This window comes from Rissa tridactyla, chromosome 2 (assembly GCF_028500815.1).
Source record: "Rissa tridactyla isolate bRisTri1 chromosome 2, bRisTri1.patW.cur.20221130, whole genome shotgun sequence".
In the NCBI taxonomy this organism is placed as follows: Eukaryota; Metazoa; Chordata; class Aves; order Charadriiformes; family Laridae; genus Rissa; species Rissa tridactyla.
Genome location: NC_071467.1, coordinates 53,525,541 through 53,595,201, shown reverse-complemented (window position 1 = coordinate 53,595,201; position 69,661 = coordinate 53,525,541). Strand labels below are relative to the sequence as shown.

General features: G+C 39.6%; 2 protein-coding genes across 6 annotated transcripts; one reads left to right on the top strand and one right to left on the bottom strand.

Moving 5' to 3' along the window:
• Positions 1-13,660: 13,660 nt before the first annotated feature.
• Positions 13,661-31,508, bottom strand: NDC80 (NDC80 kinetochore complex component). Of its 2 annotated transcripts, none has more exons than XM_054192682.1 (17): positions 31,370-31,508; positions 29,343-29,453; positions 28,790-28,876; positions 27,916-28,039; positions 27,618-27,790; positions 25,166-25,268; positions 24,239-24,328; positions 22,886-22,979; positions 21,635-21,741; positions 20,646-20,790; positions 20,157-20,362; positions 18,738-18,890; positions 18,371-18,460; positions 17,532-17,624; positions 15,977-16,107; positions 15,324-15,426; positions 13,661-14,955 (listed from the first exon to the last, which is right to left on the bottom strand). In XM_054192682.1, the coding sequence occupies exons 2-17, from the start codon at positions 29,441-29,443 to the stop codon at positions 14,833-14,835; spliced, it is 1,923 nt and encodes a 640-aa protein (XP_054048657.1). In that variant the 5' UTR covers positions 29,444-29,453; positions 31,370-31,508; the 3' UTR covers positions 13,661-14,832. The 2 variants fall into 2 exon arrangements, with proteins under 2 accessions (XP_054048657.1, XP_054048658.1); XM_054192683.1 differs by lacking the exon at positions 31,370-31,508 and adding an exon at positions 31,205-31,262.
• On the top strand, positions 31,291-58,149 carry METTL4 (methyltransferase 4, N6-adenosine). 4 transcript variants are annotated; one of them, XM_054192685.1, is made up of 9 exons: positions 31,291-31,465; positions 32,189-32,627; positions 33,413-33,475; positions 35,909-36,275; positions 38,006-38,075; positions 39,935-40,109; positions 40,327-40,433; positions 41,057-41,145; positions 47,961-58,149. In XM_054192685.1, the coding sequence occupies exons 2-9, from the start codon at positions 32,199-32,201 to the stop codon at positions 48,104-48,106; spliced, it is 1,446 nt and encodes a 481-aa protein (XP_054048660.1). In that variant the 5' UTR covers positions 31,291-31,465; positions 32,189-32,198; the 3' UTR covers positions 48,107-58,149. The 4 variants fall into 4 exon arrangements, with proteins under 4 accessions (XP_054048660.1, XP_054048663.1, XP_054048659.1 ...); XM_054192688.1 differs by having other exon boundaries at positions 31,359-31,465; positions 32,116-32,273; XM_054192684.1 differs by having other exon boundaries at positions 31,359-31,465; positions 32,116-32,627.
• The last annotated feature ends 11,512 nt before the right edge of the window (positions 58,150-69,661 follow it).

Sequence of the window (69,661 nt, the reverse complement as noted above, 5' to 3'; positions counted from 1 at the left end):
CGCCCGAGGCCGCCGCATCTTCGGCCGGGGGTGGCGGCGAGGGCCCTGGCTCGCGGGCAGGGCCGGCAGCGGGCTGCCGTCGTCTGGCGGAGGCATCCCCAGCCCGCCCCGGGCGGCAGCGCCTCGCGGGGAGCCGGTCGGTGGCGTGTGTGACGGTGCTGCGCCCGTCGGTTGTAGCGGTGGCCTAACGGAGAGGGCTTGTCCGCGGGGCCGTGTGGCAGTTTGGCTGAAGTCTGGCGTGAAGTCCTAGTCCCGTCTGCCTTAAAATAAGCGGGGCGATCGGGATCCATAAGCTGTTGTTTATTCTTTTTAATGGTTAGTGCTTGAAACGCTTTCCTCCTCTGAAGGAAGGAGTTGATGTGTTGCCTTCAGTCTTAAAAGTCAAATTTCAATTAAAACTTCATTAAAGTTCTTTTTTGTATATGCAAAACCGTAATGACTTTTGTGTTGTGCTGTTATAGAACAATGTTAAGACTAGCGTAGCTGCAAAGCCGCATTTGAAATAAAATAATTGAAGAAATAAGTACAGCCTTCGTGGTCTTTAAGGAACCGGTGAAACGTGCTTGTTGGGAAACTGCCAAGATCTTCTGATGTATCATTTATTGTAGGGTACGCTGACAGCTTTTCCTATAGGGACATAGTTGTGATACACTTTAGAAATGAGCTTAGAGAAAGAAATTCAATAATAATCACAGTTTACACGTTCAGATTTCCGGGAGGTACAGCTTATGCTTATGATGGCAAAACTGTGTTACGTGTTTTTTTGTGATCTCCTTGTACTTGCAGTTCATACTTTCACGCTGCGTGTTGTTCGTACATTCTAAGTTGATATTATGACAGCCTTTTAGTACTATTATATCAATTGAGCATAACGCTTTAAAGAGTTTCCTCATTGCTGTCATTTCTGAGAGAGATCTCTGGTCTAAGAATACATAAATGTTGTAAGTGGAAACATTTTTATCTGTAGCCTTTGAGGGTGACATTTTCATTATCTGACAGAACTTCTTATGCAGTTTGGGATCTAGAAGACATACATGGCTGGACACTTTGTTCTTTCCCCTTCAGGCCCTCTAAAAAGATGATCGCCCCCCCATTGTAAATTAATTACTTTCAGGCTTTCTTGGTACAAAATTGCAACCGATCTCAGTGCTCAAGGGGTATGTAGGGTGTGTAGTCGTCTTAGGATAGGAAAATGAAATTAAAGAGGAAACTGTCTGAAGGAACGGAGTCCTCCTCTGCGCTCTGTTCTGCTTGTCTACAAGAGGTACAAATGGGAATGCTCAGAAGAGTGCAGCTGCTTCTTTAAGGACTCTTTAAAGTTTTAAGGACTCTTAGCTTTGAAAGGCAAGGATCATGATGGCATTGTAAAACAGTGAGAGTGACAAATGAATAACAAAAAAACCCTGCCATGCAAGAACTCAGGTTCATGCTGTACTATACGCTATAAGAAAGAAAATTGCTATACAGTACATGCTGTACACTGTAAGAGAAAATTGCGTAGTGGAGCTGAGCACTGCAGAGCTTTGCGAGAGCAAAGAGCGTGTGTGCTACCCAGTTAAGAGAGGAAGGGTCTCTTTGGAGTTTTCATATAGGCCGTGACTCAGAGCCCCTCTAAACGATGACTTGATGAGATTTGGAAGGGCGTATCAAACCTTGTTACTTTTTGAGTTCGTTAAAGAGAATTTTGTTTTTTAGCATACTTGTAAAGTATTTCTAGACTTGAGACAGCACTTTGATTTTAGCATGCTGACTGTTTTTGGGGAAAAAGAACCTGTGGAATTATTTAATCTAGTTTAAAAATGAATATGCCAAGGCGTGAAGGATGGTTCTGCCTGAAACGCAGGCACTTCACTTTCACGGAAATAAAATCCTCACTGTTCAGCCTATCTGTAAGCTGGTCTAAAGAGTGCTTGCAGTTGCAAAGTTTTAATTCTGCAGCATGAAGTGTTTTGTTCTATTACAATTGAGTAATCATTTTCAGTCCTCATGGAAAGGAACTTTTTTTGCCAGAAAAAAGATTATTGCTTATATTGATCTACTGGATTTTAAAGTCAGATGTTGTGTTATTTTTCAAAATCAGTAGTAGCATTAGAGTCACCAATTATTTGTTCATCTTGCCACTTGATATTTCAGATGATGCTCAGGAATGTGTTTTTTACGTGTGTGTGAATGTATTTATCGTTATGTCCTCCCTGTATCTATTTTTTTTTTTTTTTGTTCAAAGAATAAATTAAGTATTTGATTTATTTGTATTAAGGGACAATATGAACTAAGTTCCAGCACTGGCTATTTTTAGATAGCAAATATTTTGTATACATGTAATGAGAACCGCTATGTCTTCACTAGAATAAAGCTCACAGCGCCTCTAGTAGGGCTTGTTGCAGTGGCACAGTGTGTTGAGTGACGCTGGATGCTGCTGCCCACATATGCTTTGTCGGTACAAAACTACAAATTCCAAATTCTGTAATAAAAAAAAAAAAAAGTGCTGCTTTTCTTTAAGGTAACAAAGGTTTTATCTCCAAGAAGAGGAGCTTGTGGCATCTTGCATTTAGAACTCCGTAGATGTTTGACAGGCCCGTTACAAAAAGTACCTTAGTGAGAACCCCCAAGGTGTGAAACAGAGCAGCATCATTACTTGAACTGCTGAGGTGTGAAATGGCAGCGTCATTACTCGGAAAACCTCTAAGAGACAGAGACCAAAGAATAGAAATAAACAGTGAATTGTCACCATAACGTGCAAGCTAAAGTACTGAAGGGTTACTGAAGTGCTGTCTTCTAAGTCGCAGGCAGCTGCTCGCTCACTCACTCCCCCCTGGTGGGATGGGGAGAGAGTTGGAACAGTAAAAATGAGAAAACTCATGGGTTGAAATAAAGACAGTTTAACAGGTAAAGGAAAAGCTGCGTGCACAAGCAAAGCAAAACAAGGAATTCATTCACCGCTTCCCGTGGGCAGGCAGGTGTCCAGCCATCTCCAGGAAAGCAGGGCTCCATCATGCATAACAGTTACTTGGGAAGACAAATGCTGTAACTCCAAATGTTCCCCCCTTTCCTCCTTCTTCCCCCAGATTTATATACTGAGCATGATGTCACATGGTGTGGGATACCCTCTGTTCAGTTGGGGTCAGCTGTCCCAGCTGTGTCCCCTCCCATCTTCTTGTGCACCCCCAGCCTACTCGCTGGTGGGGTGGGGTGAGGAGCAGAAAAGGCCTTGACTCTGTGTAAGCACTGCTCAGCAATAAGGAAAACATCCCCGCGTTATCAACACTGTTTCCAGCACAAATGCAAATCATAGCCCCATACTCGCTACTATGAAGAAAATTAATTCTACCTCAGCCAAAACCAGCACATACTGTGTTGTTTTTTTTTTTACTTATTACTCAGTAACTTCAAAAAAGTGAGTGAGCAACTGAAGCGACAAAATTTGTAGAACACAATCCGGTTAGTCGAGTTGAGAGGACTTGAGAAGACAGTCCACGGTTCTGAGATATCTGATCAATGTGATAACAGATTAAATTATATTTTTAAAAATTGAAGGCAACACAGGGAAAGATGGTGGAGGAGGGGGAGGGGCAATGAACTGTTTGTTCACACTCCTGTTGTCCAAATTAACTCCATCAGCTGGGCTTTGTGAGTAAAACTGATATAAATTCTCACTGTTGATTGTGTACTCCATTAACAAAAATACAGCTGTGATATGCTCATTTCAAATCCAATGGAAATAATGGCTGAGATGACTACAGATAGAATTTAACTAGTTGTGGAAAGTGTGCCTAAGATGGCTGGGATTTCCAAACTAAGAAAATATTATAGTTAAAAGTATAAAAATAGGAAGGATAATCAGGAACTTCTGGTCTATCTTATTAAGCAAGAAGAAGGGACATGGAGTTACATTAAAAAACATGCAGAACTGATAGGAAGATATACTTCTCATAAACCATTTCATTGAATTGTGAAATATGTTTTCACATAATTAGAATTAATAACTAAGCGAGATTTAAAACCATTTTTTCTTTATGTGAATAGAAAGAAGATAAAGGACTAGAAAAAAATAATTAATGGAAAAAAAAGCCCCATCCAGCCTGGCCTTGAACACTTCCAGGGATGGGGCACCCACAACTTCCCTGGGCAACCTGTTCCAGTGCCTCACCCCCCTCACAGTAAAGAATTTCTTCTTAATATCTAATCTAAATCTCCCCTTTTTCAGTTTAAAACCGTTACCGCTCATCCTATCAATACACCCCCTGATAAAGGCCTTCCCCATCTTTCCTATAGGCCCCCTTCAGGTACTGGAAGGCTGCTATAAGGTCTCCCCGGAGCCTTCTCTTCTCCAGGCTGAACAACCCCAACTCTCTCAGCCTGTCCTCATAGCAGAGGTGCTCCAGCCCTCTGATCATCTTCATGTCCCTCCTCTGGACTCGCTCCAATAGGTTCATTTTCTTCTTATGTTGAGGGCTTTAGAACTGGATGCAGCACTCCAGGTGGAGTCTCAAAAGAACAGAGTAGAGGGATAGAATCACCTCCCTCGTCCTGCTGGCCACGCTTCTTATGATGCAGCCCAGGATGCAGTTGGCTTTCTGGGCTGCAAGAACATGTTGCCAGCTCATGTTGAGCTTTTCATCAATCGACACCCCCAAGTCCTTCTCCTCAGGGCTGCTCTCAAACCATTCTCCACCCAACCTGTGTTTGTTCTTGGGGTTGCCCCAACCCACGTGCAGGACGTTGCACTTGGCCTTGTTGGACTTCATGAGGTTCACATGGGCCCACCTCTCAAGCCTGTCCAAGTCCCTCTGGATGGTATCCCTTCCTACCAGCGTGCTGACTGCTCCACATAGATTGGTGTCGTTAGCAAACTTGCTGAGGGTGCACTCAATCCCAGTGTCCATGTTGCCAACAAAGATATTAAACAGCGCGGGTCCCAATACCAACTCTTGAGGGACGCCACTTGTCACTGCTCACCACTCGGACATCGAGCCATTGACCACAACTCTTTGAGTGTGGCCAGCCAGCCAATTCCTTATCCATCTGTCAAATCCATGTCTCTCCAATTTAGAGACAAGGATGTAATGCGGGACAGCGTCAAATGCTTTGCACAAGTCCAGGTAGATGATATCAGTTACTCTTCCCTTATCCACCAACACTGTAATGCCATCGTAGAAGGCCACCAAATTTGTCAGGCATGTTTTGCTGTTAGTGAAGCCACGTTGGCTGTCACCAATCACCTCCTTACATTCCATGTGCCTTAGCAGAGTTTCTAGGAGGATCTGCTCGATGATCTTGCTGGGCACAGAGGTGAGACTGACCAGCCTGTAGTTCCTTGGGTCTTCCATTTTTCCCTTTTTTAAAATGGGGATTATGTTTCCCCTTTTCCAGTCATTGGGAACTTCACCGTGCTGTCACAACTTCTCAAATATGATGGATAGTGGCTTGGCAACTTCATCCGCCAGTTCCCTCAGGACTCGCAGATGAATCTCAACAGGTCCCATGGACTTGTGTACCTTCAGGTTCCTCAAATGGTCTCGAACCTGGTCTTCTCCTACAGTGGGCGATTCCTCATTCTCCCAGACCCTGCCTTTGCCTCCTGCAACTTGGGTGGTGTGGCTAGAGCACTTGCCGGTGAAGACCAAGGCAAAATAGTCATTGGGTATCTCAGTCTTCTCCATATCCTGGGTGACTAGGTCTCCTGTTTCCTTCCAGAGAGGGCCCATATTTTCTCTAATATTCATCACTGACATACCTACAGAAGCTTTTCTTGTTGCCCTTGACATCCCTGGCCAGATTTAATTCTAACAGGGCTTTAGCTTTCCTAACCTGATCCCTGGCTGCTCTGACAATTTCTCTGTATTCCTCCCAGGCTACCTATCCTTGCTTCCACCCCCTGTAGCCTTCAGGACACCCCCTGTCCTGCTTGACAAACCTGATGTCTTCTATGACAAGGTGACCCAGTTGGAGGATGAGGGAAAGGCTGTGGATGTTGTTTACCTGGACTTTAGTAAAGCCTTTGACATGGTTTTCTACAGCATTCTCCTGGAGAAACTGGCTTGGATGAGAGTACTTTTCTCTGGGTAAAAAACTGGCTGGAGGGCTGGGCCCAGAGAGTGATGGTGAATGGAGTTAAATCCAGTTGGTGGCTGGTCACAAGTGGTGCTCCCCAGGGCTCGGTATTTGGGCCTATTCTCTAATATCTTTATCAATGATATGGACGAGGGGATTAAGTGCACCCTCAGTAAGTTTGCAGACGACACCAAGCTGGGAGGGGTTGTTGACCTGCTTGAGGGTACAAAGGCTTTGCAGAGGGATCTGGACAGGCTGGATTGATGGGCCAAGGCCAATGGTGTGAGGTTCAACAAGGGCAAGTGCCGGGTCCTGCACTTGGGTCACAACAACCCCATGCAGCGCTACAGGCTTGGGGAAGATCGGCTGGAGAGCTGCCTGGCAGAAAAGGACCTGGGGGTGTTGGTCAACAGCTAGCTGAGTATGAGCCAGCAGCGTGCCCAGGTGGCCAAGAAGGCCAACAGCATCCTGGCTTGTATCAGGAACAGTGTGGTGAGTAGGACTAGGGAAGTGATTGTCCCCCCGTACTCGGCACTGGTGAAGCTGCACCTTGAATACTGTGTCCAGTTTTGGGCCCCCATTGAGGTGCTGGAGTGTGTCCAGAGATGGGCAACAAAGCTGGTGAGGGGTCTGGAGCACAAGTCTTATGAGGAGCAACTGAGGGAGCTGGGGTTGTTTAGCCATGGAGAAAAGGAGGCTGGGGGGAGACCTTATCGCTCTCTACAGTTACCTGAAAGGAGGTTGTAGTGAGGTGGGTGTTGGTCTCTTCTCCCAGATAACAATTGATAGAACAAGAGAAAATGGCCTCAAGTTGCACCAGGGGAGGTAAGATTAGATATTAGGAAATTTTTTTACACTGAAAGGGTTATCAAGTATTGGAACGGGCTGCCCAGGGAAGTGGCGGAATTGTCATCCCTGGAGGTGTTCAAAAGACAGATAGATGTGGTGCTTAGTGACATGGTTTTTGGTGCTTAGTGATGGTTTTTGTCAGTGTTAGGTTAGTGGTTGGACTCTATAATCTTAAAGGTCTCTTCCAACCTAGACAATTCTGATTCCTTTTTGAGTTTGAGTTTCTTAAGGAGCTCCTTGTTCATCCATGCAGGCCTCCTGACATCTCTTGCCTGACTTCCTCTTTGCTGGGATGTATCATTCCTGAGCCTGGAGGAGGTGATCCTTGAGTATTAACCAGCTTTCTTGGCCCCCTCTTTCCTCCAGGGCATTATCCCACAGTACTCTACCAAGCAGATCCCTGAAGAGGCCAAAGTCTGCTCTCCTGAAGTCCAGTCTAGTGATCTTACTGTGCGCCCCCTTCACCGCCCTAAGGATCTTGAAATCCACCATCTCATGGTCACTGTAGCCAAGGCTGCCCTTGAGCTTCACATTCCCCACCAGCCTCTCCTTGTTGGTGAGAACCAGGTCCAGCATGGCACCTCTCCTCATTGGCTTCTCTATCACTTGGAGAAGGAAGTTATCATTGAACTGTTCCAGGAACCTCCTGGATTGCTTATGCCCTGCTGTATTGTCCTTCCAACAGATATTGGGGTGAAGTCCTCCATGAGGACCAGAGCTTGTGAACTTGAGGCTGGTCTTGTGAGTACCAGAGTCGCCTCTCTCATGGGAAATGAATGAGGACAGACCAAACCTTAAAAACTTTCTTCCCCTGTGAGACGAAGAAACATGAATGATTCCTGAAGAAGTATGTGAAATCACGTATCTGACAAATACACATTGGGAGAAAACACAGTTTTTAATTTGCGGAAAGGTTGTTGCAGTATAAGATTAATGTCTTCAAGCATTAATATTTTAATAGAACACTATTGCTGTTATGCTTGAAAAGGTACTTTTTTTTTTTTTGTCTGTGTTTAAAGATGTCCCTCCAACCACACTCTTAAAACTTATAAAGACTGTGATCAAATACATCATTGTCTGCTGTATGATGTGTAAGAAATTACAAAACTTCATAAATATGTTGTCACAGAAGGGTCTTATTACATGCGTGGGACGTTATGCTTTTCAATTCAAGCTGATATTGCTGCTACAGGATCTTATTTGAGTATCTTCCAGCCTTTCTGTAGCTGCGCATTGTTGTTACTTGCTTTTTCTCTGTAAGGCTGCTTCCTCCTCTTACTCCTCCTATCACCTTGGCTTTTGGCACTGTTTCCTCATTCTTCCCGTAAGCCTGGACTAATGGCCGCTTTCTCCTGAGCCATCGAGGAGTGCCTTCATCACCAGCTCCGGTAGCAGTGGCACCACAGAGTCCAAGCCGATAGAGCAGGCTAGACTGGTCGACTGCTTAGTCATCTAAAAGTCTCTGCCATGGTGTTACCCCATGCTCTGGATTTTGGGATGGTGACACTGTAACCATTGCCCTGTCTTTCTCACTGTGGGCATCTTTTGCTGTGCAGATAATCTGTAAGCATGTATCACTGAGGTTTTGTTGCAGCACACACAAAAGACAGCTAGGATTTAAGGAGCTTCTTATAGGCTAAGCGTTTGTGTGCTCAGCACCCACAATAAAACACCTGAGGAATATCTTCAGAGTAATCAGTCGGGGGGGAAGGGCTGATCTTTGCTGGTTGCTGGAAGAGATCCTCAGTGGTGCTGAATTGCCGTTCTCTGATGTCTTGTTTATTCCTTTACAATTTTGTGTCTTTCAAGTTGGTGGCTTTCCTCTTAAAAAACCTACACTTGTCCAAACAGTGCAGCCTCTGGCTGTAGTTCTCTTATCTTGTGCGGCTCTACTCAGCAGCTTTCCTTATGACTTTCTTACAACTGATGGCCAAACCCTTGGGAAGAAAAAGGAAAGTAAGTCACTATAGAGTATTAGTCAAGCGGAGCCCATTATTTTGGTGTCCTCTCTGCACTTCAGATGTAATGTATTGACCCTCGCTAGTTAAGATCTGTCGGATAATTAGGACTGGTAACTCCAGATCCTCTTTTCCAGACAGAATAGCGAGGGACTTTCCTTTCAGCTGGGTGCACCAGTAGTCGCACATGACTGTGCTAGTGTTCAGTGTTCTCAGAAGGGCCACGTAATTTCTGCTGATACAAAGGCATTCACTATACTGAATCATGGTATGAAAAGTGAAACTAAATTCCATGCCTTTTGCTTGTTTCAAAATATTTATACATATTCCATCACCACCTGTCTTTCCTTCTGCTTTGGAGTCTTGCCAAACCAGTGAATGCCTGAGTGAGGTGAAATGGGAGTAACAGATAATGTGCCTTTTAAATCTTAACCCTGTGCAAAGGCTTCTTAAGACTAGAATGCTGATCAGATAAGGCACTGCCAATCAAAATTGTGATCTCACGCATGAGGTGCTAGGGAAAACACCATACAGACGACACATCACACAGATTCCTTGTTACCACGAAGCTGTTGATAAGGACTGGAGATAAGGACAGAGAATGGCTTGAGAGCAGCCCTGAGGAGAAGGACTTGGGGGTGCCGGTGGACAAGAAGCTCAACATGAGCAGGCAATGTGCACTTGCAGCCCAGAACATCAACTGCATCCTGGGCTGCATTAAAAGAAGTGTGGCCAGCAGGTCGAGGGAGGTGATTCTACCCCTCTACTCTGCTCTGGTGAGACCCCATCTGGAGTGCTGCATCCAGCTTTGGAGTCCTCAGCACAGGAAGGACATGGACCTGTTGGAATGGGTCCAGGATGATCAGAGGGCTGGAGCACCTCTGCTATGAGGACAGGCTGAGAGAGTTGGGGTTGTTCAGCCTGGAGAAGAGAAAGCTCCGGGGAGACCTTAGAGCAGCCTTCCAGCGCCTGAAGGGGGCCTATAGGAAAGACGGGGATGGACTCTTTAACAGGGAGTGTAGCGATAGGACAAGGGGTAACGGTTTCAAACTGAGAGGGTAGGTTTAGATTAGATATTAGGAATAAATTCTTGACTGTGAGGGTGGTGAGGCACTGGAACAGGTTGCCCAGAGAAGTTGTGGATGCCCCATCCCTGGAAGCGTTCAAGGCCAGGTTGGATGAAGCTTTGAGCAACCTGGTCGAGTGGAAGGTGTCCCTGTCCATGGCAGGGGGCTTGGAACTAGGTAATCTTTAAGGTCCCTTCCAACCCAAACCATTCTATGATTCTGTGACTTCTGGAATGGAGGGACAACACAGCCACTCATCCTGTAGACAGATGTGTGATCCTGCCTGCATTGAGCAAATGCCAGGACTGGTAGTCCCTTATGAACTAGGATTCACAAAAGGTCCTCTCTCCGGAAGGAGTAGAGCACAACAGACCTGGCATCTGCAGTGTTTTATGTAGTACTTATGGTCAGGCCAGTACTGTGGCCAGTCTCAAGTGTGAGCAATAAGCTAGAGCATTTTCTCTGCTTGGCAATGGATACTGTTACCTGACCTGTGGTAAGTAACAATTGCCTTTTATTCCTCTAATAAATTTTTAATCTCCAACTCTGAAAAACAAATGGCATGCAGATACTCTTCTGCCAGATCTTGCTGTTGTACTGATGCAAACTGATATCTGCTAGAAAAAGCCTTTAAACAAATCAAGTTCTACAGAAGAAGTATAGAAGTTATTTAAGTTTTCTCAGACTGCCTGAGCAGTATCTGCCAGTCTCTCGATAAAGGACTGAAGATGTCAGTGAGCTTCCCTGAGATATGACATTAGCTAAGGCATCAATAGTCCCTCATCTGGTGAGGACGCTGAGGGCTGCATGAGTTTTCTGTGCTCTTTCCATTCCTTAAAAGCTAATAGATATCACCAAAAACCTTCCACAAGCACCTAAAATGTAAAACTCCAATGAAGATACAATAGTCTCTACAGTGGAGATCTTTGCAAGGGAAAAGACCTTGACAATACAGGATTTCATCATGCCAGGATTCTTTCACAGCCAAAAATCTGGAGAGAGCAAGTGTTGCAAAAACAGGTCAATTCCCTGTTTTATACTACTGCCAAAAGAGGAAGGTTAACCGAGTGGAAAAGAGACATTAAGGTTTCCAGTATTAAAACAAAACAGTGCTCCTCAGAGAAGAGTGAAAAGATAATACATTTAGTCTCTTCAGATTCTTTGCAGTGCTCAAAATACTTACATATTAAATAATCTATAGATTAGACATAGGCAAGTAGTAGTCAGTACCATTGTCTACAAAATCTCCATTCCTTTGCGTAAAGTCACTTGGCGTAAAAGACTATGGACTTCCTTTTTGCTATAGAGCATTGCTGCGGGGAGTTTCCCCTCTTCTGATCAAAAAGGGAATTTCTTCAGCTGTTGGCCTTTTCTTCTTTTGTACTCTTTCCAGAAATAAGAAGATAAAAATAGATACATGGTTTTCCAATTCTATCACAAAAGGTGGAGCAAGGGTGAGAACTCCCATTAAAGGCCAAAGTACACAAAATATCAGAAGTATTACAGAACCAGACAACAACATATTGTTATCCAGCTTGGAACTAAAGACTTGCATAGACGTGCACTACTGTACATTGGCAAAACCAATGAGAAGGGTCTGAGTAGCCTCATACACATGAGCTGAATAGACACTGCAAAGTTAAAAAAGCTTTATCAGGCTCATACGATACACTAAAAAAAGTACTCCAGAAAGAACTAACCAGTTCTTGACAGCGATGTGGCAACTAAATTTGAAAAATAACATACTCAGGGAAGAGAACAATGCTATACATGGAGTTCTACCATGCTTCTACAGCATCAAGTGTTATTTTTTTTTTATAATTATGTATAAAAAAAAAATCAGATGGAAGCGTGGTCGTGTAAAGGAAATAGACCTTTAATACTTAACATAGCAAAAGGTTGGTTGGGAAGATTCATGCCAAAGGGATACCTACGCGCATAAATCAGTTCTCAAAGTACCTTGGACCTCTGTCCTTAGTTTTTAAAAGCCATCTATTTTTAAAAAAGTTAAGACAATTTTTATTCCTTTGCAATTTATAGGGAACAGATGTTTTGATATTTATTTTTCCTCTACATAATGCATGTTTAACAGCAAGGACAGTCAGGGAATTAGTATCTGCTGCTAAGATAACTACCTAGTTCCTCCAGAAAAATAAAATTAATTGTGCTTTTTATGTCATGTTTCTATACTTGCACTAAGAATCTATCCTTCAGAGAAACAGATTTAAGAAATTTTATTGAGTATAAAAATACATATACTTAGGGCATACCAAATAAACTGTACAAAAGATACACTAGCACAAATGAGGGAACTGTATCCATACAAAAGCCAAAAAATTTACAAATGACTCGTACTACTGAAATGTGCTGGTGCCAGTGGTACGTTCTGATTAAGACTTTACATTCTGGTAAAAAAAAGAAACAAATCCGAAATCAAGAGCAGTAACTATGTTCAAGTGTCCGTTGTCTAACTTTAAGAGCCATATTCCAGAATACAAATAAAAAAAATAACTGACCAACTTGACTTCAAATATCACACAGGAGCCACGTTCAAGAAGCACTGAAAAATTACCTCCATTTTAAAATGTGAAGATGTCTTATCTAGTAAACATTGGCCAATATTAATCTATTGTTATATTACGACATAAAAGTCCCCATAGCATTTTACAGAACCTAGGTCAAAGCCTTAGCTCGTTCTAATGTCAATTCAGTTTAACTGACATACAGACCCCATAACTTGTTGCCAACATTACAAATGTGGACTTTTTATTACTCAGACTACTTTAAGTTCAGAATAATACGTTTGCCAGTACACAAAGGAAGGTCATTGTGACCTTAATTCTTTAATTCAGTACCATTGTGTTAGTATTAGTCCTTGGAAGTGACATTTATTTTGCTTTCATTTACTCGGTCAGCTGACTACTCCACATGGCAAAGAACCTGCAGATACTAATAAACACAGGAACAGTCAGTTATAGAAGCAGAGACAAACATGTATCAGGAAAGTTCAGCCAAGAGAGCGCAACAGCCCCTAAATAAGCACATATTTTAAAGGAACGTGATTATTCTGTATGGTTCACAGTTTTGCTTAATTAGAAGAATGTTGCTTAATATAACAAAAATACTAGGAAGATCACAAAGGAAAAAATGCTTCTGAAGAGAAGGAACTGAGATTTGATAAGGATTAGGCTGCTACAGGAAAAGAGAAAAAGAGTTTGTAAAGGTAAAATGAAAGAGGACAACAGAAGAAAGCATAAATACTACCCACCTGTCAGAAAACTTTTATAGCTGTCAAATTAAACTTCTGGAGTACAGCAAAAGAACAGAAAGTTAGAAGCTTAAGTAACGCCATCATTATCACAATATCTGAAAGAAAATACTCATACCAGAGCCAGAAGATTCATACACTATGTTAAGGACAACTGAGTTTTATCTACGCACTGCAAAAATAGCCTAGAATTAAAGACAACTTAGTTTTTACTTGCAGTCTGTGTTCAGATGGTCCAACTTTAGTTTTGTTGTATATCCTCGGGATCTGCATTTCATTCAAATATTGTGAGTAGTTATAGAATTAAGGAGCAACTTCATTTAACTATCATCTGTTAAAAACTTTTGAACAGACTGCAAAGTTGTTTTTATGACTATATTTGAATCAGTGATATTTATCACTGAACTCTTAAAAACACTCAAATACTTCAATACTTTTCTTAGGAAATACCATCATAAACTAAACTATGCAAGACATAAATGCTGATTTATTATTATTATTTTTAAACACAAAGGTATATACAGAGTAGATAAGACACCATCACATAGCACTGAACAAAGAGAAATACATGTTATATTTTCTTCAATATATTTGGACTGGAGCTCCCCATACGTTAATTTTACTGCTACTTTCCTGAGGAAGAAAAATCAAATAGAGTCTGTCCTACTGCTCTAACAAGAAGAATGCAGACTTATTTTAGACCATTTTGATGTATCCAACATCAGCCAAATCTACAACTGACTAGCTATATCACCAGAATTCATGTGTTGTCCTACTTAGGGCTATCTCTGGTATACATATTCAAGAAGTACGGTGAGGTTTCATCTGTGACTATGAGCAATTAGGGACATAAATTTGTTTTCAAACTGACTATCTTTATTTCTCTAGATTATTTACAAGACTACTGTATAACTTCTACAGACTACTGATCTTTTCAAAGAGGTTTTTATTAAAAAAAAATAAGTAATCTTACTCATGTAAGAGGAGTCTCTGGGCAGTTTTGTAGATAACTGAACAAGAAGGAGACTGAAAGACATTTACAGTTGGCTTGCTACTAAAAAAAAAAAAAAGCTTGAGGAAGGATGTGCACTGTCACGCATGTGTGCTAAATACATAAGTATATTATGAAATGCACAAACAATACTCCAGAAAGGAAAGCGTAACTCTTTTCTCAGTTAGCAATCTTAGAAGTTTACAAAATCCACTAGTTATTGCAGTATTTCATGTTGTCAGCACTCTCTGCATTTGTGCTGTCACCTGCAGTGCCATCTTTAAGTCCCCTCTGGCTTGTTATTTTAACAGGTTAACTGTACTCTTATCTTACTAATGTTCCTAGAAGGGCACAAATTATTTTATTATAAAGAAAAAATGAAATTAAGCTGATCCACAGTTGTGTTGTTTGTAATCATGTATAACATATTGCAAGGAGGAAGTGTAAGCAAAGCTTTTTTAAAGAAAATGAAAATATATTGTTTAATTCTTTAACGTATTTTTGTCAATAAAACAAAAGGATGTTCATAAACATTTCCTTACACTTAAAACCAGTTTCATTGCTAAACACAGGAAGTACCCATCCTTTTAGAAGGCACCATACCAGAGCTTCAGAAACACAAAATTTTCATCTTCCCCTTTTTGGTAATTACAGATTTTCAGCCTTCTTTTTATAACTGTCTAGAATTCTGGTCAAGATTGACAATAGATCTTCAGACATGAATTCTTCATAGTCTCTGTCAATTTTCACATTCTGTTCATCAAGATATTTCTAGAAAAGAGTCACAGCAGTTTCATTAGAACTATCATGGTCTCTGTTGTACTGGTTCTGCTAAAGGATTTTAAGCAGTCATTGCACAGGTTAAGTGATTTCACTTAAACACTTCTCTGAAAGACACCTATGAGAAGCAGATTAAACCTGACAGAATGTTACTGCTGAAATTTAATAATCAATTCTGACTGTTTATACCAAAGGTTTTGGTATCCCAAGTTTATTTAATTTGTATCCACAGACTCGGTGCAGCAACTCTAAATAACTGATACTTTATTGGAAAGAGTAAGTTCTAATTTCCACGTGTTGAACTACAGTTGCAAATGTCTCTAGAAAGATTTAATTCTGAATATCAAATTTTAACTTACCTCTATAGATACTACATGAGTAGCAATCACTTCTAAAAGACGATTCAAGTTATCACCAGCTTTCCTGCTCTCTTCTGTTGTTGTTTGCATAACAACTTGATATCTAAAAAATAAAGACACTCAGAAAGTCACATCCATAATTATAAAATTCCTGACATCTAAAAAAGTCACTTTACCAAGTCTGATATATCATCATGTTTAGCCATAATTTTTTCTATTAGTATTAACTTGAACCAGGTTAGATTTGTATATTAATACTCAACTTAGAAGAAAAAAGACCACGTTGTGCTAACCGGTAAGAAACAAAGTACCTTAGAATCAGAATAGTGTCAGAATAGTCTTTGCAGACTTTAGGCTGTGAAATGTAGTTTGCTTCCAAACTTATGTGACAACTAATTGCTTTACTACAACGATATATATGAAAAAAAGTTACATTGAAAACAGGAGTTCTGCTGCAGTAGAGAAATATTCTAGCAAAATATTAAGTGTTGAGGAGAAACATTTTTCAATTGTGAATTTGTGTAATTAATATACTGAGATGGATACCTGCTCACCAAGGAATTTTATATTAGGGTTCAAGAAAGTGTCTTTATCCTTAAAACACAGAAAACCCAAAATAAACTACACAAACAACTCTAAGTTATGGGCCTTACTGTCGTTGAAGATCATGCAATTCATTTGTGGCTTCACTGAGACCTTCATTGACACCACTCTCAAGTAACTGTTTATGCTTCTCTAACAATTCCAGTTCATTTGCACATTTTTGCTCTTCCTCTTCTGCCTCCTGTAAAGGAAAGAGAAAAAAATAAATAAAAGTGGCATAACTCAGGAATAATTAGTGTTTTTTTTTCTCCTTTATATTACCTGATTGCATCCCAATACTTGAATTCAGAATTCACACAAGTAACTCCAAACTAAAAAAACCCAAGGACATCCCCCCAAACCTGAAGTTTCAGGTATTTTCTGCATTGTCTTCCACCCAAAACCTACCTAACCTTCCCTTTATTTCTCTAACTGTATTTCAAGGTTTGTGTTGCAGCTATTTTCCCTTCATAGTTCATCTCAAAAAGTGTTATTTACATAGTTGAAATAGCTTAGAAATGGACCATGATGAACAACTGTTTCTAGGTTAAAAAAAATAAAATCACAGTTGAGTAAGAAAACTGCGTTTCCCTTTTGTGTTTGAAAGACAAGTACAAAATGTAAGTAATCATCTCTTCAAGGAGAATGACACTGTTGACACTATACTTAGCATGATTAAACACACAAAACCAAACTAAATTCCACTATCAACTAAACATGCAATTTTGGTAAATTACTGAAACATCATTCTTCAAAAATAATTTTAATACTGAAGTATTACAGATAGCATTTAAAAAATTACATGAGGAATTACATGCATACATCTTATCATAACCATCCAGTTGCAACTATTTTATGAGTTCACTTTAAGAGAAAAGTATATGCAACAGCATTGATCAAAAGCTAAATTTCAGGTGGTTTTGAAAGCAATAAATTAATTGCCTTCAGCCACCTAAGCATGTATTAGCCGTGAAATAACGCATTTTCGTGGTTATAGCATAGAAGTTTGGATTTGAAAGAGCAGGTATATTAAACACTAGCTTAGTTCAAACAGCATTTTTCTCCTGGGCACCACAGGCCCACCAAAGCCATGCTGTTGGGAGGTACTGAAGGAGCCAATTAGTTGTTAACTGAGAGCGCTATGTTTTGTTGCTAAACCAGAAGCGAGGAAAAGGATTGGGACTGCTCCCCCACTGGGGAAGAAAAACAAAGAAAGAAACAATTTTATATCATTAAAACATTTAATGTGCTTTTAGGCAAATAACGTTTTCCTTAGTTTTTAGCGTGATTTACTAAAAACTGTAAGCATATTTATTATATATAAACTGAATAGACAAGCCAAGTACTATTAACTCTGCTTTTATTACTGGATGTAGTAGCTTGTGATTTACAGGATCTGCCAAAGTATGACGCAAGATTCTCTTATGAGAAAGTGAGAACTGAGTCACTTAAGGTAGCATTCAAATATTTCTGAAAAGAATGAGAGAATCCTGCAAGAGGAATGGAAGGAAGCAAGGGCAGAGGTCCAAACAAACAATACAAACCAAAAACTTAGGTATAAGTACATGGATTAAGGATAAGGATATGATTAAGGATAAACTATCATCAACCTATAAGAAGCTATACCTTAAGCTTCTGATGGTAAAGATCATCCAGCTTTTCTGCTTCTTCTTTCAGTGTTTTCACACTACTTTTCTTGTCCACTACCATTACATTCACCTAGAATGAAAACATGACCAAGAAAATGTAAATCAAAAAGAACTCCAACATATAAATCCATGCCATCATAAACAACACAGGGCAACCTAGAACTATTTAAATTGGGCCAGGCTGGGATGGCATTAACGTTATTCATAGCAGCCTGTATTGTGCTTTGTTTTGGATGTTGGTAACACACGGATGTCTTGGCTATTGCTGAATAGCTCTTGCACAGTGTCTCTTACTCCCATGGCCCCTCACTGTGAAGGGTAGGGGCAGGCAAGAGTCTGGGAAGGCGCATACCCAGGACAGCTGACCAAAATAGGCCAAAAGGATATTCCATACCATGTAATGTCACGCTTAGCAATAAGAACTGAGGTAGGGGCAGAAGCACGGGGAAATAAAATTCTCCTTCTTCCAATCCATCCTGAACCCAATATTGCTAAAAATCTTCCTGATGACAACTTGCCAGTGATGGTAAGCCACACAACAGGCTGGAATGGGCAACTTATTAAAAACAAATCTTTCCAATGTTTATGGTCAAATATATGTAAGCTGCATAATCTCCAATGCAGGCAATACACATTACTTTAGCGAACAGAAGGAGACCCTTATTCTCACACAAAAAAAACCCCAACAACAACCTCAACCCAACAAAACCAACCCAAACTAAAAAACAACCCACCACATCACACTTCACCCATGCCAAAGGTCAAATGAGACCAACAGATAACATTCTTAGTCCTTATGTTCATTAACCAACACACCTGTTCCAAAGTATCTTCCAAAGACATCTTCCGTTGAGTAGCTTTCCTAATTTCTTCCTCAGTCTGGTTTATGATCTCCATAAGGGGGGCCTGTAATACACATACAAGAGGATCAGTCTAATGCAATTTGTTAGTTTGAACTAAGATGTACCTCAGCACATCTTCTCCCTCTCATGTTTTTATTTAAGCTGCTATACCCTCCAACACCGAATTTCCTTCCCATACTATAATGTAGGTATGGCAATGCATCACTCAAGCTTTTCAATGAAGTTTCATGGAGAGGTTGAGAGAGACCTTTCCACCATTTCCAAAGAAACACATTTTTTTTGGAGTGGTAACAGAAACATTCAGTGTTGACTCTACCTACCTTGATCTGAGTTCTGTATTTGACTAGGCAATTTGGTCCTGCCTCAGGATTAAACTGAATCTCAAAGTTGTGGCCTTTGGAATTCTCAGCGCTTACTGGAATTAATTTCAGCTTTCGAGCCAGTTTATGATACTCTGCCAGTTGCATTTCAATCTGTTCAGAGGAGAAAAGGGCAAAAATCATAGAAGAAATACAAGTGAAAAGCTTGGCAAAAAGCATTCATATAGTACTTTAAACAGATTTCTGAATTGCTCTGTACAAACATGATTCCAAGTCATGCCACAGAATGCAAGAGCTGTATGTATTGACAGTTCAAAAGTCTGCATTATTTGGATTAAATGCTCTTTTATGATTCTTTCAGAATTTGTTCTACAAGGTTTCTCAGGGTGTGTGGGTGAAAGTGAATGGTTTCACCTGTGGTTTTCCCTACTTATCTGCCATACTTTTTTCTGCCTCAATTTTTTTCAGGATTAGCTGATAGGGAAGGAAAAACATGCTTGGAAATATTACAACTAACTAACATAATGATCAGTCATCATGTTGATATGCCTTTTTTCATTGGTTTTGGCAGGAAATGCCACAGCCACACATCCTAATAACAAATTTTAACTTGAGTATACCTCTAGACAAAGCTTATTAAATGCTCTATTTTCTGATTAATGAGTGCCATTTATATACAAGCACCAAACAATATAAGTATTTTTCCAGTTTTTTGTGCTTCATACTTGCACAGTATGAGGAATTCAATACCAAGTGCTTGATAAAGCATAATCCTGCAAAACATATTTAAAACTTCTTTTTTTTAGTTCTCCATCTAGCAAAGCTTTTACATCCTACCACTTACAGGACCACATCTTTTCATTCTGTTTGAGGGACAGAATTGAATTTGGCCCTTAAAATCTATTAGAACTTCCACCAATCTTGCCCTAAATAAGTTGATGGTTAAACTAGATGATCTGAAAGGTCCCTTCCAACCTGGGCAATTCTGTGATTCTAAATGCATGCAGAGATACTGATTCAAAGCAGTAGCTTTGCATTACTTCTTTGCTATGAAATCTTAACATTAGCCTGAAATTGCTTGCGTTAGCAAAGCAATTTCAAGCTAGTGTTATCAAAGCTCTTGATGCTATAGCAGTGAGAGCTGACAGTGGTGCATATTCTAGCTATGTCCCTTATGATGCAGAAAAAAATGAAAAGAATACGTTTTTGTTATGCTCAAAACAGAAAAGGGGAAAAAAAAACCAAGCATTTTTCAGAGAGATTGTAAACAGAAGCCATTCATGTCACTTTAGCCTATTAAGACATATCTATGTTCTTAAATTATTTAGGAAGGAAGTTAGCAATAGTCTAAGTCCCAAGTTAAAGTTTGCATGATGAAAACTGACAGCCACCTCTCAGTGTAGTAGGGTTTTCACATACCGCCTCTTTATTCCTAGCATATTTTAGCTCTTCATTCCACAGCTGATGTTCTTCTGCTTCCACTTCCTTAGTCAGCTTGTTAATGGTTTGCTGCAACTCATTTCTCTCGTGATTTATTCTCTCAATGTCCGCAACTGAGTACTTTTGATTATCAAAGATGTGCTGGAGCCGGGCATTCTCCTGCTTCATTGCTTCTACTTCCATTTCTAAGTTCAGATAACAGTTGCAAAACAGATATAAAATACCAGGCTATATTATTAAACCTAATCTCTCTGTATTTTTATGAATAAATAATATCTGTATTTCAATACTCTAGTGTACAAACAGCTATCAGCCAAAATAATCTCTTTATAAGCAATCCATTTTGGAAAGTTTATTTGTAGCATTGCCATACACTAAATATCTCACTCTGTCCTGAAGCTGAGAATTACAGTTCTTTTAAACCTATTTCTAGCTTCACTATCCCATTTGTGACCAAGGTCTTCTTACCTGCTGTCTCAACTTCCTCATTAACACCTTCCATTTTTTGATCAAGGATGGCTATATGAGATTCCAGATTAGTCAAATAAGCCTGGTATTTCTGGACATCTGCTTGAAGAGACGATTTCAGGTTTCGTAGTGTTACTCTACGATCCTAATAAATGGATGGAAAGAACAACCACTATTATATTAATCTAAAACAATGATCTTATTTTCCAGACAAGACAATAGAGTAATTGGTCGACTTCAATAGCATAAATATAAAATTAAAGAATTTTAATAAATGTTTATCTCCGTGACAGCCAAATCAAGGTAAGCATCTTTAAAATAATAACAAAAAAGGCTGTAAAGATGGTTTATACCTTAATTCTTGCATTTCAGCATTTAGTCTTTGATTTGCATTAGGCATTGCATTAAGAAAGTTCTTGCTACAGGTAATTCATAACTTAAGCATAATAATACACAAGGGGCAGATAAAACTAAGGGCAAGGAAAGCTGGGAATACAAGCAGTACATTTTGCTCAGTAGGCAGGAGTCTCAATTTGCCAGCTGCACAGACACTAAACCATTTTTAAACTCACGGTGTATTAAAAGCAGAATCCATCTTTTCTAACAAAATATTTTCCCTAAAATATATTGTTACCACTGAATCCCATGCTCTCTCCCCTAGGAAGTTCTCATACTGACACTTTTGGAAAAGATAATGTTCAGAAGTTCAGAAAAAAAGTGGCTCAAATATTTTATTAATATTTCAGTCAATACAATATCTGCACAATATCAAACAAATAGTGACTGAAGACTCCACAGTAAATGCCTTGAACTATAATGGTACAGGAGTCTGTAATAACCTGGCCTAATTAAAATTTCATAGAGCACTGAAAATAATTTTCCATTTGTTGTAATGTATCATCAGTATCTTCATTTAGTAATGACAATAATGGTCAATAACAGAAAATTCAACTCTACCATATAAACAAGCGCAGACACAATTTACTAACCGGCTCGCTTTCCTTTTCTTTTTCTAGTCTTGCAATCTCTTCTTGAAGTCTTTTGTTGTCAGCTGCTAAACCTTCTACCTGGAATTCATCTATATTAAATAAATCCTCTGGGGGGAAAAAAAGGAGGGGGAGTGGTAGGGGTTACAAAGTAATCTCACTGAATGTCATCACCTAATCTGAATATCTGTGCTTTAGCTTCAGCACAGTAAAAACTCATTATCTGTAATATACATAAACTGTAAAAAAATCCCATTGAAAAAAACAACCAACAAACCCATCTAAAACCCCTTTCATTACAAAGCAAAATAGGCAAAAAACCCAAAACAAACAAGAAAAGAAATTAGTTCTTCAGTCCTCATGTTATAAAGAGCTCAAAATCACTACTGCAAGGTCAGTTTCTAAACTCTCATACAGTCTACACTGTAGGATAGTGGTTGTTAGATAAGTTTCATCTGTTCCAGCTTCACAGGTAGTCTTATTTGTATCCTACTTTCTCTTCCACATACTTCCTTGCCTATTGTGACATCTTTTCCCTTACTTCCCTCAGTCTTTGCCAAACAACGGCAGGATTACTTTTTCCTACTAATATCTAGTAACAGTCTGGTAGCTTATGTTTCCTCTCCAACTGATGGCTCCAGCTTGCAACAGAAGTGTCCTTAGTCTGGCTTTTCATAGGAGGGCACAGAAAGCAAGAACTATTTTTCCTCCTTTTTCTCATATTCTGTTTCTATTTCTGTGGGTGATGAAATGAAGGAGTCAAAAAAAAATTTTTTCCATCTCTCTGAAAACAAACACAGGTGCATGCTGAATCATATACCGGAACCTTCACAACACAGTTTAGAATCCTTGCAGATCATTTTCAGAGGTTTTAGAAGCTGAACTTTCTTACTCATCAGATGTGCATCCTCTGGTAATATTTTTCTTTTTTTAATTGTTAACTTTGTCAGACAGAAACAAGAGTCATCTCCTTAGATGGAATTTGCATCTGAAGAACTGTATACCGCTTTTCTGTCACAAACGCATTGAAAACAATAGGGTTACACAGGGACAGCTGATAGCAGAGCGTGACCTATCTTGTCTGTACCAGTAACAATGCATAAAAAAAGAGAATTAAGTCAAAGTAACTGAGAGGTACTTGGGAATTTCAGATTCCCTTACCTCAGATCACTTTCACTTGTATAATGAGCAAAACTGATGCTAGGAGAAAAGAAACCAGTAACACAAATATTTCTTTAAAACATGAAAACTTACTTAATTTTGACCGCACTTCTGCATCCAGTTCTTCAAAAGTATCACCCCCTTTCATGAAGTGCTCATAGCACTTAACAGTGTAGTCCAGGAAAAGCTGAAAACAATTTTAAAAGTTTTCAACAATTCAAAGGGTTGTAAAATATCTAGATAGTGTAGATCTACTCAACCAATGAAATTAAACAGACACCAAAAATATCTTTCACTGGTTTGACAGCACTTCTGTAAAAATCAATTTTTTTTCCTTCCCTTTAAACACAGAATGTCAACAGATTATATCCAGACAGCAGGAGGCATACAGAATTCACATTAAGAAAGGTCTGGAAATACTTGATACATTTTTTTCTGGGACACCTAACAAGGATAGTAGATGCAATATTTAAGAATTTATTCTCTTGATGCATATGATCCTCTCAGGCTAGTTTATGGAAACTATAGGTCTGTTTAACAGACCTCTTTGGTAAATATCAGCACTGTACTTCAGACGTGGAGATGTCAGAGACCTGATCTAGAATTAAAGAAAGGTTACCTAAGAGAATTTACTGGAGAGTTTAAATTACACATCTTTCAGAGGCAATTACACCAGTATTGTAACTTTTGTTTCAACATGTATGCATAAATATGAGTGTATAAGCACACATTTAGTTTAAAAGCATTTTTACTTGTCATCTGTCAGGTTTGTAACCTTAGTACAAAATTCTGATTTAATTTGATTTTTGCAATTTTGTAATTAAATGTTCTGGCACATCATAGAAGCCCTTCCAAACATCTGCTGTGAGTTAATACGGAGTAAAATCTGAATAGTACTAATAATCTATGATAAATTAGAAAGAAAGTAAGTGTCTGGATTTTTAAGTGCCTGAATTACATTGCCACCCTATTTTGTGGCTAAGAAGTTAAACATTATGACCAATTTTTAAATGGTAAACAGAGTAGATATTGGCAGGAGGCACCACAACTATAATTAAGGTATTGTCTTTACACTGTGCTGCTGTTAACCTTAGCAGACTAGAGTGCTAAAGAGAAAGATGCCTGAGACCCTACTAAAACAAACAGCATGACGACTCCCCTTCTCCACAAAGGAGACCAGAAACAGAAGCAACTCCGAGAATAAGGCATTTCAATTTAAATACCCAGTTTTCACCAGTAGACTGACCACAATGCCTGCTCAGGAAACTAGCTGCTCAGGCTTTTTATATAATACAACTATACTTCCTAGAAAACTTAGTTTTATATACCGAGCAGAATATATAAAATACAGTTATAATTGTTCTGTTGTACATTTAAATTGTGTTGTTACAGCATATGGCAAAATTTGGTTGAACAATTTTGATAATAATTTACTTTTTATGGTACCTTATTATGTACAATTCCATCATCCGTCTCTCCTCCCCAGTTTTGTCCATCATCAAACGATGGTGCATTTTCCCTCATGGCAGCATACAACTGAAAGGCACGAGGGTACATACAAAGAACAAGTGTGAAGATTCCCATTAGTTTTCATATTAGTTTCATGTTCATAATAAGAACCAGAGTAACATTGGATTAAGATTTCAACAAGCAGGGTGTAATGGTGCTGCTTCAGCACGTGACCAATCACATCAGGGTAATGAGACCGTGTTGACTAAAAGCACAGATGAAGAGGCATTAACTGGACATTCAACAACGCCAAATTGCCTTCCTAAGCCAAATGTGTCTTTTCAGCATAAAGGATGTGATTTTCATGTGTGCCCAATTCAGCAGTGGTGAACTTGTCACAGATGCCAAATTTTGCTCAGATCCGAGCTGGCGGCAACAGAGACTTACCACTATTAAAAAAACCACCAAAACCCAAACAAAATAACCCCACCCAAACACCCCCCCCCCATACCTTATACAACAATCACAGGACACTTGAATAATTGCTATTGAAAATTCCATCCTTAGACTTCAAACTTAGAAGATGGCAGATGTCACAAGGAGATCTGCACTGAAAATACATGATACTTTTTTCACATTTTATGTATAATTGTCATTTTTCCCCCCCTTTCTCATACACAAATTTAACCAGTGCACATGGTAAAAAAACGAAACAAAACTATCATAATAAAACTTTAAAAAACTCAGTTTAAAACTTGCTAAAAGTAATGCTAAGGGCTAGTTCCCAGATTGCAGGTATGAACACTTACCTTTTTCTTTACACAAATACCAAACAAAGATTTTTAGCGTTTAAGAGATCTGTATTAAAACTAACATGCCAGCCTGAAAAGTGGAAATATTTGGCTTAAAGAAGACAAATTCTACCTTGACACAATCAATTAACCAAACCAAAGCTGTCACGATCTGAGGCCATGTGTGTGGTGCTCCCACTGTGTACATGGAGCTTTTTGACAAAGCAAAGGGGTACCTACAAGGCAAAAGAAAATACATTTTAATAGATGTGGCAAACACTGATGAAAACAAAATGGCACATTTTTACATGTAGATCAAGGCACAGAAGGAAGAACAAACTCAATTGTACTTTATACTGTACATCAAGGGAGATAAACTGTGTTCTTACAGCACTATTTTATTCAATTATCATGAGTTTCTCATTTGGTGATTCATAAGATCATAGAATATCTCAAGTTGGAAGGGACCCATAAGGATCGAGTCCAACTCCCTGCTCCTTGCAGGACGACCTAAAACTAAACCATATGACCAAGAGCATCATGCAGGCTTGGTGCCGTGACCACTTCCCATGACTTCCAGTGACTGACTATGCTCTCAGTGAAGAGCCTTCATTCCATTTCCTCATATCCCATTGCTGGTCATGAGAGAGAGGAGATCAGCACCCCCCCCACCACTGCCCACTTTGAGGAAGTTGTAGACTGCAATGAGGCCACCCCCTCAGCCTTCTTTTCTCTGAGCTGAACAAACCAAGTGACCTCAGCTGCTCTTCCTAAGCCTTGCCCTCAAGACCTTTCACCATCTTGGTCACCCTCCTCTGGACAAACTCTAATAGTTCGATGTCCTTCTTATACTGAGGCACCCAAAACAGCACACAGTACTCAAGGAGGGGGCCACACCATTGCGGTGTAGAGTGGGACAATCACCTCCCTCAACTGGCTAGCTATTGAAAAAATGATTGAAGAAATGGACTTTTTTTGCATATCCAAATATTAGGAACAATTAAGGCCTCATACAAAAAAAGTGCAAACTATTCTTTCATATACTCTTTAGCCTCTTCCTATTCAGCTTAGTATGTTGCCTTGGTAGCATCCAGATCTGTCTTTCTCCTTCTGAAGCTACTATGGGAGGAGAGATGGGTACTGCAGTACTAAGGAAAAAGGAGTGGCTGAAAAATGAGGTGATTCATGATGAGACAAAGACCTCAAAGGAAAGGCAACACAAAGGAAGGAGCATCTGTCCAATGGATGATGTTTAGACTTCCAAACTGGGTGTGCAAGCCTGAAGGATTTCCTAACACATGAAAACAAACTGATACACAGGATTCCTGTTCTTAGAGGGCAAGATTCTTGCTTCCTGGGTCAAGTTCATTTTGAAAACAGAAAAGCAACTGACGATCAGCTTAATGTCATGCAATTACAGAAAAGAATTTCAGAACAGCTGCATATCAAAGTATTAATATTACCTATAAATATTAAACACGCAAAGGCTATACTGCTAATCACAGACATTCTCCCAAAATCTTCTACAGATCAAGGAACACAGAAATGCAGATTTTATTCCATCTTTAGACCGACAGCTGCCCAAAGTTATTTTAAGAATATAGGACAAGAAGCTACCGATAAAGTGACAGTTCTAAACAAGTGCTCATGGGCCATTCAGCCTGAGAATTTTTAAAAATTAATTATTTAGGTCCATTTTCTAACTCTCAAAAAACAACTTAAAGTGATTTCTCAAAATAAGCCTTTTATCCAGGATTACACTCTTGGTGTAGCAGAGTAAAGCCTCTTGAAAGCAACTTCCTTTTCAACATTTCAGGTAGGTCAGCAGTTTCAAATGTTATAGGTTAAAACAAAATTTTATTAAATTACTGAGAAGCGAACAGAAAAGACTTATACCTACATCTAAGGAGCCTTGGTGCTTTGACACCATCGTGGGCTCAAATCTACAGAAGTAAAATACGTTTCACTTTTTTTTTTTTTTTTTTTTTTCAAATGAGACTGAAAATTCACCGTTATCAAGAGGCAAAGAATTTTCTTTCTTGGAAAGTGTTGGTGCATTAATGATTCCAAACACTAACTGAACAAGATTAGAAATAAAACTCCCAGCTCCTTAGTGGTTTTTTCACCTCAGAGGTCATTTTTGTTATTTCCACCTGTTGCTTTGAAAGCAGAATGACAGAAATTACAGGAAAAATTATTTTTAACTAAATGAACTGGATCCAACATTCTGAAATTTTTTTTTTAGTTCTTGGATTTTAACCAAATGAACCAGACGAGTCTGTCAGAAAAATTAGTGTCTATCTTTCAAAGTTTAATACAAATAGAGATAATTAATTAGATTTCACATTACAAAGCAAGCTTCCACAAGCCTATAGTTCAAATTTAAAATATATAGCAGTCTGAGAATCAGAGAGCAAACTTAGAACTAAACAAAAGTGAGACAAAATCATCACAACGTTGTAGTTTAAAAGTATCATCTGAATAAAGAAGCCTACCCGTTCTCCCCAGTTATCATGCAGAATTCTTAGCTTTTAAGTTTCTATTTGTATCGTATTAGCACAACAGACTAAAAATAATGATCTTACCCAAGTTCTTTAAAAACTCTGGGAATTTCCTCTTCAAATTTTGAGTCAGGCAGTTCGTAAGAAGGGCAGAGAAACCCATAGATAAAAGTGAAGATTTTTAAAAAGTCCTTAACTGATGGAGACTGTAGCGATTTCATGGAAACATTATGGGCGTAACCATTCTCGACAAGAAACTGAGAAAGAGAAACATGGCACATTAGTTACTAAATAAAATCTAAAGTTGAAACCATGAAAAAGAAATATTTTTTTTAATGTTTTATGCCTAATAATGAACATTTAGAATAAGTTAGTAAGTTACCTCACAAAGCTGTTTGATACATTGTTGGATGAATGCCTTGTCGTGAAGTGGCCTGGGATCCTTGATCTTTTCTGTCCCGAACACACCATACTGACTGTTGCGTGAACCTCCAGCCCCGCTAGTTCTAAGTACAAAAAATAAATATAGTTCTTGTGACAATACATATAAAGAACTCCTCTCTTAATGTTTAAGTCACTACAATTGCTATTTTTATATTTCTTTTGCATTTTTTATGTAAAGGGATGCTTGAAGGTTTTTCTTTATTTAGTATGATTGGAAAACCAACATCAACCTGGAAGCCATGAGGCACACATAGAACAGAGGGAATACTGCATCCTAGATGAATATTTTCTTCACTTTATTGAAAGAAATAAAGTTTAATAGAACAGAAAAACACCCCAAAGATGAAGAGACAAAATGACGTAGGTGATTGAAAATAAAGACTACGATATTTAAGAACAGATCCCTGCAATAGTGGGGTCCTATGAAAGAAGATACCTGTAAGACATCAGAAGACAGAAAGACATGAACTAATCTAAAAGATTACAGAATTTTGGAAAGTTTGCATCTTTGAAGAAACTAAGGCAGAGTGTACTGAAGATATCATTCTTCCTTAAATAGGCAAATGTATTGAGGAGCTCTTAAGGTCTGCAGTGCATGTCATTCTGAAGAGGAAGAATAGCTCTCAAAGCAATTCCTACTCTACAGCATTACTGTTTAGTGATCAAAGAAATAGGTAGGCAGACCTAAAGGTCTGCTGGCCTCAGATCCATTATTTCCTATAATGAAAATCTGTCAAGAGAGAAAAATTACAAAACAATGTGGGACTATTATTATTTTAATTTACAGTACAGCAATCTAAAGCTATCAATACCTCTTCCCAAAAAAGCTGACTTTTCTTTCCGAAGTTCCAGGTGTAGGTTTGCTCATGCTCAGCTTCCCAAATGTACCTCTGTCCTTCCTGAGAGATAGGAAGAAGGATTCAAGTGACTATTTCCACCATTTCGTCTTTTGCTTATGTAAGAAAACTATAAACACAATCGTATAAGCCTAAGTATCGCATCTTAGAAAAGTCAGCTGATTTTAATGCATTTCAATTTTAATGCATGTCCATTATCAAAACCACTTCTGCAACATTTGTAAGTACACATTTTATACACACACACAGCCACCTCCTAAGAAATATATAAGAAAAAGAGTTACAATTTGAAATGTGTCATAGGTATACAAATAGATAAAAGATTTTTGCAGAACTGGAGCACTTTTGTAAATATCCTTGGCTGCAAGGAGTTTTCTTCTCACTGCTCCCATTTCTTTTTTTTTTCCCAGTTGTTACTTGTTACTCACACACTCAAATGCACTACAGTAAATCTCTTCAGAGCGAGTTTTATATACCTATTCTCAGAAAGATGATCATCAACACTTACATCTGAGGTGTTTGAAGACCCATCTTGTTGTTGTCCTGCACTCTCAGTGCCATCATAGATTGGCGACCACTGCTTCCAGCAATACTTGAACTTCGTCTCATTGTGACTAAACTGTAAATCACAATCCATCAGCATTGGAAAATCCAGTATCTAAGAGTATTTTCTTTTTTAAACACCATAATGACTTTCTAAAGGGTCAGAATAAGCAAGAACATTGTACTTTGGACCAACTGCTGTGACAGTTTCCAGAAATATTAGGTTCTCTTTAAAAAAAAAAAAAAAAGTGTACGCCAGACTCCAGAACTACATAGCAACAGCTACAGCTTTCAAATTAACTATTTTATTGATGAAAGTGCCAGTGCTTGTTCCAAACTTACTATTTTGCCCTTATTTATATCTGGTCATTTCTAATCTAGAGGTTCCATCTGGTCATTTCTAATCTAGAGGTTCCAAAAGCAAAATGACTTAAGAAGTTTTCCAGTACAATCAGCTGGAAGGAAGGCCATGCTAACATGGCTACTCTTTCTAGCACTTCAGCCATCCACCTATTTCTTATCCACTAACTCTGAGACTGCTTATTGATTTTGCAAATGATCTCACAGTATCATAGCACAATAACTGGAAAGCCTATTCTGAGATAATAGCATGGTTATCTTCAGACTTCACACACAAAATATAAACTAACTGGAAGTATTGAACTGTCCCCGCAACGTTGTTAAGAGAGATTTTGAGGTAAACTCTGCAAAAAATACCAACTTTTGCTCTCTACAGAGGATCTATTTTATTTCTGCGGTGGGCTCAAATGACTGAATTATAACGAATTGAAAAACCTTCGTTACAAACATTACCAAAACACATTATCAATATAAATTGTGTTTCGCAATCACACTTCTAGTTCCACTTCTCACAAACCATGACAGTTTAGCTTAGGCCCACTTCATAGAATCATCTATATTGGAAAGGACCTTTAATATCATTGAGTCCAATCATCAACCTAACACTGCCAAAACCACACCCCTAAGAACAACATCTATAAGGTCTTCTAAACACCTCCAGGGATAGTGATTCCATCACTTCCCTGGGCAGCCCGTTCCAATGTTTAACAACCCTTTCAGTGAAGAAATTTTTCCCAATATCCACCCTAAACCTCCCCTGGCGCAACTTGAGGCCATGTCCGAAGTAACAAGCCACAGGACAAGAGGAAACGAGACCGACCCCCACCTTGCTACAACCTTGTTTCAGGTAGTTATAGAGAGTGATAAGGTCTCCCCTCTGCCTCCTTTTCTCCAGGCTAAACAACCCATTCCCTCAGCTGCTCCTCATGAGACTTGTGTTTCAGGCCCCTCATCAGCTTCTCTGCCCTCCTCTGGGCTTGTTCTGGAATCTCAATGTCTTTCTCCTAGGGAGGGGCCCAACCTGAACACAGTACTCGAGGTGTGGCCTCACCAGTGCCGAGTACATGGGACGATCCCTTCCCTAGTCCTGCTGGCCACGCTATTTCTGATACAGGCCAGGATGCCGGGCAGTTTACCCGTGACCTCATTTTCTCTGGGGAAGAAGCCGTATTCTTCCATTACTTTACCAGGGATCCAGCACAAACAAAATAAATTGTTTTCACAACCACACCAAAACCAGCAGAGTTAGCTGGAGCCCACGCGCCAGCAGAAACAAGGCTTTCCCCCGGTGCGCGGCCAACGGCTCGCCCAGGGGCCGGCCGGCGGTACCCGCCGCCTGACACCCGCCTCACAGGCGCCCGCCCCAGGGCTACCGCCAGCCATCCAGGCAGCCCTCCCTCCCCTTCATCCCTCACTGGGGAGGGCCCACGTCCCGGAGAAACCCATCGCGACAGCCCCAGCCGTTACCGTTAACGACACCGACGCCCGCCTCTCAATTTCAAATCCGCCCGCCGACTTACGTCACGCAACGCGCCGCAGCGCGTGACGTCACATCGGAGCAGCGAAGAGGCAGGCTAAAGAGTGAGGGGGACGTGAAGAGGTGTTGTCACTTCCGCTTGCCTGGCCACTCACCTACTAAGCCCGCTTGATTGCCCCGGAGATTATTAGGAGGAAAGGTCGTGTCCGTACAACAAGATGGCGGCGCCCACAAGGAGCGGAGCAGCGGCGGTAAGTGCGTGAGGCGCTTCTGTGCTATGGCGAGACCCAGGGCTTCTCTCCGGCTGCAGCAAGGGATGTAGAGAGAGGGCAGTCCCCTTCCTCCCTGCCCCCGTGACGGCTTGGAACCCTCGCGCAGCTCCTCTCCTCCGGCTCCATGGGGCTTGTGGCCGCTGTGCGGTGGGAAGGGGGCTGCTCTTCCCTTGGGCCGCTCTTCCCGCTGAGCGGCGGTGGGATGTGGCCGGGGAGGGAGGGGGTGGGGGGGTCTGTAGGCAGATCCGAGCTTCCAGGCCCCGTGTGCCTGTGCGCCCTGTGGCCTGGTCCCTGCTGCACTGCCCCTGGGCTTGTGTTGCCCCTCCTGAGGGCTGTCGTATAAAATCTTGGTTTATATAATTGCTGTGCCGTGCTGCTGTTTTCTAACTCGTTCAGAGAGTCCTCTTAGAGTAAACTTATACAGTATAAAACTATAAAAACTTGTTTAGTATAAAAAAAAAAGTTAAATTGGGATGTAACAGAAGTCATAATAGGGAAACCTGCTGAAGTCAGAAGTTTCTGCAGTGTGTCCTGTGTGTGCAACGTAACGTCTGTCAGAAGATAGGTGCTACTTTGTTGAACAATGAGAATTCTGAAAAGTGTACTCTTAAAAAAAAAAATTCCCCCAGGAGGCGTTTGCTCCAAGAAGTGCGTATGATTACCAGCTGTGGTTTCAGGGAGTTGATTTTTCTTCCTGAAAAGGGGAGCTGCGATGTCCGTGGTACATCGGCTGACAGCGGGGTGGCTCGTGGATCATCTCTCTTTCATCAACCAGTGTGGCTATGAGGTCTGTGACTCCTGTGCGTACCCTGGTGGTGTCACTCTCAATACTTCTGTCGCGTGTGTTGGAGGCTGTTGTGCTACTTCTACCTTTGCAGCCACCTCCCCATCAAGAGATGGTCCTATTCCCGGTCCTGCAAATTTGATAGAAACAGAAGGTAAAACAGCAAAAAAGAGATACGTGTTTCGGAAGGAGTTCTTTGATATTTCTAAGCCCCATATAGCTGCAGCTCCTGAGGAGCAGCTATGGCAGGGATGCCCTGAGGTGGGTCTCACAAAAGTAAAGGCCAACAGCAACACAGAGGAACACCCTGAAGGAACCAAGAGTCATGTCGGAGAATCTGTTGCCAGTGCTAGGAAGGTATGTTCTTAGTAATACAGTAAACTACAGCAATCCCCTGGGAAGTAATGTACCACTAATATTGTTTTGCACATTTCAGTTTCCTGAGGTTATATAGGAGAGCAGGAACTTTTCCGCAATAGATGCATGGAAAATGTAAGCACTTAGGAGGATGTTCACGTGTCCCTTGTGTCAGTAATGTGCATCCTGTGACTCAAAAGCAGTGGGTTGCACACAAAATCATCTGACGTTGGTTGTGGTCAGGCACTTGAGCTGAAACTGCGGTAGCTGTCAAAACTGCGCAGATTAACATGGAGGGAAGGACAGTAGGAATTTACTTTCAGTATGTAGGTTGTTCAGTACTTTTCCTTATGGACCAAACAAAATAAGAGTCATAGGTCTAAACCAAAAAATGTAATCATGAAGACCTAGTAAATTTTCTCCAATTATTGGTAAACTGTGCTTGGCAACTGAACAAATACCTTCTAGTGTGGGCCCAAAGGAGGCATGAACGTGAACTGTGGCATGCAGTAGGTACTCTCAAATCCCAGTGCCGTGGGTAATGTAACACAGCTTTAAGCCTATGTACCTTGAGAATGCCTACAACAGCCTAGGTATTTTGCCATCGTCTTTTTGCTTATTGGACTTATACTTGTGGTAGAAAAAGAAAGAGATGGAAAGTGTCTTCTCTTTTTAAAGTAGTTAATTTGTAATTCGGGTACGTTTGATTACTTATTTTTTTCCTTTCATCATGGAGTAATATGGATTTGTTCCCCGCCCCACCCCCCCATTTGCTCATTATGCAGAAACGTAAAAGGAAATGTGTATTCAACCAAGGTGAACTGGATGCTTTAGAATACCATTCAAAGGTAAGTCTGAACAAAAGTATATTTCGCAATTGCATGATACCTGACTTTGGATCATGTATGGAATGGTTTCAGACAAGTTCTGTTCTTGTAGCTTGTTCAAGTAATGGGAAGGTCATCTCTCCAGTAAGTAAGTGCATACAGACAGTATCTTCTGTGTAGATCTATGCAAAACAAACTAGACGTAAAACTGCATCTGAGACATTTTTAAGAGCTGGAAGTTGCATTCATAGAATACCTTTTACTGTTATTGATAACTGAGCATTATACAGTGATGAGCTGAATATTAGTTGAACAGGAAGTGACTCATTTGAAATAATCAGCATAGCCTGTTCTGAAAATCAACTCATCTTTAGTATATCAGGACACGATGCTGATATTCAAAGCTTCTCAGCAAAAGTGCTCCAAGATGTCTTTTTTTGGCTGATGAGAAGGGATTGTTTCCTCTGACATCTTACATTTTCATACTAAAGCATCATGAATGAATGGGAACTCAAGTCTCTATTTAGGCTCACGTCAGTGATGTACTGGTGAAGTTACAACTGAATTACACTGCTAGTAAATCCTAGAAATGTGATCTGTGGACAAGGTTTGATGTATTCTTACTGATTTCCTAAATAGTGATGTGGACCTGAACTAGAACCTATGCTTGCTTTCTTTCCTCTTACAAAGGTGTTAGTTATATTGGGCTTTTTATTTAATTCTGTTTCTCTTGGACTATATTTACATGACTAAATTTTTCTTCTTTTATATGTCAACAGTTTTCTAGTAAGCATATACGGTTTGCTATGATACAGTGTATAGTCCTGTAATTATTGTTGTGAATAAGATATGTATCTGTAGAATCACCTTAAAGGAGAGAACTTTGAAGTTCAACGTCCAACATAGGTTTATGAGTCTGAAAACCTTTAAGCTAAAATAAAGTCATTCAACAATAGGAATAAGGGAAGAAATGAAGAGAAGTTTGATGTCTCGAAGGCCTATGTAACTTCAAATCATTTTTAGTGAATACGCAAAAAAGATACAGTTTTGAAATATCTGTGATTGCAGTTAGCCTCTGATACCATTCACAGGTTAGAGTGTATTGGTTTTTACTGTATTTGTAGTGTTAAAGGTTGGCTAGTCAATTTTGGCACTTATTCATATCTTTAGAGTAATCTTCCAAAAAGAACCAAAACCACACAAATTTGTGTCTGCCAGTGAAAGTAGGCATTGAATGCACATGAATTTCAGTCAGAGTAAACACAGGGAACAGTACCAAATATGGTAGATTCCTTCAGCAGCCATTTGTTAAAACCACTGTTTTAACAAATTGTTAAGTCAACAGTTACTGTTGATAGTCAAGAGGCTTCATCCACCTGAGAATTAACACATGGGTGTAAGAAGAAAAGCTGGCTGCATTAATTCACCTGTACAACTTGTAGCATTTCTAAGGATATATTTATTAATTCTGTTAAAGCAATATGCACTTTTACTGTAACAAGTGTAGGTAATAAAAAATTATGACTGTGTCCCCTCAGATATCTAGATGGTGGTGCTATTAAAGAACTTATTTTTAAAAAAATACACCACCACCCCCCATTAATTTGGAAATTGTAATAAAGAGTATTTTGTAAAAACATCTTGTAAAGTTGAGGATTCTATAATGAAGAGTTTTAGAGACCATAATAAGTATTTGAAACCTTTGATAAAGCCACTGTAGCTGGAAATATTGCTATTCTAAATGAGCAAGAATGCCTCATTGGTAATTAAAACTCAAAGGCTCAATGATTTGGGAATAAACTAGGTCTCTAAATTTTGCTAAGGGATGGTGCTGAAGTCAATGAGAGTGTATATATATCTCCAAGAATCTTGTCTTCCTGGACTCACCGGCAGATTATCTGGGAGATGTGTCACTTAGAAAAGTTGCAAAACCAAATTCTAATAACTTAATTGCTTATTGCACTTCCATATTACTTTTAAAATGCATAAACTGTTGTTTTTTGAAACAAAATGTGGAAAAATACTGATTACTTTTTTGTTTTAGATCCCAGTATACATCCCAATTAAAAACGTGTTTATGGGAACAGTAACTTGAAATTAGATTAGAATTTGAATTTATACTTCAAATTATTGCTTTGAAATTCATGTTTGTTTGGAACAATAATATTCTACCTCTATCGTCTGTGAAATTTTTTATTCCGTAGTTTCTCGCTCTTTCTTTCTCCAAGCTTCTAATTATTGCCACTTCACCAAAAAAAAAAAAGCCAACAACAAAAGTTAGCATGGCCTCATTAGCTTGCCCTTGTAGCTTTTGAGTCAATGATCTCAGTATTTGACAAGGATCCTTTTCCCACTCTGCAAATTGAAAATGCTTTGATTTCTGTTTCATTCCCTCATCAAGTAGATACTTGAGAGATCATTTATTTTTACCCTGTTTTCTTTATGGCCATACAGGTCAGGAAGCTCATTTGGGAAGGCACTTTGCATTTAGTCCAAGAAGGACTCAAAAGTGGTTTTCTTCACTGCACTGCTGCAGAACTCAGTTGCAGGAAGAATGTTGTTCCTGGACACGTTGGCTGTGGCTTGGCTGAATTATGTGAAATGGCGAAGCAGCTTCCAGCTGTGAATGAAAGCGACCATCAAGCTGTACATCTGCTAGATGATGAAACCTCTATGTCAGAGCAGGACCTGCTCTCGTGTGTTACAGAAAACAGCTCAAACAGTGCAAAGATAGTTGTGTTAATGGGGCAGAAGTACTTGGTGCCACCAAAAAGCAGTTTCCTTTTATCTGATATTTCATGTTTACAGCCCCTGCTGAACTGTAAGTATCTTTAGGCATTAGAATTTACCACTTCTCTCCTGCCTGAGGAGGGCATTTAATTTCAAGATGACTAAGGACTCAATGAACAGATTTTAATATACAGCATCACACTGATAGAAATATCACTTTGAAAGCTTGCAGCAGCATTTCCTAACTTTGTGCAAACAGGTGAGGGTTTTCAAAGGAATCTCGAGTGGTTAGCAGCTCATGTCATGTGGAGGGGTATCTGTCTCCAGGAAACTCATTTCAAAATCTCAGCCGCAGCATTTTACATGAAGCCCAAAATATGGCAGTTTGTGAGCGTGTTCTGAGCCACTGTCAGTATAGAAGTCGTGTAAATGCATTAGATTGGCACTAGCTATGCTGCTGGGTCCCGATTGCAGGATAAGGCTTTAACATAGGTAAGTCCATGCTGCTGCTGGGGTGGGTTCCTTCTGTCTTTGTTTTTAGCTAGATTTAGACCATGAGAGAGGGATGAGACTATGTGCCTTAAATCAAGGGTTCCCTTACAGATTCATCCTGTTCAGTGGCAGGGTCTATTTAGATAGGCATGAACTGATTGTGAAACCAACCCCAGTGTCCCCCAGAGAAGCTGCTGCATCCCCCTGGAGGTGAACACCACTTTAGCAAGAACATGAGTAGCAAATGTGAGTTGACTTCTCAGCTGCTGCACCTCACAGCTGAGAGTATTGTCTTAAACCAAAATCAGTGACAGGGAAGGTGTGGGATTTTAGAATTAATAACCCGCTTAAAGTAAATCAAAAGCAATCCAAACCAGTGTTCGCAGCCTTAATGGGTCATGCAGAAAGCTTTTTTTTTTTTGGGGGGGGGGGGTTTGAGGAATTCTGCTGTCCATTTTAATTATTCTCTTTCTTCTTCCCTTTCACCTGCCAGAAGAGAAGTATTCCTTGCTGGTCAGCCCAATGTCAGGATAACAGTTCTGGTGTTAATAAAGGAATAAGATGTAGAAAGCATGCTTAATGGACACTAAATATTAAGCTGCTGTTCTTATTATGTATTTAAATAATTAGCTTCAGACTCAATGAAGGGAGAAATACGTTCTGTGGAAAAAATAAAATTGCAGAGTCCTGCTTTTTATGGATCTTCTATCCTCCAACTAAAGTATATCCAGCTTCTCCCATGAAAACTCTTTCAGTTCTCTTCCTCTTGTCCCTTAATTTCCATTTCACGCACTGGGTCTAGCTGTCTGTCTCTCTTCACCTCCAGTAGTGCAAAACACAGTTTTCCAGGGCTGGTTTGGAGCTCTGTGTGTCCCAATTGGCCTGCTGAAAGATCAAATGGGACAGGAGTCTTGTGTTCAGGGCTGCAGTTTTTAGCTCAGCTGGCAGCCTTATTACATAGACGCTGTGGAAGCGTGGAGAAATTTTCATCTTTGAGACTTGCATTCTGCTACCAGTTTTTTTTTCTGAAAGTCTCAAAGATGGTCAAAATTTCTTGGAGGGATCTGACACAGATCACATATATGTTCTTTTCTTAGGTTAATCAGCCTAAAAAAATCTTTGAAGTATATGATTATATAGATTAAAACAAGTATGCTAGAAGCCTTTTACCTTCTTATTTGGAAAGAATAGAAGAAAGTTGTGGTTTTGCTGCATAATTGGCTTTTTAAGTGTTGTCTGTATGTGGGTAGCTAAGCATTTATGAGTTTTAAGTAGTAGATTTATTTTAAAATTTATTTACTCACTTTTTTTTGTAATTTCACTTCTCAGACAAGAAAAAATATGATGTAATTGTGATTGATCCACCATGGGAGAACAAGTCTGTTAAAAGAAGTAACAGGTAAATTTTATTTTAATATCAAACAAACTTTGTCATTGTAGTTTACAAAGGATATTTAACACTTTAATATACTGATGCAATCCAAGACCAATATAACCGTGAGACTGTAGCTTAAACTAGCATAATATTTTGGCACATGCTTATCTTCAAGTCTATGAAGTGTCTCAGGTATTTCACTGAAATGGCTTGGATACTTTGTGAAATATTTGCAAGAGTAGACCTTAAATTATGTAACTGGAGAGAGAATATTAGTCCTTGAGACTTAAAAGGAAGGCCTGGAGTCAGCTCTTTTGTAAGGCCCAGATCATACAGATATTCAGTTGAAATTAATAGGGTTACTTTAACGGGCATAAAACTAGGTAAATGTGTAAGCATTGCCAGGACTGAGGTCCAATTTAGAAGCTTTAGTTTTTAAATTTTTTTAAAATTTGAGTTGTAGTTTGAGCTTCAGTTGGGGTAGAAGAGAGGAAGTGATAATGCAACAGTAAAATCCTCAAGTGCAATAGGAACTTTCTGAGTACTGTATTTTATGAAGTCATTAACTTAAAGTTTTATGGGCTTCCTTCTCCGCTGAGTAACATCAGGCTTATGCCAGTGGAGTTCTCTTGATTAACATAAAATTGTATCCATGTGAAAGAAAGGCAGGCAGGAATTATGGCCTTACAACTTTCTAGAATAACGTCTACTGTAGCTTTTGAAGCTTGTTATGAAGACATAATTTGAAGATGCAGGGACTTATTAGTAGGTTTTACTTTGAAAGCTCTACAGAAACCTCTAGAAATACATAGTTAAACTCATTCAAGTGTTTTTCTTAAGTATGTAAGTTTCTCAAAGGAAAACTGTCATTCACAGGCACAAATTAGCCAGCAAGACCCTCTCTCCCTTACAAAATAAAGGGAAAAGGTGGAAGAGCTATCGCTGCCATTAGTTACCTTGTTGACGGCTAATCTTTGTTAAGCATTTCACATCTGGGTTGTGAATCTTGTTTTCTCTAGGCAGTCTAATCCAGAAGGTACTTTGGATTTTATCCTTGTTGCCCGTTTCTCACTGTTGCATTGTGTAGGGATCCCAGGTACCTAGACAGTGGTTGTCAATTCCAGTAGGCAGTGTGGCAATGTTTTTGATGCTGCAAAGTGTAGGTTCCACGAATTGCAACTCACTAATAGTCCAAAATAGCATCATGAGAAAAATGACAGAATCTAGAAAGCATACTATATTCACCAGTGTAGCATATAGTTAGCTCAAAAATGTGCAGAACTCTTCTGCATGACCAAGAGAACTTTTATCATGAATGGTAATATAAAATAATGAATATCTTCTGCAAATAATTGGAGAACTCATTACTCTTTTATGACCTTCTAACTTGCCAGTCAAATTAGCGTTTCCCTTGTAAATGACTCACTTGTCATTTTCATTCAGAAGAGAGACTGCTTATTAGGAAAAGCGAATAATGTTACATTGACTAAAGAGCTATTTTTCAGTAAATGGCTTTCTTCTGGTGTGAAGATGAGAGTATTGAATTACATATGATAGTTCTTAAATTAAACGTGGGCTTTTAAATTAAGCGTGGGCTTTTAGACTTCTTCAGATTCACAACTCATAATACTTTATTTGGGGTAATAGTAGAAATACGTAGTTAAAGGTTCTGCTCAGTAAAACTTAAGTACGTACACTAGTGATTTTATGTCAGAATCCATCAGATTTGGCCACTGGGTGTCAGTCTTGATCCATTTTTATGACTTTTCAGGAAATAATTCTTGAAACGTCTTGGCTGTGTAATTTCTTTATTAATTTGTGTTGCTTTGCAATTTTTGTATTTGGTATATACTAACTTGGTTTCTCACTGTATTGGCATATAGATACAGCTACTTGTCTTCATGGCAAATCAAGCAGATTCCTGTACCGGCACTAGCTGCTCCAGATTGTCTTGTAGTCATCTGGGTGACTAATAGACAGAAACACTTACGTTTTGTTAAGGATGAACTTTATCCTCATTGGTCTGTGAAGACACTTGCTGAGTGGCACTGGGTAAAAGTAAGTTTTCGATTTGTTTTGTGGCTTTCTTGGAGACTGAGAGAGCTTGCACTGTGACACTTTATAGTCTTAATAATTTGTCTGTTTATCACCATGTGCTTTTGTATTTGGAAGGTTTGGTATCATCAGTATCTTCCTTTTTATCAAAGAAAGTGTCTCAGAAAAAAAATTGTATGTGAAAGTCTTCCGCTGTGTATTTTTAACTCCTTTATGTCAGATTACTAGAGCTGGAGAATTTGTATTGCCTTTGGATTCTTTACACAAAAAGCCCTATGAAGTTCTTGTATTGGGGAGAGTACAAGGAGAAGTAAAGGAAGCCTTAAGGTATGCCAGGATATTTATGGTAAATGTCTTTTTTGAGGCTGCTAGGATTCTCTTTGTATATATCACTTGTTCATTATACAATATAATGTCCCAAAGTCTTCTCTTGGTGTCGTCTTTTGTCTGATTTTTTTGAACCTAAAAATAGCCTTACTAGCTTTGGGATGAGGGAGTGCTTTAGTGAGATTAAAGGATGGGGACATTTGTCTGTTCCTTATATCTGTCTGTGTGTTAGGGAGCTGGCTTAGATAAAAAAGCCTTGTGGATGGGACTTCGTTGGCTGACGGGTTCCCTTGGACCATGAGTCCTTGGCACAGGCTGGTGCAGTTTTGGGGATGCTGATGTTTTGCTACACATGAAAACATACAGGCCTATGCTGTTTGTTCTCAATGGCTTTTTATGGCTATTGTTAACCACGTTTTGCCTAAAGCCTCAGTGATTTCACAAACTGTCCTTTTATATATTATGGTTAAGTGACATTTAACTTCCCTTCAACTTACCTGAAGTTTGACTGTGAAGGAACATCCTGTGTGTTACCTCCCATCTGAAGTAGCCCTGGGAGACCTGCCTCACATTTTTTGGTATTCATTCACATACTTCTTTTCCCGTTCTGATTTATGCGACAGGAAACCTGAAGATGTACTTCCAATTCCAGAACATAAGTTAATTGTCAGCATACCCTGCAGTCTGCATTCGCATAAACCCCCTCTTACTGGTACGTTTTGCTTTATTGTTTCTGTAGGGCATTGGACTTGGATGTCTGAAATGATGTACCTAGAATGAGATATTTTTATATATGAGGTGCCTTAATTTCCCATATGCCAAGCAATTTTGCCCAACAGGACTTATGATTCCTCAACATTTCTAAAAATGTTGTCAGGAATCTATGTTTTTGTCTCTAAAAATGAATATGAGAAGAAGCAGCATTATTGTGTGCATATTTTGGGTAGACATGTAAACAAAAGTTGAGTTTTTTAAATTTTTGTTTTAAATGCTGCAGGAACAGTTTACAGATACTATATGTATGAAGTTATGCCAAATGACCTAAAGCGCCTGGGAAGGGGGGAACTTTGGGAATGTATAAAATAGGATATCTTCTACTTGGTTAGTAAAAGCAGAAACCTCTTTATTATCTCATCCTGAAAGAAATGTTTTTATTTCTGCATGAGCTGCTTATATATCTGCAGTACGGTTGTGCCTTTAAATCCAAAAACTTAATTATTTTAAAATTGTTAACAATAGGCAACAAATAAGGCATGCCCTGCTTGTTTCTGAGGAGCTGTGTTTAATTTACTGAAATTGATGCAGTAACTCCAACCAGCCGGTTAGTGTGGGTATGAATTCAACTTTTCAGAGTTTAGTCCAAAGGATTTGAAGATTTCTGTGTCATACGTTACCTTTTGCACATTGTTCTGGAGCAAGCTTACTGACTAATTTCATCAATAGAAAGTCATACTTCTTCCATCATTATAGGACCTGAGTGCCTTACAATGCTATGGTAAGAAACATTATTTAATACCTCACACAAAAATGGTTTCATCCTCCAAGGGGAAGACTCATGATGAATCTGCAGATATTCCTGGTGCATGTGGTGCTATGTAATCACATCAGAAAAGGCAGGTAGAGGAAAGGCATGATGCTGTTAGAGAGGAGAGACATCACAGTTTGCTTCACTGACATGCTTTCCTTTTTCTCTTCCCAAGAAACAGGGAAATTTCAGTTAGGAAGCTGATCTGGACAGTTATACATTCAGGGAGGCTCCAAAATTTGTGTTTTGGGCTTGTATTTATGAAACTAATATGTGTGTGTGTATGTATGTGTGTATATGTGTGTATAAATATAAATATATATATATATACACGTACACACCTGCTCAAAAACCTGAGAAGACGCATACTTTGGTTAGCTAAAAACTTTTTTTTTTAAAGGCAGTTCTAGGAGAATCTTTTTGCAATTCTGAAGCCTGTTTTACAGCAGAAAGTATATGTGTTTAAGCTAATGAATGGTGGGGTAGTGATTTGTGAGGCAGCCACCTAGGGCCTCTTCAGAAAACCAATACTTAACAGCACACTTGGACACAAACAGGAAACTTGTGAGCTATCCAAGGGTGCAAAACAGCAGCTTTTATATATTACAGAGAATTCTAGTGCCAGAACGGTCCTCAAAACAATTATTTTGTAGGGCAGAATCTAGAAACCACATTGGGGAATCCTTTGATTCTGAATGGCTTTTGAAAGAAATTGTCTGTGCTAATGTATATATTTCTTGAGTCTTTACTTGAATGCTGGGATTTGATACCATTGCGCAACATTTATGTGTCTAATTAAAAATTAATTTGCTGTTGAGGAACACCAGTAATTTACAAGGTTTTCACAAAAATCCATGTGTATCCTACAGTTTTGGCAGCTCCATTCAGAACACGGCTATGGAATGAAAAGGTAGACCATAAGACTGGGACCATAAGACCATAGTAGCTGATGCTTTGACTTCAGTGTTATAAAAGGGTATTGATTTCATGATCAGACAGTATTCTCAAGTGGCCAGTAGAGAGCAGCTGAGCTACATCCTAGAGTGGTTCAGAAGAAACTTGAACAGAAGCAGAGATTTGGCAATGGGGGAGAAGGACACTTGATGAGTCACACACATTCTTCATGCTTTGTTTAAGTAGTAACAAAGCCAAAAATATTAGTATTTACTGATGCTGTCTGGCACTTTATTTCTCGTTACTACTGTAAAGACTGTATGTTGGTGCATATGTATCCACTTAATGACTGATTATAACAGTTTATCTCTCTGGGGGAAGGGAAAGATGTAAATTAAAGTAAGCCATCAAAAAAAGATATTTGGGTTCCTACAGTGCATTTAACCATGAAATTGCAACTGTAGGGGCTTTTAGTGATGCATGGGCCTTGTTCAGTACTTGGAGCTTTAATACGTCATTGTAAATGTACTTAAAATTTCATTTTAACGCATTTGCATAAAGAAGCTTATTACTCCAGGTTTTGGTTCAAATAACAGCAGGTTTTCTTCCTAATTCAATTCAATGTTGCTCTTAGAAGACATAGAAGTTACTGTGTTACACAGACGATGTGAACTAATGTAGGACTTCTAACATACCTTTTCCTTTTCCTGTTTTATAGATTCTTCTTGTTACAGCCATTTCTCCTTCAATTTTTAATTATGTACGTTTATGGCTAGAAAATAATATAGGACTATGCCTAAAAACATTGGAATTCATTCTTGGCTATGTTCTAGCCGCTTTGCATATCTCTTGCAGAAGAGTGCAATGGGAAATATTTGGAACACTCTTCTGTAACAACCCTGGGTTGTTAGGCCCTGTTATAATAGTGTTCTGGAAAGTAAAAAGAAGTAAAAGCCTTTTGTTTCCTTATGCACTGTGTGAGCCCTTACTGTTAGACTAATTGATAGGTCCATCAATATCTAGGTTTAACTCGAAGCTCAGAAAGGATAGAGATGTAAAGCCATCTTTGTGCTGAGTTTCACATCTTTTTCTGGTCATACTCTGTTCAAGGATTAGGCAAACTGGGCAATAATTAGAAACACTGCAAACTCTTTTGAAGGGTTACTATGAAATGAGTTTGGTGCTATGTTTTGTGTGTTGTATGGCTCACAAATCAGACAGTAAATAGCCAACAAAGTAACTTTCACTTTATGTGGTGTGCAGAACTTGCCATTTAGGTAATGGAAGCCCAAAAGATAAGGGGAAACTGTTGCTTGTTTCAGAATTTTTTTTTTTCTTATTTAAACATTTTTAGCAGCATGCATCTTCAATACTTCTTGGGGATTAAGAATAAGCAGGTATGGCAGGTATCCTGCCTGACCACTGGATCGCTCTTTGGAAGGAAGTGGGTTTTCTACAAGACCAGTGCTCTATCTACCAGCCAGCTTGGTGCTGGCTTTGTGTGTCCTAGGGCACTACATGCCCAAGTATAGATGCCTGTGTTGTTCTCATAGTGTTATTACACCTGCAAGGGATAAAGAATAATCTATTTATCGTGTGTTTAAGCTGTTTATTGTCAGTGGTATCTGTAAGCAGATAGAAGTAAATGTGGTTGGTGGTGTTTTTGTTGGTGGTGTTTTGTGTTTGGTTTTTTTTTTTTAATCTATTCCTATTGTAGAAAAACTTATATTTGATCTACTGATGTAGATCCTGTAACCTGTTATCAGAGGAAAAAACCCCCAGAGTTTACTTAAGGGCTGCAAGTCAGATCTGTGTTAAGATAGCCTTCTGGTGACGTAAAAGCCTAACAAAGAAGCTATAAATTATAACTTGAACACTGACTTTTCCTATTTTAAGGAAACCAGTGTAATGAGATTTTATGCCAACAAAATACAGCCACGTTATTGCCCTCTTGATATGGTAATTTTCATTGCAGTGGAAGTTACTGCCTGTTGTGATTATGTAAATACCTACAACCTAGCAATGAAAAATCATACCACAATGTAATCTTGAATTATATGTAATCTGTCTCTGTTTTTAAAAAAAGCTCTGGCTTTAAAAAGGACCCCCTCTCTGTCAGCAGGAGAGGGGGAGGCTCCTGGGACTTCCTTTTTAAATTCTATAACCAAATTGATTGAGAGATTGGCACAAACTTCCTGCTTCTGCTGAGCTGACCGTGTTTTTTGCTACCTCTTTTTTTGCTTTCTGGCAAACCGGTCTTTGAGGTTGGTCGAATCTGTGCTTCTAAAACTTGTTCTCTTAGGCGTTGAAGGTTTTGGTGCTCCGTTTTAACTGTTTTTGATTACTGGACTTAGTGCTGTGATGATATTTTTAATCTATACATTTTAAGAACAAATGTCAATGGTACTAATATGCTGTTAATGAAATTTTGTCACCGAAATAACTGCTTCCTCTACTTAGAAGCCTGTATAAAGCACAAAATAGTTTTATTTTGTTTTTATATGGAGGGTGGAAAAAAGTTATGTAAAGCCTGACTCTGCAGTAAGCTCTGCATGATCTTATGCCCATTAGGGTCAAAAAGATATCCTACAGATGTCAGGATCTGCTTACAGAGAGCTTATTGAAAGCTTTGGAGCTTTGCTTTCCACAGTCTCTTCCTTCTCTTCTGTGGAAAAAGTGAAACCTCCTGCAACATGGGCTTGCATAGGTGATCAAGAGAATAGATTTTTGGAAGACCTTTGTTAAAGTGATAGAATCATAGAATGGCTTGGGTTGGAGGGGACCTTTAAAGGTCACCTGGTCCAACCCTCCCTGCAATCAGCAGGAACATCTTCAACTAGTCAGGTTGCTCAGAGCCCTATACAACTGGACCTTGAAGGTTCCCAGGGGTGGGGCATCTACCACCTCTGGGGTCAACCTGGTCCAGTGTTTTGCCACCCTCATTGTATAAAAAACTTCTTCCTTATGTTTAGTCTGAATCTGCCCTCTTTTAGCAGTGCTTGTTGCGACAGGAAAAGGGTTAATGGTTTTGAACTAAAAAGTTTGTCCCCATCTTCCCTGCAAGCCCCCTTTGGGTACTGGAAGGCTGCAATAAAGACTCCTTGGAGTCTTAACTACTGAAACGTAGTTAGGAATTTATTCTCTTCTCCAGGCTGAGCAACCCCATTCTCTCAGCCTGTCTCCGTAGGGTAGGTGCTCCAGCCCTTTGAGCGTGTTGGCAGCAAATTGTGCACAAGAAATACTTAGCTAAATAAAGTGTGGAAAAAGAACAATAAATTTTACCACATTTTTTTTAATATGGTGGGTTTGCGAAATGGTATAATAGCAGCTACTCATAAGCAGTGTCTAATTAGATGAACACCTGTGGCACCAAACAGCAATGTTCAGTGCAGCAAGTTTTCTGTCAGAAGGTACATTTTCTTCTAAACCTCCCAGACTCTTCTCTGCAAATGTTGGTTTGTTTAAACATTTTAGCTTGCCTCTAAAAGAAGCAGGTTTTTAGAATAAGATTCCTGCTGGTAGCAGGATTTTTTAGATTTAAAGCTGCCTAGGTGATAACCCATCTGAGACATTCATTTGACACTTGTTAGAGACCGGGGGAAGGAGAATAGATTTATATGCCATGCCAAAATACAAGAAAGTCTGGAAAGACCCATTACAAAATACTTATGAAAAAGTTTTGAGTGGATTGAAGCTTTGGAAGATGCTATCATGTAGGTAGGAAATGCATCTGGGGTTGCTTAACACTCAGTAGAAAGTGAAGTGGATGCTCAGCTTTCTGCAACAGGAGCGATCTGTGACAAGATCAGCTGGGATCTCACAGGCAGTCTGTGACTGGCAAACTTGGTGCAAAAAGTCAGAACTTGGATTGCGTGAAAAGAAAAAAAAAAAAGCTTTTCTTCTCATACTCTGATGTATGCTGATTGCATGTATTTTTGCTTTCTGCAATGATCATACCTGATGAGACTGAGTCAAGCAACATAATGTTGGATTTGAGCTGTATTTTTAAGCCACAGAAACTCAGAAACCACTGGGAGATCTGAACAAAAATGACGATGATATTCTTTGAAAAAGGAAATGGTTTCATAGTCTTTTTTCTTTTGTCCTCTGTCACAAAAATAAAAGCTTAACATGTAATTTTTAGTATAGATAATGTTTTTCAGTGTTTCTGCCTCCTTTGTGCTGGGTATTCCTTAAATGTTCACTTTTTTCATGCATGTTTTTATATGTAATATCTTTGTAGCTATTTACGGAAGCGTAGTTAAGAATTTGTTTGATCTAACCACAAACTAAATGGCTCTCTATGACAAGTAGCATGTTTAGCAATAAACTGTTTGCAATAATACTTTATAGGTGAAATGCAAGATCTTTTTCTATCACTTCTAGAATACCAGTCATAATCAGTGACACAATGTTAATGACAGGCATCTATTTATTTGGATTTGAGCAGTAAAAACGCCCCACTGTGGAAGAAATTTGAGATTTATGTTACTGAATGGAAGACGACAGTGTATAAATATTTCTTCAGTTGCCAAGCTTGTTTTGGGGGGAAAAAGAAGTACCTGCATTTTTATAGCCCTTTTAGTGCTGTGTTGTTTAACTGGTGTTTCTTATTTTACCTTTTAACGGTTGTCATTAAAAAATGCTTTTGTGTCCCCTTTAAGATGTGGAGGAAAATAACGTGGTGTTAATTAAGGAAAGGTTTCATTTATTTTTAGAAATGTTACCCCTGTGTTATAGGAACTAAGTGAGTCTTTAGGAGGTGTTTGGTTGATATTAGTGAAAAATTCAGAACTCATTTATGTAGAGGCTGAAATAAATCCTCATTCCCTTTCTCTAAATGAAAACCAATAAATCAAGGCTATTGAAGGCCTTGACAATATTGTTTAGAATCTCAAGGGCACTTGTTTAAAATGACTTTCTCACTATAAATAGTCCAGGTGTTTGATGAAACCCTCGAAATTAATTTGCTGTCTCTCCCTTTTTTAATGAAACGTTCTGTTTTTCATCCACTAGCAGCACAGGGGAGATTTTATTTGTTTACTGTTGTTACTTGTACCTCTGTCACCGTTGTTACCTTTTCTTTTTGTTTTTTCTCTCCTGCACAGCGGTTCTGGCAGAGTTTATCAAGCCAGATGTGGAATGCTTGGAGTTGTTTGCTCGCAACCTACAGCCTGGCTGGACCAGCTGGGGAAACGAGGTTTTGAAGTTTCAGCACATTGATTACTTCACTCTTCTGCAGAATGAAAACTGAGTTGGGTCTTGTAGCTTAATTCTGAAATGCCGCGCCTTCCCAGCAGGCTCTTGAACTTGCCTTTATTACTGATGGGACACTCAGAAGATAACAGAAACAAACCCAATTTGGTTGAAGTGGCAGGACATCCGTTTAATGGTATCTCCATTTGTACAAGCTCGTCCTTTGTTTTGATGATCTTGAGATACGTTAGAGTGTAAGTCCATCCTTGTCTTCTTCAAACCTCAAGAAAAGAAAGATATTTTAAAGTACTCTCACTGCAGCTGTCGAATCTGAGCATCATAAGTGTTACAGTGTTACACTTGTGATGTATTATTTTTAAAGAATGTTAATGTGTTATTTTTAAAGAGTGGCAATGGAAGTAAGCAGTTCAGAATTACATATGTTTTCTTAAAGATGATCGTTTTTCGCAAAACAGCGGGTTTTGAACTAAAATAATTATGGAGGTAGTGTATCTTCCTACATGTTTGTATCTGTCTACCTCAGGAAACAAAAGGAGCGGTGCTGGTGCTTGTGTTAATTGGCAAGTGAATTGTTGACTGACCGCATTCTATGTAAAATTACATTTTGAATCAGTCAGCAATTCTGTCTTTCTCTTTATGGTGTTCATTCTTTGAATACATTGTAAAGATCAGTCTCAACATCTTATAAATTCTGCATATGCAGCTGTTAGATTTAACTGAAATTTTAACAGAATATAGGTATTTTAAAAAAATCTCTTTTCTTATGTTCTTGGAACATTAAAAAGCCATGCCGGTGAGCTGTATTTTTCAGCTAGCATAAAAATGACCTTTCTTTTTTTTTTTTTTTTTTAAGAATGGTACACTTTGTCCTTTGCTGCCCTTAAATTTGCTTTGAAAAATTAAAAAAGGAGACTTAATGAAGCTTCTGCCACTTACTCATTTGCAGCAGTAGAGAGAGAGCTGCTGGACAAGCTGATTTTCATGATGGCAAGCTCCTGAGTTCTGACTGTATATAATGGGGAGCAAAATGCATTACATACCTTCTCTACATTAATTTCCCTTTTGGGAGTCTGATGAGGTGTGAAGGTGTTTAAATTAAACTTTAAGTGTTAGCAGGTTATTTTTTAATCCCTTGTAATAAAATTAAAATAAAATTTTGTCAGTGTCTAATTTCCAGACCAAATTTCTTTATTACCGTTCAATTTCATGTTTTGCCTATTGGAGCAGTAGAGTATACAAAACAAGGAAGATGCATTTTCCCTCCCCCTGTTAAACATACTCAAAATAACTGAATGATGTAACAGTGAAAGTAGTTACCAGGCAAAACGCTTTTTGCTGCATGATTTTATGTAGCCTACATCTTAAACTGTCAGTACGTAAGCAACCTTACCTACAACTACAAGGGCTAAGAAGGTTCTTTATTTGCTTTCAGTATTACAAGACATTCCCTACCTGCAGCTTCTGAGTACCCAGGCACAATTCCCCTCCCAAGATGGTCTCATCCAGTACTAAATGAGTGTATGAGACTTAAGTATGGAATAAATCATAGCTGCTGTACGTATCTTGTTTTTCCCTTTGTACTCTGTAAAACAGCACAAGAAATGATGATATTGTCTGTTCCCCATCCGCTGCTGTGAATGGCTCTAGATTATCCTTTAATTGCAAATAAAGGAAAGGGATGAACAATCTTGGAGAGCGGGAAGCCACCTTTCCCCTCCTCTGAGCTAAGCAGCAGAACCCTTCTTCAAGCTGTTTAAGAATTTATGATCTATTTAATCTGTCTTTTCTATGGAGTCCCTTTGCAAGTCGCAGCCTTCTGCCACGCTCAGAAGCTGAGCAGCGAATTCCAGCAGCTGGGAATCCAGCCTCCTGAGCATGGTTTGTATGGAGATGTGCAGGCAGGCTGTAAGCTCCTCAGGCTGGAAATCAAAAGTTGAAGATTGGAGTCTAAATAATACCTGATCTGTCATAAATACTTACAAAACTGGGCCTTGTACAGCAGTTTGCTCTGCCACTTTTCCAGCCCTCTGGCTATGAAGAAAACCTTGTGAATATGGCAAAAGTGGTGTTCTCCATCTGCAGCCAACCTGAAACCACTGGGTTTTCTCAGGAGGAGGTTTAATGTATCTCAGTTTGTTGCTATCTCAGAGATCTCAGGGTGGTATTAGCAGTTGATAGTTTCAGGGTCATCTTTTAAACATAATTATTCACCTGTTATGCTTAATTCATAATTTAAATAGCCTCTTACACTTTGCTAGCTGTCCCCAACCAGCCCTCAGATCTTTCGGTGTCAGTCAGATGATGCCTCTGAGGCAGAATTCAAAGCGTACTGAAAAATCAGTGACGAGTGAAGCCAGCTAATATAAAAGGACAATTTAAGATCCAATTTCATTTTATGAAAGAATAATATTATCTGTACCACTTGCTCTTTTGTGGTGGACAGATGCCCTCTCTTGTGTCAAGCCCTGTATAAAGAAGGAACCGTGCTCTGAAGAGTTTACAAACTTGGTGAGAAATGACAGAACAAGGGAGAAGATAAGGATGGAGGAATACAGGATAGTAATGAGATGTTGAGGTGAATATGGTAAGTAGCAGCCTAGGTATTATGGCACATCTTCAGTGTTTCTAAGAAACAATAGGTTTTTTCCTCCAATTTTAGAAGAGATTTTCTGCTTTTCTATTTTGGTATGTTAAAATTCACACATTCCAAGGACAAATAGGTGAAGTGTGTATTTTACTCACAACGTTGACAAGAGAGAAGTTTTTTTCAGTTCTAAATTCTTTTTCTGGCAGTTTGGTGAAGTGAGAACTGTGCTCAGGAATTTTCAGAAGGTACTTTATTTGGTACACCTGCTGTTGTTTTAGCAGGACAATGATAAAAAAGTGCTTTGGCTAGGTGTTCTGCACTACTTAAGGCCCCTTAAAAGTATGTCTTGTTGCAAAAAAGAAACACTCGGTTCATAAAGCAATAAGAAGTAATTTTAAGCTATTCCTATATGTAGAGTACATCAAGTGTCATAATCAAACTTAGTTTTATGAAGCTTCAGGTTTGACTATGATTTTGAAATGTCAAATTAGCATATGACCTTTACTTGTATTTTTAAACTTTTATAAAGTAAAAAGAATTACACCAGTAAGATATGTTTTTGGAATAGCGATTGCTAGGTGTGAACTCCTGTGGAGACAGGAAAGTTTCTTTTGCAAGATTAAGCGTTATTTAAAAAGTGAAGTAAGTGAGCAGCTCTTACCTCTTCATAGGATTCAGCTCAGGTAGGTATCAGCAGCAGTGGAGTTGCCTTTGAAAATCAATTCCTAAACTATATAGACAGCGATAAAATAACAGGAGCAGAATGCTACTATGCCCTGAGAATTGTGTTCATTAACCTCAGTGTACCATTTAAGACTTACCTGCTGCTTATTTTGGGTTGAACACAACAGTAAGGGAATGGAAGATGGCTAGAGAATAGCCAAGGGATGAGGTTTGTTCAAGTTACTTAAATTAGTCTCGTGGTGTCCCAGCTGGCAGGGATTTTCCCAATGGGCTGACAGTCTAGCGGAGCTTGCCTGACTTAATGACTTCTGCCACAGAAACATGTTTTTGTTGTCGTGGCTAGTAGGGTCCTTGTGCAGCAGCACATCCTGTGCCCTTCCGTCCTCACCTGGGTGGGGATTGCTTTTTGCGGAGAACACGGCCACAGAAAGGAGCTGCTGTTTCACAGAGCCAATGTCTAAACTGCAAGACCTAAAAAATGCTTCTCTGGCCTAGCTCTGTGCCCTGGATACAACCTGACTCCATAGGAAGCATTCCCAGGATCAGGAGGAGCCCCACTGTACTTTGGTCCGGGCTGGTATTGGTAGAAGAGGTACGTGCTGTTGCTGTGACCTAGCGTGACTCAAGGGCTCTGCTGTTACAGGAAATAAGATCAGATAAACCCTTCCTTGAAATGACTAGGTATTTTTCACTAGTGGTGGTAATTGAATGCTGATGTTATTTCAGGAGTAGTGGGAAGTTAGAAAAAAACAACCAGGAAGAGAAAGTAGTAGGAGTAGATAAGCTGCCACCCATGCAAAAAAGGCATGGCCTTCGTCTTGTTAGTAACAAGCCTTGCTTAGGGACATGTCTTGCCTAGGGACAACATCTGCTTTGTTGTATTGACAAAGCTTGAGCCTGCAGTTGCTAAACAATTAAAAACCACCATGTTGGGAGGCACGAGTGGAGATTTTCATTGTCAGAAGCAACTTGCATGGACCAGCCTAACTAGACACCTTTGGGAGAGGACGCTCCTGCAAGACAGCCTTCCTAAACTGGGTCTTCCAAGTTGTTCCCAAGGACAGAAGGGGAGCTTCATGCACAACAGTATAATGGAAATCTCACCCAGAAAGCTGTTTCTATGGCTCAACCACAAGTGCTCTTTGCTGCTGGAGAAGGCATCTTGGGTACTCCAAACTAAATGGTGATAGCCTGAGAAGAGTGGCCTGGTGGTCAGATGTGAGAGGGCATGGCAGCAGAGGCATCTGAAGTGCCACGTTGCCACACTCTTGGAGCTGAGGATTTGAAATTGTGGCAAGAGCGGAACTGCCTGCTGTCACAAGGACTTAAAATGTGCAAGCCATGTGAGAGAAAGCTGTGATTTCTCCATTAATCCTTGTGTTTCCTAATTTGTAGGAACAAGGACGGAAAAGAATTAGCAGTAAATAAGATAAACACAACAAAAGTACCATAGCAGGATTGTTCTCCGTGACTGCAATTTTATTTATCGGTTTTCTGGTGCTACCTGTTTGATAGCAAAAGAACAAAATGAGGCCTCATTTGATGACTGTAATGGAAATGATAGCCCTGCCTCTGAATATAGGTGACTTTTTTCAGATCACCTAGGGAGATAGTATTCAATGTGAATGCACTACTAATAAAATGCTATGAAGGCAAATATTTGAGTGAGATATTTTCCTCCTGACATTCAATATGCATTGGCATGTCTTCTTTTTTCCACTGTCAGTAGGTAAATTGACTTAAAATAAAATAGCCATGCTTATTGCTACTTGGAATATTGGGCACCCTCATTCATTTTTCCTTTTATTTTGTAAAACCCAAACAGTATTTTCTGCTGAGGGGGAAGGGAGAGGGAGGTCAGACGTTCTCGTTTTGTCTGTGACATTACCTCTATTTGCCCCAAATTAAACCTTGTGGAGCTGACAGTCCCATAAGCACTCGGAACCAGTGGGATATTCCTCACCCTGACCTGTCTTAGACCTCCTCTTTTTCCCGTTCACTTTTCTTCCTTAAACAGCGTTTCTTTCACAGTTAATGTGTAAGAAAATGAGGGACCATAAAGAGGACGTGACAGACAACGTGGTAAGCGATGCCCAAAATGCAGTGGAATAATGAGAATTGTACGCTTTCATAGTCTAGTCCACAGCTAGTCCCACAGCACTGCTCATGGCTTTCTAAGCCACTGTTGTGGACTAGCTTATACAGACTTTTGAGAATTTATAATCTGTAAAGATCCATCTCAGCCTTTTTGGAAATGGTAGCATTTTTCAACATGGAAGACACCGTTAGCACAGTGGACATTGCACACTGCTGGTTACAGGTCAATTGCAGAAAGTACAAAAATCTGAATTTGATTTCTGACCTTTTTTTCCTTATCATATTTTCTGTTTTAAAAAAAATATTTTGCTTAAAGAAAGATCCAGGTAAGAAATTGCGTTATCCATGCAAATTGCAAGATGAAGGTCAAAAAGAGAAAAATGTCATAGTTTTCTCCTCCGCCTAAAGGAGGCAGAAATTAGATAGAAATTGAAAGAATTGCTAATAATGTAATAGGCTAAAAATACCATCAATGCGGTCATGATTTTACAGGATCATTAACTGAAGTTTGTAGCTAAATTTTACCATTTTATTTAATAGTATTGTCTCGTAACAGTTATACGCTATTAGTTCAGGAGACAGCTTATTGAAAATATTTTTATGACACTGTTACTGCCCTCAAACTGTTCAATGTGTGGTTTTAACTATGTGACCTTTGTATCTTCCATTACTCTGTGCACTCCGAAAGTTAGGCTGAGTTCAGAAAGGAAGTATGTGTCCTTTCCTGAGGTTCATGGTTCATCTATTGCTTCATATAACTTCAAAGAGACAGTTCTGACATAAAAATTACGTTTTCCCACATCAAAGTGACCCAGTCAAAACTTCCATCTAAAATTTTATGAGGCCTAGAGCCTAACTCATTAAAAAAAACCAAGAGGGTTTAGATTACAAAGAGCTATTTCTGACCAACTAACGGGCAGGCAAAGTTACAAGGATTTCAAAATTTCTAACAAGGTCAAGGAAGCGCAGAACATAACAGGAATCTAAACATTTTTACAATTTTCTCTGCATGATGCAACTTACACATATATATTATTATTTTGGTCCTGTGATCTTCAAGGTTAGTTGTGATAACCCTCAAAGTAAAAAATGCCACAGGAATCAACAATGTTAATGTTCCTTCTAACATTATAGGAGGAAACTTTCTGGTTTTATAGCGCTGAAAAGCCTCATTTACAGAGACTGGGAACTGTCTTACACAACAATTTCATTTTGTTGATATAATCATGGCTTTGTATAACCATTTACATAATGACATTATAGGTCTGTAAGAGAAACAGGATTATATTATTCCATAACTAAGTTACTGAGGTTTTGGTATTATACTGAGACTCTGCTTTTACATATGATTTTCATGAGAATGCTATTAAAAGGAAATGACTTGCCCATTATCACACTGCTCTTTTTGAGGTCTTAAGTAGACCTCCAAAGCCTAGGCGTTTTGCTGTCTGCTGGTGGTAGTTGGCAATTTCACTCCAAATCACTATGGTGAACAAACTTCATTTAAAAGGCGTAGCTTGTCGATTCTTGTCCCCTGCATACACGTATGAGAAGGTGAAGCCCAATAAAATTTAATACCTGGCTTTGTCCCATGTGTTTCTTTACAGGAGGATTTAATTATTGCACAAAGCGGTGTGTGCAAAACAAGATTTCCCACGCATTCGGAGAGGAATGATGGGCAGTGAATAGTGACCGGACAGTGGGATTGGTCCTCTCCATGGGAGATGCGCTTCCTTGCAGTTGATCCCCCTGTAGTGGCCAGCACTCTGCTTGGAAAGGTTGCATCAATAATAGGGGATTCTCTTAAAATGAAGGCGTTGCCTCTGAGTTTTTAATTCTCAGTTATAAATCTCTACTGGAAATCTAAATAACTCTCTGATTTTTCCAGATCTCATCATTATGCAAAGCCTCTTTGCATGACAGTAGTAGCAAAAGGAAGTGAAAATAAATCCAAATGCACTGGTAGAGTTAAGACTCCCTTTGCAGCCTGGAGTTGTGAGATGATATGTGTTGTCTTCATCATTTTTTACTGTCTAGCTATTTATGAAATGCTTACCCAGTGAATATGTAATATTCTTCATTTAAAATCTTGGTAGTAGATATTCAGTCTGAGACCAGCTGTGACACTTAAGTATTTCCTGCTTTGATGAACCAGATGATGAAATAATGTAATTAGTCTCCTCATGAGGAGCAGTCAGAAGTATGATAGCTTTCCTATTTAAGAATCAATAAAATGGCAAGATGGTAAAATCTGTCAGGGCATCTGTAACATGAATGTTTCATTATGAAAAAATGGAAGTTTCATACAGATCTGATTAGAGAGGATTACTTACCTTTCTTTGCAATAGCCAGGGATTAGCAAACAGTCCTTACCGTTTCGCATACTCTATGTATTTGTGTGTTTGTGAGAGAAGGGAGTATGTGAGTAAGATTTACACACACAAGTATTTAGTTTTCTTTCTCCCAGTGGGTGCTATAGGTGATTTCATTTTTGCAGGACCTTTATTCTTTCTCACTTTTCTGCATAGCACTTCTTGGAGGTAAATGCAATGGTCCTCAGATGGTATGAAGTTGGGAAGTTTCACTGAAGTTGATGAAATTGTGCCAGTTTACACCAGTAAAGCCATAGTCCTTTGACTGGCGTTTCCTTGTGTCCACTTTCCCCATGACTGATGATCCCTTCTGTGAATTTCTCAGCTTATTCAGACTGTAGAAAACAACAGACAGCTCTCTATAAGGCAGGCGTAGTATTTTCTAAACCATCTGTGACTATTTTTTGACTCATGTTTTTCCATGTGACCCCAGCCTTTTTACTCACTGCATCAGAAGTAGCTCCTTCCATGTCTTGCAGGGAAATCAAACCAAATTATAATTACAGGCTGCATGTGTTTATACTTAATCCTTTGCCTTGAAGGAACTGAGCTAATGCTCGCAGTTAAGGGTATTTGCAGTTCACTGTTTTATGAACTTGGCAGCCTTGCGTTATAATCTACATTTGTATCCCACCTTCTCTAGAAATGAACTATAGCTGCTCTTGCTATCTAATGTTTTTAACATCTTTTATATCTTTTATTGACCCTTAGAAACATCACAGACCGCAGTTTTAGAAATACTGAGCTAAGTATCTTGCAATTCTCGCTTCTAGGTCACAGGGTGCGTTGGAGCTATACTCTCTCTTTTATGTTAACGCTTTCACCTGTAGACGTTGCCTTTTATCTGCTTGTCCTAGTACAGCTTCCTCATGTTGAGATATAAATCTGTTTAGATTGAAAAAGACCAAATATTTCAGGAGGCTTTCTAAAAGCAGACAAAGCATTTATCTACTTTGGTTACAAATATTCCAGCTCTACCTAACAGAGCTCCGTGTCTGGGGAGAGCTTAATATCATATACAGTTCTCCCACTGGATGGGGATCTTCAATATATCATCTGTGAGCAGTAAGTTTCTTCTTTGACATTTACAGTTGCTGTTGCCATTTCTTACCTTCTAGCGTTTCCAGGCAGTGAGTCTTCCAGGAGGGCCTGAGCTGTCTCGGGCTGAGGCTCACTTGTCTCCTCTGGGAAGCTGTTTTGCAGTTTCGAATGCCTCAGCTATTCATAAAAAGGCAATGCGACTTTGCTAGCCCTGAAGAGTACATCTGTCTCACTGACTCACCACAGAGATGCTGAAAACAAATATACTTGCCAGTCCTGATGGTGGGCCTTAGTTGGTTGGCTATTTCATGCAGCTGCAAGGACAAAAGGAAGCCTTCTCAGATATGGTTTCGGACAGATGGGTCAGGATGGCAGGGGCATGCAGCCAGGACAGCAGCTCAACGGCAGCAAGAGCTGGACTTCTACATCATCTGGTTCATTAGACGAAGAAGCACTTAACTGCCACGGGTGTCAAACTGAACCTCTAGCACCTAGGCGAAGAAAGAGAATTTTTGCGTACGACCAACAGGGAGTGTAGGAAGAGATGACTGGTTGCATGCAATGAGGGAGCTTTTATGAGGACCTCCGAGAGAGTAAGAAATCTACTCAAAGTCTGAATTCCAAAATAGAGTCAGCATAAAGGGTAGGATTCCCAGCGAAAAGTGATAATGCATGCCAAGCTTGTGTTAAAAAAAGAAGTCTCCACTACTAACCTTTAAAATATTTAATGAACTTTTCACTCATTTCTTGAAAATTTTACCCGTGATAAAGATTCCATTTAGCTTGTGTGGTCTGAGCTCATTCCTGAGTTATTTTCTCCTCCCAGTTTATGTTGGCAGTGTGCTCAGCCCTGCGTGATGCAAAATGCTTAGCCATGTACAATGGAAAAGATCAGAAAGGCAACTCCGGCCTTCAGCTGTTATTTTTAAAGAACCACCTTTCACATGCTCATTACCGAGTAAGAGGCTCAGAGTCACGTACGCTAAGTCACTTTTCTGGTTTACTTACTCCGTCGTTGGGAGCATGATTGTAGGTGAAGAATGAAAATGGAGGCTCCGGAACAAGATGAGAAAAAGCAGAAGTGGTGGCTTCAGAACACTGCAATGAAGGATAATGTCTAAAATAATGTAATTTAAAGGGACGACGTTCTATTAGACAATGTTGTTGTACGTTGTGGCAGTCGCAGCAATTAGTCTTATGTCATGCTAGACCTAGATTTGCTTGAGATTTATGTATACTTTCATGTGATTTTGAATGTCACAAAACACGGTCATCTGACTCTTGAAAATCCAGCTGAGACAAGAGTATTGTATTTCTTCACGTCTAAACAATAAAAATGCTTAGCAGATTCAGTTGGTACTTTCTTAGCCAATTAATAGAACAGAATAATACTTATTTTCCTTAAGAACTTTATTTTGCTTACAGGTGATATAGCCATCACTCATTGCCAGTCTAAGCTTAAGCTTATACTTGCAGTGTGCATAGGTTTTTGAATGTGCTTAGTGTCCGGGAGAGGTTTTGTCTTGCCAGGCAATCAAGATGGGTGGACAGTCTATTATGGCTCAGTTCTAATCGGACTATTGCTTACAACAACCACGAAAAGATCACAGCAGAGAAAATGGTCCGCAGTTGCATGAAAGAAGTCGTACTGGTTACTGAATGAGCTGAAAGCAGATCCAGATGCCACTGCCGGTTCTCTTACTGTGTGCTTGAGACGAGTATCCATGGTCTCCTGTCTTACCTATCATGTTCTTCTAAAAACCCTCTGTTGTGGCAAAGCTGTCTGTCAGCTGAAGAAAAGCAGCAAATACTGAAAACCACTGATGGTGGCACTAGAGGCCTATCCCTCTATTCTCCTCCCCAGAAAGCTAATAAAGAACATCAAAAATAGATGTTATCAGGCCATCAAGAATTAACAACATGCAGCAGATGGTAACACCTACCCTTTGCTACATATCTAATTTTAGCCCAGACTATTTACCAGCAAGTTGTGGCAAAGGTTAAGGAATCCAGCGCCGAGGAGTGGGAAGCGTGTAGAGGCAGGAGGGAGCAGAGGGGTTCTCTCTCACTTCTGGCCCTGGTTTAGGTTATCATTTAAATCAGAGGCTTTGCACACCATGGCTACTCTCAGTGAAATGGATGAAGGTGATTCTCTCAACCCCAAACTATCAACGGGTAGTTAGAAACTACAGCCGTCGAAATCTATGACATAGCCAAGAAACTGGAGCTGTATTTTATGGCTGAAATTGAACCATCTCGCTGAAGGTGTTATCAGGGGAAATGCAATTACGTTACACAGTGTATGTGTGGGGTGTGCATATGTGCTTGTGGATGTACACATGTATTTTCACTCGTCGCTTTTTGTGTTTACCTGGTATTTTCTCTCTGCTTTATTTGTTTTTCTTTCCTGAGACTAGCAGGATTTAGGGCACTAAATGTGCATTGATGCACGTTGGATCTGCCACACCTGTGATGGATCATCTAGGCTCAGAGCAGGTCTTTACAGCAGGCTTAACTCAGGCTTCCACTCACATTTTAGTACAAATCTCTCTGTCAGCAGCACACTTAAACTTTTCACCTGGACTTATCTGAGCTCTGAGCAGATGCCTGCTGGCCCAGTGAAGGGCACAGGCTAAAGCCAAGGTGCTGCTGAAAGGCAATGGCTGAAAGTCCAATTCCGCAACGCAGCCGTGCTGTGCCCAGTCCGGCTCAGGGAATGGCTGCAAAGTGCTGGAAGACAATGAAAGATGTTGGGATTTCTCCCCCTGGGATGAAGTATGCCACCGGTGGGGTTGGCAGGCCTGGGACCAGGTGAATTTGAGACCAGGTGCTCTGTTTTTTCAAACAGAGGAGAAGGTGGTGTTTCTGCTGGAGTTGTCTGCCCCAGAGTCTGCAGCCCCTCAGTGACTGTCAATTGGGATTTAACACCCTCGCCTCTGTGTTCTCTCCCCACAGCTGTTCACCCAGACCAGACCATACCGAATTTGCTACAGACTTAGCTCGCAGGTGTGCACGCTCATGTCCTGCGCTGCAAGACCATCATCTTCATGCTAACTGAGAGACTGATAGGATTTTCTGTCCCAACGTGCACCCTTTTGTGGGCCTGTTCTTGCTCGATCCCTGCTAGGTCTTTTGGCCATAAGCTTAAATTTGACCACGAGACCGAACTGGGAGGACGCAGGGAGGTGTGCAGATTAGAATAGAGTTGAAAACTTCTGAAAGAGCATGTAAGCAATGGGAGGATTTTCCCCAAACACAAAACCTTCCTTTGCTCCTCCTTTGAGAGGGTCATGTATAACTTTAATTTCTTTTTCTGTTTAATTACCATGTCACAAACTATGTTTCTTAATGGGAAGTTCCATACACAAGATGTTTAAAACATTTCTCTGCTGTGGATGCTTTGTGTGAACAGCACTTCAGTGAAAAACAAACTGCTCCGAGTTGCCCTAGTGAATAAAAATGGCCTGAATCCCTGGTTGTGATATACCGACTAACTACTGTGAGTTTTCTGTATTTTGTGCCTGGTTTGAAGTGCCTGAAAGTTATTGGTTTTTATATTTATTATTTAACAGACTTCTCCTGGGAAGACAGCTCTGGCCTCTCTAGTTGGTTCAGCTACATTTCTCAAGAACAAAAAGCTCACGAACCTGTTCATTTTGAAAGTTACATTAATGGAAAAAGGACTGTTGATTTTTTTTGAGCTTCAGTTTTCACATTTACAGTCGGAAAGATCATTCATAAAGAATCATTTGAGGAGTTTTGCCTTTACCTTTACAGACCTGCTGCAAATTTCACAAGTACATGCATTAAATTTCTGTGCGTATTTCAGCATGAATATTTTTGAAGGGATGCAAATAGCCTTTTGTGAGTAGTCAAAATCTGAAATGCTTGTTGTATTACTTAGGTAAAGCACAATTTTTTATCCCTGAGTTAATCTAGTAGCACTGGTATGCAAGAAGCCCCAGTGATGCCAGTAATTCTTGTGTGAGTAAGTGCTAACCAACATGAGCGTTTAAGAAGGACAGACAATTCTTAAAGAAGCATAACGTTGTGTATCCCAGGATTTGGGAACTGGTGTTGTTTAGCCTGGAGAAAAGGAGGCTGAGGGGAGACCTTATTGCTCTCTACAACTACCTGAAAGAAGGTTGTAGCGAGGTGGGGGTCAATCCCTTCTCCCAAGTAACAAGCGATAGGACAAGAGCAAATGACCTCGAGTTGGAGCAGGGGAGGTTTAAATTGGATATCAGGCAAAATTTCTTCACTGAAAGGGTTGTCAAGCATTGCAACAGGCTGCCCAGGGAAATGGTTGAGTCACCATCCCTGGAGGTGTTTAAAAGACTTATAGATGTAGTGCTGAGTGACATGGTTTAGTGGTGGACTTGGCAGTGTTAAGTTAATGGTTGGACTCGATGATCTTAAAGGTCTTTTCCAACAAAAACAATTCTATTATTCTATGGTTTCCTGGGCTTCAATATCTCTTCAGCTTGTATTTGCATAGCATCAAGTAAAATCAGCTGCTGGGCAAATACTACTGCTACAGCTGGGCTTTTTTTCTCTTTTTTTTTCTTCTCTTTTATTTGTTTTGGTTTTTGTTACTTAGTTAATGCAAATAGTTGAGAAAACAAAGAAAAAATAACTTTAAGTTTCTTATTTCTATGTCCCTTTAATTAAGATCTCAAGAAGTTAATAACTTCTAATAAATTCTATAAAAAAGCAGAGAACATCTGGCGTTTGACTTCATAGCAGACATGGAAAACAAAAAGGAGCATTTTTGCCTTTATCCAGCTGACTGCACCATCCTTAGGCAATGAGCAATGAGCCAGGGTCTGATCTGCTTCCTCAGCTGCCTCAAACTGCAACAGGCCTTAAAAAAGAGACTTTCTAGCACTAATAGTGTTGAAATTAAACTTTCAGCGGATTCATTCAAGTTGAAAGTTTGAATACGTTGACGCACAAGAGGCAAATGCCCTTTCTCTAAAGGACTTTATTCTGCAGCATGCTCAGGAACTAGCAACAGCCTTGAGTTAATTGAATGCAGTACACGAGAGAAGTATAACATGGCATCCAGGCGCAATACAATGTATTCAAGTATTTGCCCATATGTAAGTAGTTAATTGACTGTGTTGCTATGAAGCACAATTCAAGGTTATTTTATTATCTTGAGCACAAAGCTGTACAACTACAAAATCATACAGGTTGCAAAATACATTTGAGGGCAAGGTAGGCGTAACTACGACGTTGCAAATGACAATGAATTTTTTTGCTTATTTCTGTCTTACTGTACCCTTCATAGCTCAGGGACAGCACCTGGTGATCAGTGAAATCCTCATTCTATTTAGTTTTTCTGCTAGGAGGAATGACGGTAAAAGAAATGGTGTGTGGTTTCCAAGGGCGTGCATTCGTGCTAAAAATGGTTCACATTTAGAGTCCTGATTCTTGACCACTCTCAACCGTTCATGTATTATGATTTAAGCCTCTCAAAAATACAGAGATGTTAAAAAAACCACACAAAAAAATCCTACCCAGGGCATAGTTTCTTTGTCCTCTCTTTCTAAACCTTTTAAACACCTTTTGTCTGTGACCATGAAGTCTAGAAACTTATATAAAAGCTGAGATTCTCCTGGAAAACATTACTCTAAGGTCTGTGGAAGTGCTGAAATTTCAAGACTTTTAATGAAATCGTGAGAGCTAGGTTCTCCTTTTTCTTCTACCCAAACATCCATCTGGACTGTGTGAGGTTGATGTGAAGATGAACGCGAAAGCGACACTCCGTCTTAACATTTCCTTTTTAAGGTCCAAATACAGGACAGCGCAGAGGTCTTGCTGAGCTACAAGATTTTGCATTTTTGGAGTGGATTTCCAATTTTTTTTTTTCTTTTGTTGGCCTTCAGTGCAGCAGTGGCCAACATTGCACTGGATGAGGAGCAACCTGGGGGGAGCTGGCAGAGGGCAGACAGGACCCCAGGGTGTGCGGATGAGTATCCAACCAGACGTACCAACCTGTGTCTGCTGGCCATGAGAGCCAGAAATACAGGCGAGTGGCTGCATCCAGTCCCTCCCACCCAGTGTCGAGCAAAGCCCATCTGCTCAGAGATGCTCCTGTGACACTGCAGGCAGCATTCGTGGGGTGCAACGGTGAGGAGGGGGTGAAAGGGCCAAAGGGAAGTTTTTTGTATTCTCAGGAAAAAGCTAAACCTCATTAAAAGCGTACCTTTACCCCTTTCTAATATGCAAGCACACTACCCTTGGAAAAGTACAATTTGTGTGTGGGGAGCTGGGGGAAATGGCATAATGTAAAATTTAGAACTGTAGCTGTAACTTAAAATGATGAGGTGGCTACAAATGCTGTTATACAGTATTTGGCATCTTAATTCCTTCTGTTTAACGGAGACAAAAATGTTTGTGAAACATCTCAAAAAGCTGTTATTTTTAACAAGTGACAGGCTGATCCTAGAACATAATGGCCAGGAGCTTTTAGGCAAATGAAATAGCATGATGTTCTTAGGATGAGTGTTCGATAGGAAAAACTTCCCCGGAATGAGTACTTGAGGGCTAAAAATGGGGTTTCATTGGGGAAGTAAAATTATTATAAATTATGAGTAGCTTTTGGAAAGCAATTTCCATGTGGAAGTGTTACCTTATTTATCTTATTTATGCATTAGATGTAGTGTCTGTATCTAAGAGAATGAAAGCACACCCTCTACATCTTCGGTTACAGTGTCTGTATCAGCTAATCTCCCTGAGAGTGCCGATGTCATGGTTTCCTCTAATACATTAAGAAAGAAAACAGATTGCATATTACTGTATACTTTCCTGGATTTTTTCTTGGGATTTGATAAAAAGTTCTAAGAGTTATCACATTATTGTTGAGACCCTAAAGCACTGCACAGAAGCTAAGAAATGCATCATACCTAATAAGAGAGGAAATTGAGGAGTTGAAACAGAATGATAAAGGAAGAAAAACATTGATGCCTGATTGATGCTGGAAAATGACCGTTGTGTTCTGTTACCAAAATTAAAATAACTTCAGCAAGGATTTATTATTGAAGAAAAGTAGACGTGGGACCCAGAAAAACAGCAAAACCACGACCCTGCAAACAAAAAGCCTTTGGCAGAGAGAAGACACAGATCAAGACACAAACTGAGTTTTTAAAGTATTTCTAATTAAAATGTTTCATTTAATATGAGCAATAATACAAAAGAAGTATATTTGAAATTCAAAGCAGGTTTATTACCTATAGCAGAGCTTCTAGATGCTAGTTAGGGAGTTATGATTTATAATATCCAAAATTAACCCACATATAAAGATGTCTATCTGTTAATAATTTTGCTAATGCATCTGCCATTTTGGTACCTAAGCATCATTTGCTCTTTTTATCTGGGTTAAAAAACCAACAACCAAGAACCTATGGAGAGTTCACATTTTTTAAGGGTGTTCTAGCCCAAACTATTTTAACACAGCCGCCTGCAGTAATTGCCCAGCTTGGCTATTCATTAACCACTTGTTGAATTTTGTTTCCATGGCAACTTCCTATATTATAATATCTTATAAACTCAGTAGAATTCAGCCATCAAGTTAAAACACCTAAATGTTTCTCTGAGTTGCATCTCTTGTTTCCTTGGCAACTTCCTCGCAAGTCACCCTAGGATATTTCAAGGCACCCAAGACAAATTCCATTGCATTGATCTTTTTAATGAATTTACACTGACCTGCAGTATACACATTGTACCAAACTTAAAATATTAGATGACAGAATCTTTATTGATTTCATTCAAATGCTGCTTCTCAGCCGAAATCCAATTACTTTGCCCCGGTGCGTACATTTTCCCCATTAAGGCTGCAAAAACAATGCTGTAAGGCGCTATCTATACGTATGCAGACCAATCTGAAGATTAAAAACAACTTTGCATACTAAATGCAATATTTCTGACAGAAACAAGGACACGTTTTTTGCTGCTCCAGAGCAATGTATGGTTATTAGGATAAATTCTAATGAGAAAAGCTGAATGCGGAAGACACCACAAGAAACACAGACACTTGCATTCTTTCTGATACATTGCAAATACAGTAGTTAAAAGTCATAACACAGGAAAAACACCCCAGATGCTAAGCCCCCTCCTGCCCCTGCCCTTCCCCCCCCAAAAAAAAAAACCCAACCGCCCCAAACCAGGAAAAGATGTAATACTGATTTCATGCTGGTCACAAAATATGGCAAAAGTTGGTGACTGATTAGGTCTGCCCTAATTCTGCACGTGCTCTAAATTGTGCTGTCTTGGCGCAGTGTAAGATGCTGAAACAAACCAGCTGTATCTTGTGTCTTGGTTGCCATCTCTTCCTCCAAGCTCCCTTAAATAAATAGTGGCCAGTTCTGAGACAGTATTTAGTCTCTACGTGGGTAAAGACCATTTTCTTCTCCCACTTTTCTCCTTCTGCGCAGACTGGCTGCACGTCGTAAAGAAGAGGTGGGAACTGAATCAATGGTATTTGAGTGGAAAAGTAGAAAGCAGATCAGACCCTGAAAATTAATCTCTTCCGGAGATAAGAAAGGACGAAAAATCCAAGATCCACGTGCTTGAGTCTCAATACCCACTGCTTTATGTGATCCTGCCATATTCAGTTTTCCCAGTACAAATCTATATCCTGTTATTTCCAAGACCAGCCTACCCTCTTACATTGGCATCTGTACTTTGCTGACCTCAGCCCTGGTTTAGCATCTTCCCGTTTTTCTCAAGGCTTCCTTGTGTCTCGTTTGTTGAGTATGCTTCACTCTAAAATAAAAATAAAACCAAACCCAGACAACACAATGAGCGCAGAGGCTGATTTAGCTTTTGTGTAGCTGAGTATGGGAATATATTTACAAAATCATTAAAGTTAGCACCCGCAGTGTCCTTTGCTGACATCTTTTTCAGATCTCTCCTGCAAGGGTAATTTGCTGCTTTCAGAGATGTTCTGGAAGGTTTTGTGTTTTGGCTTTGTAAATCATTTGAATGTCTCCGCTTTGCTGTTTTTCAGAGGAAGAGAGATCTGAAGTCAAGAGAGCACTTGCTTGCTGCTTCGCCAGCCTTTAGCAGCATCTGCTTTTGGAGCCAGCAGAAAATTTATGTTCGTACTTATATCCACAGAGGCTCAAGGTTTAGGAACAGGTGTTGACTCTGGTAGGATGTTTCATTCTCCTCCTTCTGAAAATTTCTTCACAAGGGTGAAATAACCCTTCTTACATGGCAAGAACCACTTCCTCTTCTGATTACGTGGGACTGAGATGAGCTGGCTCAAGCGAGAGCAATTTTCTGAGCATGTCTGAATGTGAGGTTTTAATCTGAGCCAGTCAGCCTTACCCAGGAAAGATGTCTGGGGCAGTCTCTTTTGGTGAAGATCCTTTAAGTCTAGGTCCAGTCTAGTGCATATGAGATCAGATGGGAGGGAAGAAGCAATGGAAGAGGAGAAGGGCCATATTTTTACTGCTATGGGAACTGGCAGTCACGATGTCAAGAAATACAAACATTTGTGTAAAGGAAATTGAATTGCTGCTGACAAAGAGATGAATGAAGGTTGTTTCAAGAGAGAAGAGTGATTTTACCGATTTGAAGTTAGGCTTGGTGCTGAGGAGCAACCTCAGAGGAAATGAACTACTTTAAGCTTTAAAAAAGCCTATCAAACAAACAGACTTTAACAGAGTCTTGAATCACATTAATGCTAATTGACAGATGTGCAACACTTGAAAAAAAGATTTGAGACATACAGCTATATGTAAAAAATAAGTAACAATGCCTGTGTAAGGGGTAACTGGAGGCGATTAATTTATACCCTTAAAAAAAGAATTAGTGAGCTGTTTGTCTAAGCCAGAATGATCATTCCTCTACCTTGTGTCTGCTGCTTTCTTACTTTCGCCTGGCAGGAAATGATCCTTTGAAGACATAACGGCTTGTCTAATTTTCTGCATGTTAGAAGTCTCATTAAGTATAATAAATTATTAATGCCAAAGAGATTATGGTAGAGAGCATTTGTTGGATCAGAGCTACAAGTGTTAAGCCCTTCTGGAAAAAGCTGTGGCTTCTCTATGTCTGTCCGGTACCAGTTTACGGTGACCCCAAGCTCGATAGCCTAATAGCTTTGGGTGTGATAAATAATAACATTTATAGGGACCGGGTTATATGATGAGTGTGTGATTGCAGGCAAACTTAAAATGTTGAACAAGTCGAACGCTATTAAACTTCCTTGTCTCTTGAGAAGAATTTTGTCTTTTTTTAAAGGAATTGCATATGCTCTTTCCAAATCTCAAATGCATTTCATAGTGTTTGGTAGATGACTTGCACTGCCAAGACTCGCTGTTATGCAGAATGCACTTTAATTAGGATTTTAATGGATTTCTTATGTCACCATTCAGGGTTATATTATGTTGTTTTCTCTGGTGTTTTAGCCTAGTGGTAAAATATTAATATTAAATTTTTAGTAGAAACTGTTCTTTTAAAGTATTTTTTTGTTCTTGCTTTTCTCAGAATAGTTGTTCTCTGCTGCACGAATATTTCAACTTTATTTAGGTGGTTGTATCAATACATGATACACTGTGATTGCCAGAGGGGATTAAAGGACTAAGTTCAGGAAAGACTGTGAAAATCTTTCCAATGATTTCGGTTGGCTTTGGATCATGCTGGAGCAAATATTTTGAGATACTTCTCTTCCCTTCCATATTAACACTAGTGTTATGGCAGGTTCTTAGTAAGCTAAGGTATTTCCTTTGTCAAAGTATATGACGCCAAGATGGGTGACTAGAAAGAAGGTTTCGTCAATGTGATCATCCATTTGTTTTAGTCATAGTGTAGCTCTGAGCAAGCAATACAAACGTATACGTGTTTGAAATAAGGGGTGTTTGTTGTATGTATGGAATCAGTTTTTTGAGATAATGTCTTACTACACCACTACCTTCAGATCATTGGCAGAACCATGGGTATTTTCTAAGAGAAGGAACAATAGCAAGAACAGCTTTATTTACTCTGGAGACAACTGAAAATCCCACAAGGTTAGAGAGAGGATGCTGATCTGTGATTATACTTTTGGTGTAAAGGAGTGTAAAATATATGGCCTTTGTTTATTCCATTTAGTTTCATTCCTGACTTAAATTCAGGGCGATTGCCAGAAACAACAAAATGCTGCATGACACGGTGGTACTTCTTTTGCAACTGGGCATGTGCCAGTGGCCTGAGGGTTACATCTGCTTTGCATATGATTTTGCACAGTATATTTATCAGAGCCTAATGTGCAGGGTTAGCCTTTATATATTTGTATGAATTATAAAGCAACTGCATAAAATATGTTTCAAAGGCTGCAGGGGAAAAGGGTATAAAGAGGAAAACTGACAATTTTTGTGTCCATCCCTCTCTTCATGCATTATTTAACATGTCTTCTCCTGCCAATATCCATCATGCTGGAATTCTTCAGGAAAAAAAAAAAGGTAAAGCTTTGTTTGGAAGACAAAGAACCTCACAAGTCAGATGATATTTGTCCTGAAGCTGAACGTTCACCCTCCTAGGTGCAAAGCAACATCAGAATAAACCAAGAAGATTTTGGTGCCAGTAGCACTCTGAAGTATATGAAGGAGTGCTTGGAATCTCTTCCAAAACTGCCCAGCCAATGAAGTGCAGCATTCACCCTCATTCCCTATTTACTTTTGATTTCCCTGGGTGAAGTCTTACAGCACTAAAGACTTTGGGGGGCAGTTTTCAAATGATGATTGGCTTCAGAAGGCCCAAATTTTAGCTTCTCTCATGCCTGCAATACCAGAAGGTCTTTCCACCAAGAAGTTCCTGGTGGCTGAGGATTCTCCTCCTGCTCTACCCCTTGCTTTGGAGAGGGACTGTATGAGAAGGTATGTGGAGAAAGAAGAGGCTATGACCATTGTGTTCTGGTCACTTGGGGCTTCTGCAAATATTCTCCCCCATAGTATCTCTTGTGCTCAGAATGGGCACTACGGATACCTCAGGGAAAGTCCATTCTTTGACCCGGAAGCTCAACGTCAAATCACGTAAGAGAATTTCACTTCAGAGACAGAAAATATAAACACTTCCCTTTTGTATGGTTCCCCCCCCCCCCCCCCCCGATTTGTTTCTCTTTGTTTCTTTTAAATGAAAGCTTAAATCTGCCTCAGCTGGTGAGGTGATCATAGAGTGAACCATGGGAAACAAATTAAGTATTTTCTAATAGCACATTTTAAGACCTGCAACCAGATGGAGCAAGGACTATGCAGTCTAACAACATGTTCACAGAGACAGACTGAATCTTTCATTGCACTGGTACCGTTGAGGTCAGCAGAAAGCAGTGCAGTGTCCTCACATATAATCTCTTTTGTTAAGAAATTGTAGCAAAAGTAAGGTTGAAGTGCCAGATTCTATATCTGTGTCTGTGTTAGAGCCCCCCGTATCTCTGTCGTGGACACTCATTGGGTGTGCAAATGCTCACCCTTGGTTGTACATCACACCTCAGCCCCAGGTGAGACCTCAGCTTGAGACCAGCACCCCTGTCCCAGGCCCGCCATGCTCATGGGGCCTGAAGAAATGGGTAGGTACATTCATTACAGCAGAGTCCTGCCGCCGTTAAGGCTGCACGTGGTATTCATTTGGAGAGGTCTATTTGAGTCTATTATAACCTTGTCAAATGTTTGCCTTTCACTTTGAAATAGCGCATGCCTGTCGTCAGTCAAAGTCACCTTCCTCTTGTCAGGAGTTTTGAACTGTAGCAGATCTTTCCTGTGAAGGAAATGACGTCCTCCTGAACCACCCATATTATTGCAGTGCTAAAAGTAAAGCCTTAGCAATT

Coding starts and splice junctions, on each gene's coding strand:
- NDC80 (XM_054192682.1), bottom strand. CDS start 29,443: ATGAGACGAAGTTCAAGTATTGCTGGAAGCAGTGGTCGCCAATCTATG. Junction 28,877..29,342: donor GGTCTTCAAACACCTCAGAT/GTAAGTGTTGAT, acceptor CCTATCTCTCAG/GAAGGACAGAGGTACATTTG. Junction 15,427..15,976: donor TTGCATGATCTTCAACGACA/GTAAGGCCCATA, acceptor TTTATTTTTTAG/ATATCAAGTTGTTATGCAAA.
- METTL4 (XM_054192685.1), top strand. CDS start 32,199: ATGTCCGTGGTACATCGGCTGACAGCGGGGTGGCTCGTGGATCATCTC. Junction 32,628..33,412: donor CTGTTGCCAGTGCTAGGAAG/GTATGTTCTTAG, acceptor CTCATTATGCAG/AAACGTAAAAGGAAATGTGT. Junction 33,476..35,908: donor CTTTAGAATACCATTCAAAG/GTAAGTCTGAAC, acceptor ATGGCCATACAG/GTCAGGAAGCTCATTTGGGA.